The 72,089-nt window shown below is 43.8% G+C and overlaps 3 protein-coding genes across 4 annotated transcripts; 2 read left to right on the top strand and 1 right to left on the bottom strand.

Annotated features, from left to right (window-relative positions):
* The first annotated feature begins 25,091 nt into the window (after positions 1-25,091).
* Positions 25,092-27,621, top strand: LOC121980682 (cyclin-D4-1-like). 2 transcript variants are annotated; one of them, XM_042532832.1, is made up of 6 exons: positions 25,092-25,709; positions 25,783-25,869; positions 25,948-26,046; positions 26,126-26,327; positions 26,415-26,536; positions 26,616-26,968. In XM_042532832.1, exons 1-6 carry the CDS (start codon positions 25,413-25,415, stop codon positions 26,811-26,813), a joined length of 1,005 nt encoding a protein of 334 aa, XP_042388766.1. In that variant the 5' UTR covers positions 25,092-25,412; the 3' UTR covers positions 26,814-26,968. The 2 variants fall into 2 exon arrangements, with proteins under 2 accessions (XP_042388766.1, XP_042388767.1); XM_042532833.1 differs by lacking the exon at positions 26,616-26,968 and adding an exon at positions 27,059-27,621 and having other exon boundaries at positions 25,107-25,709.
* Positions 27,622-27,876: 255 nt separating this feature from the next.
* Positions 27,877-30,836, bottom strand: LOC121982926 (polyadenylate-binding protein 2-like). Its single transcript, XM_042535929.1, has 6 exons — positions 30,698-30,836; positions 30,511-30,619; positions 29,850-29,920; positions 28,619-28,810; positions 28,387-28,514; positions 27,877-28,298 (listed from the first exon to the last, which is right to left on the bottom strand). Exons 1-6 carry the CDS (start codon positions 30,797-30,799, stop codon positions 28,250-28,252), a joined length of 651 nt encoding a protein of 216 aa, XP_042391863.1. The 5' UTR covers positions 30,800-30,836; the 3' UTR covers positions 27,877-28,249.
* A 35,174-nt stretch (positions 30,837-66,010) lies between these two features.
* On the top strand, positions 66,011-68,599 carry LOC121980681 (14-3-3-like protein 16R). Its single transcript, XM_042532831.1, has 4 exons — positions 66,011-66,579; positions 66,833-66,955; positions 67,948-68,064; positions 68,316-68,599. Exons 1-4 carry the CDS (start codon positions 66,097-66,099, stop codon positions 68,367-68,369), a joined length of 777 nt encoding a protein of 258 aa, XP_042388765.1. The 5' UTR covers positions 66,011-66,096; the 3' UTR covers positions 68,370-68,599.
* Positions 68,600-72,089: the final 3,490 nt, after the last annotated feature.

Here is a 72,089-nt window from a genome sequence, read left to right as displayed (position 1 = left end):
GTTGTTTTGGGATTCCTATCTAGGTTTTCCTTAACCTTAGATGAGTTAACTCTAGGGTTGGCATTTCTAGCATTGTCCTTATCTAGGCTAACATGTTTGGCACCTAAGGACATGTATCAGTTTCTATGGTTATCATGCTTATCACTATTGACAATTGCAATAAAACTACTAGCATGTGTCTTATTAGAATTGTAAGAATGTGCCTTAAAGGATACCTTAGGGTTTGCCTTGGCTCCCCCTATAGATGTGCTTGGTCTCTTGTCCTTGTGAGGTTGCCTCCCCCTTGGACATTGACTCCTATAATGTCCCCTTTGCTTGCATTGGAAGCACACCACGTGCTCCTTGCCCTTTCGTATCGGGACTCCGACTTCCTTAACCTTTGGCGCCGGTGGAGTCTTCATAATCCTCTTTGGACATTTACTCTTGTAATGCCCATAATCCCTACACTCAAAGCACATTATTGTAATTTACTTGAAATTAAGTTGCTTGAGTTACCTAGGGTTGAGGATGAATGTAAGCTCTCTCCTTCATCCCTTCCGGAGGTAGAGGCTTCTTCGTCTTGCTCTATTCTTGAAGAAGAACTCTCCTCCTCTTCTTCCTTAGATGTTGAGTAGCCCTCAACTTCTAATTCCATACCTCCATGATGTGAGCTACTTGGCTCACTTGACTCCTCTTCATGACTTGAATTGGAGCTCTCCTCATGGAACTTAGCCAAGTTGTTCCACAATTCCTTGGCATTGTTGTATCTACCTATCTTACACAAGATTTCATTAGGTAATGAAAATTCAAAGATTTTCGTTACCTCGTCGTTGATTATGGATTGGTGGATTTGTTCCTTCGTCCACTTCTTCTTCTCGAGAGGTTCTCCTTCTTTATCCACCGGAGGAATAAAACCTACTTGTACACAATTCCAATTTACTAGGTTAGTCATAAGAAAATACTTCATTCTTACCTTCCAATACGCGAAGTCGTCGCGGTCGTAGAAGGGTGGAATCGTGACGTATTCTCCAAGTTGATCCATTCTCTAGCTCGTGCTCCCCCGGGTGTTAATCCGACGAAGAGCGACCTCGCTCTGATACCACTTGTTAGGATCTTCGGATGCGGCTAGAGAGGGGGGTGTGAATAGCCGACCCCAAATTCTCGTTTCTTCTTACAATTTGAGTTAGCGCAGCGGAAATAAAAGATAGAAACGAAATGGGAGAATATCAAACCTCAAACGCGACGATATAACGAGGTTCGGAGATGATACTCCTACTCCTCGGCGTGTCCGTAAGGTGGACGAATCCTATCAATCCGTCGGTGGATGAGACCCCGGAAAATCGGCTAATAAAAACTCCTTCAGGGTGGAGAAACCTCGCCACAATCTCTCTTGCAACAGCAAGATCAGAGTACAAGAAATACAGCAAGAAGCCAAGAACAATATGAATGTAAAAACACTAGTTTGCTTGCCTTCTCGTCGACTGTTGATGAAGCAGCAACTTCACGGATGCCAACCACAGCAGCAACTGTTCAGTTGGAAACCCAGCCGAGGGAAGCTCACACGAAGCTTCAGTAATGGAGAGCTCAGCAAAGCTCAGATCGCAGGAGCAAGAAGAAGTTCAACCAGCATCTCTTCAGGCCCGCCTCCACCTCTTGATTTATATGAACCTGCGAAGAGGAAGAAGATAGAGACACAGAAATCTAGCCGTTGTGACTCAACGGCTAGGCCTGGACCGATCAGGCTCCACCCTGATCGGTCCAAGGAGGGTCTGATCGGTCAGGGGACCGATCAGGCCCTACGCTGATCGGTCCCCAGACCGATCCCAACTCTCACAGAGAGTTGGTTGCGATCCCTGATCGGTCTGTGGACCGATCAGCCTATAGATGGATCGGTCCACAGACCGATCCCCCTATTGTTTTCTGAATCCCATCGCTTCTTACTGATCGGTCACCAGACCGATCAGATAACCCACAGAGAGCTACTGTGTGGTTACTGATCGGTCACGAGACCGATCAGATAACTAAGGTATCACTGGATCGGTCGACAGACCGATCCAGACAGCCAAAGTATCACTGGATCGGTCAACAGACCGATCCAATGCCTCTGTTGGTTTTAGAGCTTCCCAGCCCTAAACCCTAACGTCTTCCTAGTCTAGAGAACGAGCTACCGAGCCCTCTCTGACCTAGTCCAGAGAACGAGCTACCGAGCCCTCTCCGACTTCGTCCGGTCCAGAGAACGAGCTACCGAGCCCTCTTTGACCTAGTCCGGAGAACGAGCTACCGCACCCTCTCCGACTCCATCCAGTCCAGATAACAAGCTACTGAGCCCTCTCTGACCTAGTCCGGAGAACGAGCTACCGAGCCCTCTCCGACTCCATCCAGTCCAGAGAACGAGCTACCGAGCCCTCTCCGACTTCCACGTTCGGTCCAGAGAACGAGCTACCGAGCCCTCTCTGACCTAGTCTGGAGAACGAGCTACCGAGCCCTCTCTGACTTCGTCCGGTCCAGAGAACGAGCTACCGAGCCCTCTCTGACCTAGTCCGGAGAACGAGCTGCCGAGCCCTCTCCGACCTCCCATGCCAAGCTTCCATACTTGGACTTTTCCCCGTGCCAAGCTCTCTGCTTGGACTTTTCCGTGCCAAGTCTCCATACTTGGACTTTTCCAGTGCCAAGCTCCCTGCTTGGACTTTTCCGTAATCAGGTCAACTCAAGTCGGGTCAACCAGGTCAACCTTGACCAAAGGTTGCACCCACAATCCCCCAAGTTCTTATTCTTGTCATACATCAAAATATAACTTCTCTATTCTTGTCAAACATCAAAATATACCTCGAGTCAGGTCAACTTGAGTCGGGTCACCCAGGTCAATCTTGACCTAAGGTTGCACCAACAGTTATGCTGTTAGCCAAACAACTGCTTTAGCCTCCGTCCACCAAGTCCAGCTCCATGAGCCTTTGTTCGACGTTTCCTTCATCGTAATACTGCACCTGATTGCCAGTCGAGTATAGTGCTTGGGTAGAGGGTCACACAAGATCGCCTGAGAGAACTGCAGATTGATCTGTTCGGGCGAAGCGTGACATCTAGGCGCTTTTCCTTTTTGCGCATCTCGAACGGGAGCGTTGTCCGAAGATGACCCCTTTTCCTGGTTCGCCTAAGTTATTTCTGAGGGGATTTGGAACAAAGCGCGATGAAATGGGATGGATGCGGGCGGCGCTTCCTGCGTGCCGGTCAGACCTCTATTCTGCCCTCATATGGAAACTGGTTCCGGTCGGTCTTCCAATCCTGCTCGTCCTCCTAATGTTGACGTCGCCGACTGTTGTACTAGCCGATCGGCTAGTGCTTGTTGTTGTTGCTGCTCGAATATCTTCGCTGCTCGGGCTTGCACGAGCATGTCGAGCTCTTTGGTGAGCTTCACGGTGGTGAGTCGTCCAATATCATCCATCTTCTCAACTCGGATGCAGGTTAAGTTCCCACAGACGACGCCAAATATGATTGATCCGGTGGTAAGGATCGAGGGCCCACAGAGGAAGGGGTCAACAACAGTGGAGAGTCAAAGTTCCGGCTGAGTGGGGCGGAAGTCTCCTGGCCGACCGGCCTGAGTAGATCCCAGGCCGGCACGAAGACAGCTCGACCTCAGGTCGAGCTTCCGACGCTCACAAGCTCCCTTATAGAGGAACCACTATGCCGAGTAGCTAAACTGCTCGGACGAACTGCAGAACAACTAGCTGGTGCCCCGTCCGAGTATGTGACCGAGCGGCCATCTCGCCCGGTCCGAGGTGCATGTATACCCGAGCGCCCTGGAGGCCGAACGACCAGCCCGTCCAACCCAGTTAAAGACAAGGGGCTTAGAAGAGGACAGAAGGGGCAGCTAGTGATATCATTCTTGAGACACCTGCCACCGATAAACAACATGGTCGGCGGTTGGGCCGTACCAAGTATCGTACGGAGGAAGTTTCCGCTGCCGTGGCAGAGATATGCTCGGGCAATTACGGTATGACGTCAGGCATGCTTTTCTGACACAACCATTTCGAGGTATGTGTTGAGGAACGTGCATACCTCGGGAAGCGTGCACGCGCCTCTCCGAGGTCCTATATAAAGACCCCCGGACTTCGACGAAGGTATGATTTTTTCTCCTCATCTACTGTAGCCACAGTCTCTATTCTGCCTCTGTTTCTCCTCGCCATCGCCTGACTTGAGCGTCGGAGGGTCGTCACCGGGAACCCCTTCTCGGCCCGGCTTTGTTGCAGGTTTATCGAAGGCTTACGTCGCTGCGGAGATCACTCGGGAACAGCAAAGAGCACCACGCCCCCAGTTTCTATCGACTCAGCGCACGGACAGGATCAAATTGGCGCCGTCTGTGGGAACACACCTGAATCCGAACCGAGAAGATGGAAGAAGCTGGACGCTAACTTATTGTAACGCTCTCTCCCGAGGAGCTCGAGGCACTCATCCAAGCGCGAGCCGCAAAGATGGTTGAGCAACAACAGAAGGCCCAAGCCGAAAGGATAGCGCAGCAGGCCGCCTCGGTTTCTGGAGGCCGAGCGGCAATGGAGGACCGACCGGAACAATATTCTACCTGGGCTCAGAACAAGGGACAGACAAGTACACCAGGAGACGCGCCGACCTCCCCTATTCCATTCCATCGGGCACTGTTCCAGACTCCGTCGGAGCTGGCCCTAGCCAACCAGGGATCGTCCGATGAAGCACTCGTGCGGAACGCTAGAAAGGGGAAAGCGCCGCGCGCAGAGTCATCCCCTGAGCGGGTCAATCGCCAGTTCTCTGAGGCGATCTTACAAGACCCTCTCCCAAAGCATTACGCTCCAATATCGATCGGGGAGTATAGTGGTGTAACCGATCCGGACGACCATCTCGGTAAGTTCGATAATGCTGCTACTCTTCATTAATACACGGACGGAGTCAAATGTAGAGACTTCCTTACTACATTGTCCGATTCGGTTCAACGTTGGTTCCGGAGGTTGCCGAACGAATCAATTAAGAGCTTCAGAGATTTCCGAACGACCTTCCTCCATCACTTTTCCAGTAGTCGACGCTATCAGAAGACTAGTGTCAGCCTCTTTTCCATGAAGCAAGGGCCAAGAGAAACTCACCGAGCCTACATCCAGCGCTTCAACCAAGCAGCTATGGCCATCCCCTCGGTCTCGTCTGAGATAATGATGCATGCTTTTATACAAGGCTTAGTCGACGGGGACTTTTTTCGCTCGCTCATCAGAAAGCCACCTCGCGACTACGACCACATGCTGAAAAAGGCAAGTGAGTATATTAATGTGGAGGAAGCGCAGGTGGCTCGGAAGAAGGAAGCGTCGGGCGAGCCCCCAGCCCAAACCGAACGGAGAACACACATCAACCAGCAACCGCTAAAAGGACCACGTGCCGAGGGGATGAGGTCACCTCAAGATTCCAGGTCGCCCGCCATTCAACACATTGCGGCCGAGCGGCCTCGACAAAAAGGCAAGGTATGGATGCCCATGTTGGATTGCCGGAGTCTCCCCCCGGTCAGCCAACTTGAGCCGAGGATCTATCGCCGCCGGTCACCTTCACCGGACAGGCGAGCTCATCATCAGAACGCCGAGCGGCGAATAGTTAGACGTTCACCCGAGCGGCACCACCATCAGCAACAACAGCACCAGCCAAGGGCCAACTCTTGAGTCTCCCATGAGCAAGCCAGACCGTCTGCTCGGGAGGAAGAAAATAGAAGTAATTCCGCTCGAAGGGGGGGGGGGAATCAATATCATCGTCGGTGGGCCAACAAGTGGGGACTCCAACTGAGCCCGTAAGTCGTACGTCCGACGACTGGAAATACATGCTATGGGATGCAGCCAAGAGAAGGCAAGCGGGCCGACAATCAGCTTTGGTCCTGGCGACCTCGAGGGAGTCGAAGTGCCGCACGATGATGCCCTCATCATCTGAACAGTAATAGCAAACTATACTATTCATCGTATCTTTATTGACACAGGGAGTTCGGGCAACATCGTCTTCAAGAAAGCGTTCGACCATGTCCAGATCGACAGGGCGGAGCTACTACCGATGACCACACCCTTGTTCGGATTCACGGGTAACGAGGTTACACCAGTCGGTCAGATTAAGTTGGCCATTTCGCTCGAGGAAGAACCACTCAGAAGGGCGGACTGCTAACTTCATCGTTGTGGACGCTCCCTCAGCATACAACGTCATTTTGGGCCGACCGCCTCTCAACGAGTTCCGGGCGGTCGTCTCAACTTTCCATTAGAAGATCAAATTCCCCGTAGAAGACCGAGTGGGAGAAGTTAGAGGCGATCAATTGGCAGCACGGCGTTGCTATGTGGAGATGGTGTGAGCAGAGTCGAGGTCCGCTCGAAAGGCCCCCCATATCGAGGTAAACACTATAACTGAAAAGCCGCCTACTTTTGTTTATGAAGAAAATGAGAAGGTACAGATTCATCCGGCTCGATCGGAGGCCACGATGTTTATAGCCTCCGACCTGGAGGCAAGCCAGAAGGAGGAGCTGAACAAATGTCTCCAACAAAACCATGATGTCTTCGCGTGGTCGACGCACGAGCTGCTAGGAATCTCACCAAGCGTCGCGCAGCATGAGCTACATGTACGTCTGGACGCTCAGCCCGTCAAGCAGAGGAAGCAGGACTATAGTGCTAAGTAGAACGTCATCATACGGGCGGAAGTCGAGAAGCTTCTGGAGGTCGGCCACATACGCGAGGTACAGTTCCCAAGCTGGCTCGCAAATGTGGTGCTAGTCTCTAAGCCCGGCAACAAATGGAGAGTCTGCATCGACTTCCACGACCTGAACAAGGCGTGTCCGAAGGATTTTTATCCACTGCCTCGGATTGACCAAATGGTGGATTCGACCGCCGGGTGCGAACTGATATGCATGCTGGATGCATATCAGGGTTATCACCAGGTGTCACTCGCCTAGGAAGATCAAGAGAAGGTCAGTTTCATCACGACGGACGACACTTACTGCTACAACGTGATGTCGTTTGGGTTGAAGAACGCAGGGGCTACGTACCAGCGACTCATGAACAAGGTGTTCCGGAAGTAGATCGGGCGAAACCTAGAGGTATATGTTGATGATATACTCATTAAATCATTCCGAGCGGCCGACCTCTATGCAAATATAGAAGAAACTTTCCAGATATTACCGGCGTACGGGATCAATTTGAACTCGCAGAAGTGTCTGTTCTGAGCAAAAAGTGGTCGTTTCCTAGGCTACATAGTCACCGAGCGAGACATTGAGACCAACCCTAGCAAGGTCAAAGCGCTACAGGATATGCCGCCGCCCAGAAACTTGAAGGAAGTCCAACGCCTTACGGGCCGCATAACAGAGCTATCCCGGTTCATCTCCCGAGCCGCCGATCGGAGCATGCCCTTCTTTAAGATCCTGCGCCGGGCAACCAAATTCCAATGGGATGAGGAGTGTGACCGAGCGTTCGAAGAATTGAAGGCATACCTAAACTCATTACCTGTATTATCTAAGCCATCTGTCGTCGAGCCTCTCCGCATTTATTTGTCTTCAACCGAGCACGCGGTCGGTTCAGGGCTAGTCCGGCAGAACGACGAAGAACAACCAGTGTATTTCACTAGTCACATTCTAAAGGATGTTGAGTCTCACTACACTGGTCTTGAGAAGCTTGCCTTCGCACTTGTTCTAGCCGCTCGAAGGCTCCGACCCTATTTCCTGTGGCATACGATCATTGTCATGACGAATAGCCCCTTAAGCCGAGTTCTACTGAACCCCGAGGCGTCTGGGCGACTGATCAAATGGACCACAGAGCTTAGCGAGTTCGACATACAGTATCAGCCCCGTACAGCAATCAAGGCACAGTCGTTGGCAGACTTCATCACTGAGGTACAAAATCTCGAGCCTGAAGCCACCTGAAAGGTGTATGTAGATGGATCGTCCACTCGACAGGGAAGTGGAGTAGGCATGCTGCTGGTTTCCCCCCACGGAGAACGAATGCACCTGTCCATACGGCTGGACTATAAAGCAACCAACAATGAAGCGAAGTATGAGACGCTTATAGCAGGTTTGCAGGCTGCTCGGCATGTGGGAGCTAGCATTATTTTAATTCATTCAGACTCACAGTTGGCCGCTCAGAAACTTTCAGGAGCATTTGAGATAAGCAACGTCAGGCTCAAGCTTTATGCGAAAGCCTTCGCCAAACTAAGGGTCGGTTTCCGAGAGGTGGTGATACAGAAGATCCCCCGCGCGGCCAATTAGGATGCAGATGAACTGGCTAAGTTGGCCAGTTCGATATCACCAATCGTCATTGGGCAGCCAGTCGAGCAAGTGTCCCTGGTCACCCACATCGATCGGATGGAGGGACTCACATTTCCAAATGACTGGCGAACGGCTATAACAGAGTTTCTGAAGTCAGGAGCAACGCCGTCCGATCGGTCGGAGGCACATCTGCTCAGAAGAAGAGCTGGTCGGTTCGTCCTCATTGGTGACCAGCTCTACAAAAAAGCGTTCTCCAGGTCTCTGCTTAAATGCGTCGACCCAGAGGATGTGGACTACATTTTGCAAGAAGTACACCAAGGATCATGTGGCGGGCATCCGAGCGGTCGCTCGTTGGCGAGGAAGATTCTTTTGGCCGACTAATTTTGGCCGACTAATTTTGGCCGACTTTACAGGAGGACACCGCCCGGACAGTCGCCACATGCTTATCCTGCCAACGGTTCCACATTTTCTCACATCGTCCCGTGGAAGAATTAAAAACTTCCACGGTGTCCTGCCCGTTCGATCAATAGGGCATGGACATTGTGGGACCATTTCCAATGGTGACCGAACATCGAAAGTTCTTGCTAGTAGCAGTGGACTATTTTTCTAAGTGGATTAAAGTCGAGCCAGTAGCTAAAATAACCGAGGAAATGGTCAAGAAATTTATATGGCAGTATATCATTTGTCGGTTTAGCATCCCGTGACGGCTCATCTCCGATAATGGGAGGCAGTTCTCGGGTCAGCAGCTCAAGGAATGGTGTGAGGGGTACGACATTCAGCAAGCCTTCACCTCTGTAGCATATCCCCAAAGTAACGGGCAAGCCGAATTCACCAATCGGGAGATCTTACGAGTTCTCCGGGCTCGGCTCGACCATGAAGGTGGCAGTTGGGTAGACGAGCTGCCCGGGGTATTATGGGCATTCCGAACGACGCCCAAGGAGGGAACAAGAGTGACCCCCTTTCACTTGGTGTACGGTGGAGAAGCCATCGTCCCGGTAGAAGCCGGGGTAGAATCCGACCGGATCAAAGTCTACGACGAGAACAATGTTGAGCGGAGGCATTTAGAGCTGAACTTGGTGGACGAGATACGAGCCAAGGCCACCGTTCGATTGATGGCGTACCGGCAGAGGATGAAGCAAAGCTACAACAGACGGGTAATTCCCAGATCTTTTCAGGTCGGCGATCTCGTATGGAAGAAAGTCAAGCCGGTCGGCGACGTGACCAAGCTGGGAGCTACTTGGGCTGGGTCGTTCAAGATTGTAAAAAAGTTCCATTCGAGCGCCTATTACCTCGAGGATGAAGATGGACGGAAGCTAGAGCGACTGTGGAGCGCAAATCACCTCCAGCCGTACCGAGCTGGGTGAAAGGTGTGCCATTGTAACTCATAATGTTCAATCCTGCTGTATCTTTTGACCGCAGGAGTAAAATCAAAGGAACAATTTATGCCGAATGAAGACCGTCGAGCGGCGACGTTAAATCCCAGAGTCGAACCGGCGACTATAAACCCCCCGGCCCGAAGACTGTCGAGCGGCGACGTTAAATCCTAGAGTCGGACCGACGACTATAAACCCCCCGGCCCGAAGACCGTCGAGCGGCGACGTTAAATCCCAGAGTTGAACCGGCGACTATAAACCTCCCGTCCGAAGACCGTCGAGCAGCGATGTTAAATACCAGAGTCGAATCGGCGACTATAAATCCCCCGACCCGAAGATCGTCGAGCGACGACGTTAAATCTCAAAGTCGGACCGGTGACTATAAACCCCCCGGCCCGAAGACAGTCGAGCGGCGACGTTAAATCCCAGAGTCGAATCGACGACTATAAATCCCCTGGCCCGAAGACCGTCGAGCGGCGACGTTAAATCCCAGAGTTAGACCGGCGACTATAACCCCCCCCCCCCCCCCCGACCCGAAGACTACTGAATGCCGCTCGGAAAGAATGCGTGCGAAGAAGTAACATTAACATAATCGGAATTTTATATTGACTCGTCGTATAAGAATACACAGGCAAGTGGACTAAAAGTCAGATAAAAGCGGATAATATTAACTCGCGGAACGGTGAGCATACAGATGAAACTTCAAAATATAAAGACAAAGACAAGCTAAAGACGCTCCTCACTCCAGGACATCAAAGATGGGTTTAGGGATGGTTTCCAGCAGTCCGACCATGTCTTTGGGGGGGGGGGATAGATGTCGTCTCTGGGAGATGACCCTTAGCCTTCAGATAAACAGTTGTAGCCCGGATGACTTCCTCAAAGGCCAGGACTAGCCGATCGCTAAACTTCTCTCCAAATTCGTCCGAGTGGAAATAGTTCTGCTTCATCACTGCGAAGCGGCCTGATTCACCGTCTTGATATTTCTTTAGTGCAGCTCGGGAAGCTTCGAGAGCGTCTTGGAGATCGTTCTTATCTCCTTGAAGTTTAGCTTCAACAGCCGATCGGCTTTCTCGCTCGGTGGATAGCAGGCCGGTCAATTCTTGGATGCGTTGCTCCAGCGCTCGGGCCTGCGCATTCTTTGCTTCTAAATCAGAGACGACCCTATTCTTTCTGTTGGTCACCAGCTTAATCTCCTGATCGTGAGACTTAACCTGGGCTTCGAGCCCAACTACTCTGGTTTCCAGGCCGGAAGACTTGTGCCGCTCGGCCGCTAGCAGTTTCTCTGTTTTGTTAAGCTAGGTCCAAAGCGTGGCATATAAAGGCCCTTGAGCCGGTGCCCCTCCAGAAATTTGAAGTTTCTTCAACTCTTCCTCCAGCGCAGCCAGGCGGTTGCTGACCGTGATGTTCTCCACCCAGTTCTGCGCTCAAACGAAATAATATCAAGAACCAAGTTAAATAGTCATGTAGTAGGTTGAGGAGTATACCCCGGTAGCTTGCTGCAAGTGGTTGTCGCCGAGCTGACCGAGAGTCATTAACGCCACACGGGCCCTCGCATCCTCCCATATCTTGGCGAGCGGTCCGCGAATGGTGATCTGATGTTCTGGGGCAATTGGCTGATCAACCTCCAGAAGAAATTCTTCTGTAGGTAGATGGAGTATGACCTTAATCACTCGACGGCCGCTCGGATCAGATTGAGCTGAGGCTGAACGACCAGACGACTCGCCGAGCGGAGCAGAGATTATGTCGGAACGCCTAAGCCGAGGACGAGCCCGAGGTAGGGAACTGACGGGCTGCGCTTCAAGGGAAGCTACCGGCAGATCAAGCTAAGAGGGAGTTCGGTCCGAGGAGATGGCCTCGACTGAAGTAGGGGCCGGGTCGACTGCTACAAAGGGGGCGCTGACCTGCTCTGTCACCGGTTCCACAGATGTAGCTGTGTGGGTGTGAAGGTTCGTCCGACGCCGTTTGCGTATCACCAGTGGGGAATCCTCGGCCGAGTGCCCCGCGTCCTCCGACGCCGGTTGTCCGGCAGACGAGATGGCATCGCCGACCGTTTCGGTTGTAGGGAGCCGAACGACCAACTCTCCAACTGTGGGTGGAGCTTCTTCGCTTTCCCCCTTGTGTGAGCCAACCGATGCGATACCCAGATCGACCATCTCCTTAGCTTTTGCCGCCTCTACCTCGGCAGCCTTCAACCTCATCCGATCAATGGCCTTGGCACGCCACATGATGCCGACTGCATAAAAGAAGAAAAATCAGTTAGACCAAAAGGAAGGGGGCGAGAAAAACGCTTACCCATGCTGCTCGGAAGCTTGGTTCGGATCGGGCTCAATCCGAATATGTACAACACACCCTCGCAAAGCAACTTGTGGATGTTGAATCTCTGCCCGACCAGCAGATTGGCTGCGTGGAGCTAATCTGGCTGACTCTTGTATTTACCAAGGTTCGACGGGGCTTGACACGGTGGTCTTCCTTTTAGTTCGGAAAGGTGGCCGCTCGGGAAAACAAAGATAAAAGTAGTTCTCCTTCCAATGTTTGTTCGAGGTCGGCATTTTGTCGAAGAAAACAAGACCGATCCGCGACTGGAAGAGGAAGGTGCCCCATTCGGACTGTTTGGGATAGTAGAAATAGTGGAAAGTCTTGGGGACTAAGGGGATGTCGTGCAGCCTAAAGAGGACAACTACCCCGCACAGCAACCTAAAGGAGTTTGGGACAAGTTGGCTGAGCGGGAGGCGGAAGTAGTTGCACACCTCAATGATGAACGGATGAACAGGAAAGCATAGACCGACCACAAACTGGTCTCGAAAAAAGCAAATAGTGTCGGTCGGGGGTCGTGTGGCCGATCGGATGGGGTTGCAAGTATTAGTTCATGGTCAGAAGGAAGTTCGAAGGTTTGGGTAAGGCTCAGTGCATCCCTCTCGTCGAACCGGCTCTCCGTGGTGGTATACCAGAGGCCAGGGGCGAGGTCGGACTGGCGAGAGGAACTGGCCATTACCAGGACAAGGGCCGAAGCAAAAGAAGGCAAGTGTTGACGAGAAGAATGATCGGAACAGTGTCAAAAGAGGCATGAATACGACGAGAGTGCAAAGAAAAACGCAAAAGAACTGAAAGGAGAAGGACAAAGGGGCCTTACAGAAAATATGACCGAAGGAGAAGGCGAGGGATCGCCGGAACGCAGAGAAACGAGTTCGTCGGAACACTGAATGAGATGAAGCAGAAGCCTTCGGATGCGCACGCGCGATAACGCGAAGTGGTTGGGAAAGAAGAGACGTCCTTATAAACATTGGGCTCGATCGACCGGAGCCGTCCGATCCAGGTCACGAGATCCGAGGAGTAGATCTGACCATCGAATTCGAAAGGCCAAAGGTCATATCAGCCCTGACAGCTCGAGCGAGCGGTGATGGCTACGCGGCCACGTGGCGCCCACTCACGGGTCGCATTTAATGAACACCATTATGCGGGCGTGGTCCCATGCTCAGCCTTAATGGCGGTGATTTGCACGAAGCCCGAGGAGTTTCTAAGGATACCAGCGTTGACCACTGTGTTGGTTGCTACTCGGAAAGCCTATAGGTTCCACTGTACAAAAATTTTGTACAAAGGTCTGAACCTTTTCCTAGCTACCATGTGTTCTTTTAAATTAAATTTTGGATCTCCTGCGGAACTTAACACGTTTGATCCAAAACTTAATCTATTTGTTCTTTTAGGTTTTGACTTGGATCTCCTGCGGAACTTAACACATTCGACCCAAGTCTCCTTAAGTTATTAATTCCATTAAATATTAATTTCCATAAAAGGTTCCCAGTACTGACGTGGCGAGGCACATGGCCTTCTTGGATATGGGAGCAACCACCACCGACTAGACAAAACCTTTAATAGAAAGCTAATATTTAATTTCCTAAAATAACTTTAGGTTAACCAAAAAGAACAATCAAATCACAAGGAAAAGAAAGAAACAAAAGAACACAACTTCAAAACATATTCGAAATACTAGAACGTAAGCCTCTTGTATTTGGTATTATTTCCATAAATAACTAGCATGATGCGGAAATAGAAATTACTAGTTATACCTTGTAGAAAAACCTCTTGATCTTCTACCGTATTCCTCTTCTAACCTCGGACGTTGTGTGGGCAACGATCTTCCAAGATGAGAAACCACCAACCACCTTCTTCTCCTCCAAGCAAGGTTCGGCCACAAAAGAAAAGCTTCACCAAGGAGAAAAACCAAAATACTAACCAAGCTCCAAGAGATGCTAGCTTTCTCTCCTTCTTCTTCTTCTTCTCCGAGTAGTATCCGGCCACCACAAGAGCTCCAATAGAAGGGTAGGGTTCAGCCACCACAAGAGGAAGAGGTGGAGAGGTTGGCCGGCCACACCAAGGAACAAAAGAGGGAGAGGAATAATAGATGTTGTGTCTTATGAAGGCACCCTCACCCCTTCTTTTATATTCCTTGGCCTAGGTAAATTAGGAAATTTAATTACAATAAATTTTCCTTAATTTCCTTGACATGATTTAATTGAGAGAAATAAAATAAAATTTCCCCAATTAATTTGTGATGGCCGGACACATTGGAATACAAAAGAGGACAAGTTTTAATCAACAATTAAAACTTCCTAATTTGTTTCCGGAAATTTTAAAAAATAAAATTTCTCTTTAAAATCTCTTCATGGTTAATAAAAGGAAATATCTATAATTTTAATTTTATTAACATGTGAATAATTTTAAAGAGAAAATAAAACATCTCTTCAAATCTACAAATAAGGAAAGAGATCTAATCTCTTTCTTTAATCTTTTGTAGATCTTTTACAAGAGAGATATTTTAATTTTAATTCTCTTTAAAATATATCTTCCACATAATAATAAAAATTAAAATTAAATTTCTTTTTTAATTTATTTTGGCCGGCCCTACTAGCTTGGGTTCAAGCTAGGGCAACCCAAGCTTAGGCCGGCCCTAGCTTGATTCCCAAGCTAGCTTGGCCGGCCCCCTTTGGGTGGGTATAGAAGGTGGGTATAGGTGGGTATAGTACTCTATAAATAAGAGGCTACGATAGGGACCGAGAGGAGGAATTGGTTTTGGTCTCCCGATAAAATTAAGCATCCCGTGTTCGCCCCGAACACACAACTTAATTTTATCAACGATAATTCATTCCACTAGAGAACTATCATTGAACTACCGCACCAATCCCAAATTACATTTTTGGGCTCCTTCTTATTATGAGTGTGTTAGTCTCCCTGTGTTTAAGATATCGAATGTCCACTAATTAAGTGAGTTACTGACAACTCATTTAATTAATGTCTAAGTCCAAGAGTAGTACCACTCAACTTTATCGTCATGTCGGACTAAGTCCACCTGCAGGGTTTAACATGACAATCCTTATGAGCTCCTCTTGGGGACATTATCAACCTAGTATCTCTAGGACACAGTTTCCTTCTATAATCAACAACACACACTATAAGTGATATCATTTCCCAACTTATCGGGTTTATTGATTCATCGAACTAAATCTCACCCATTGATAAATTAAAGAAATAAATATCAAATATATGTGCTTGTTATTATATTAGGATTAAGAGCACACACTTCCATAATAACTGAGGTCTTTGTTCCTTTATAAAGTCAGTATAAAAGAAACAACATCAAATGGTCCTACTCAATACACTCTAAGTGTACTAGTGTAATTATATAGTCAAGATAAACTAATACCTAATTACACTACGACCTTCTAATGGTTTGTTCCTTTCCATTTTAGTCGTGAGCTACTGTTTATAATTTATAAGGTACTGATAACATCATCTTCTGTATGTGACACCACATACTATGTTATCTACAATATAAATTAAATGAACAACTACAAACAAATGTAGACAATTAGACCAAATGTGATTCTTTATTCATAATGAATGTTTACAAAGCTTAGGCTTTCAGTATACACTCCAACAATCTCCCACTTATACTAATGACTAAGCTGCCATATCTTCTACCATACATCTGATTCCCATTCCCTCCACATGCCGATCGAAAACTTTCGCCGGAAGGGCCTTAGTGAAAGGATCTGCCAGGTTATCCGCTGATGCAATCTTGGCGATGACAACTTCTCCTCGCTTCACAATATCTCGTATCAGGTGGTACTTGCGCTCTATATGTTTACTTGCCTTATGGGCTCGTGGTTCCTTCGAGTTTGCAACTGCACCGCTATTATCACAATAAATTGTGATGATCTTGGGCAAACCAGAATCACATCTAAGTCCATTAGAAAGTTCCCGAGCCATACCGCTTCTTTAGCCTCGGAGGGCTACATACTCAGCTTCCATGGTTGAGTCCGAAATTTCCGCTTAACACTCCTCCATGAAATGGCTCCACCTCTAAAGTAAACACATAGCCGATGTAGACTTACTATTATCCCTATCGATTGGAAATCCGTGTAACCCACAGGGAGCAAATCATCTGCTTGGTATACTAGCATATAATCCCTAGTCCTTCTCAGGTACTTTAATATATGCTTTACCGCAGTCCAATGTCCTTGTCCAGGGTTACTCTGATATCTGCTGACCATGCCTACGACAAAACAAATATCAGGTCTCGTACATAGCATTGCATACATTAGGCTTCCTACAGCCGAAGCATAAGGAACTGCTTTCATGTCCTCTATCTCTTTTGATGTCTTTGGAGACATCTCTTTAGATAAAGCTACTCCATGTCTAAAAGGTAAGAAACCTTTCTTGGAATCCTGCATGCTAAAACGAGCAAGGATTGTATCTATATATGAAGCTTGGGATAGACACAACATTCTTTTCTTACGATCCCTTATAACTTTGATCCCAAGAATGTGTGCACATTCTCCTAAGTCCTTCATATCAAATTGTTTGGACAACCATACCCTTACGTCTGATAATATCTTGACATTGTTGCCAATTAACAAAATATCATCTACGTATAGTACAAGAAATATCACCACGTTTCCGTTACACTTCTTATATACACAAGACTCATCCGGACTTTGAATAAATCCATATGACTGGATTACTTCATTAAACCGGATGTTCCAAGACTTTGAAGCTTGCTTCAGTCCATAAATGGACCGATTGAGCTTGCACACTAGATGCTCTTTGCCTTTTTCAATGAACCCTTCTGGTTGCTTCATATGGATGTTCTCTTCAAGACTTCCATTAAGGAAAGCTGTCTTGACATCCATTTGCCAAATCTCATAATCCATATGAGCAGCAATAGATAAGAGTATCCGGATAGACTTAAGCATGGCTACCGGTGAAAAGGTCTCCTCATAATCGATTCCCTCTTTCTGAGTGTACCCTTTCGCAACAAGCCTAGCTTTGAAGGTTTCTACCTTCCCGTCTGTCCCTCTTTTCCTTTTGTAGATCCACTTGCATCCAACGGCTTTTACACCATCAGGTGGTTCTACAAGCTCCCAGACTTTATTAGAGTACATAGACTCTATTTCAGAATTCATTGCCTTTTGCCAAGATGCTGCATCTATATCTTGGAGTGCTTCGTCATATGTTCGGGGATCAGGGTCATGTTTGCCCGGGATCAAGTCTGAAGACTCTCCCAAAAACATGAATCTCTCAGCTGCCTTACAACCCACCCACTACGACGAGGCACAGTCTGTGGTTGTGTATCATGTGTGACACGTGTTGCAGTCTCTTGTGGTACTTCATCTTGTACTGTTGGTACTGAAGTAGACATGTCCTCTCTAAGTTCTTCTAAAACAACTTTGCTACTGGGCTTGTGATCCATTATATAGTCTTCTTCTAAAAACTGGGCATTGGTGCTAACAATGACCTTCTGGTCTTTAGGACTATAAAATAAACCACCTTTCGTTCCTTTGGGATATCCTACAAACACGCGAACTTCTGTACGAGATTCTAACTTATCAGCATCTGGTTTCAGCACATGTGCTGGACTACCCCATATCCGAATATGTCTTAGACTGGGTTTTCGCCCATTCCACAATTCTATGGGAGTAGAAGAAACTGATTTAGAAGGTACTAAGTTCAGAACGTATACTGCTGTTTCCAGAGCATATCCCCAAAACGAATTTGGTAATTCTGAATAACTCATCATTGATCTAACCATCTCCATAAGAGTCCTATTCCTTCGTTCTGCTACACCATTCTGTTGGGGTGTTCCAGGTGCAGACAATTGGGATTGAATCCCGACCTCTGATAAGTAATTCCTAAACTCTCCTAAGAGGTATTCGCCACCACGATCAGATCGTAGTGTCTTGATACTTTTACCTAATCGTTTTTCCACATCAGCCTTGTATTCTTTGAACTTATCAAAGCACTCGGACTTGCGGCGCATTAGGTAAATATATCCATATCTTGAATAATCATCTATAAAAGAGACAAAATATTCAAAACCTCCTCTTGCCTGGACAGACATAGGACCACACAAATCAGAGTGAACCAACTCTAACACTTCTTTGGCTCTATACCCCTTGGCCTTGAACGGCCTCTTGGTCATTTTACCTTCTAAGCAAGATTCACAAGTTGGAAAATTTTCCAACTCTAATGAACTCAAAAGTCCATCGGCTATAAGCCTCTGAATCCTACTTAAATTAATATGACCAAGTCTTAGATGCCAAAGATATGCTTGGTTCATTTCTGAAGGTTCTTTTCTCTTATTAAAATTAGAAGATGAGTTATAAATTTCCATGTTTTGCTTTGTGGAAGAAATTGGATTTAAAGTATACAAATTGCCAACTAATGCACCAGAACAGATAATCACTTTATTTCTTTTAATAACTACATCGTTACTGAAAGAAACTGAATATCCATCTAAAAACAGTTTAGAAACTGAAATTAAATTCTTTCTAAAACTGGGTACATAAAGACAATTTCTTAAAACCAAATTTCTATTTCTACTAAAAGACAAGTAGACGTCTCCCACTGCAACAGCTGCCACCTTAGTAGCATTGCCCATGTAGACAGTAATCTCCCCTTCAGATAGTCGTCGGGTTTCCTGGAACCCCTGCAAGGAATTGCAGACATGATCAGTGGCTCCTGTATCTACACACCAGGTGCTGGTAGATAACACCGCTAAACATGTTTCAACAACTAGAGCATGAGATATACCTTTGTTTTGGTTCCTACGAGGACAGTCCGCCTTCCAATGTCCTGCCTGCTTGCAGATGAAGCACTTGCCCTTCGGCTTCTTCACTCTAGCTTTAAATCCCGTACTCTGAGATTTATTCACTTTCTTTGCTGAACCGACTTGTTTCTTCTTCTTCTTTCCTCTCGGTTTAGAAGTAGAACCATTTTCAGCATAGTGAATTTGAGCATTGTGACGAAATAATCCTTCTGCTGCTTGAAGTTCTGTCAGTAGTTCCGCTAATGAATAAATCCTCTTATTCATATTATAGTTCAGGCGGAACTGCTCAAAACTTCTAGGTAGCGTTTGGAGGATCATATCGATCTGGGTTTCCCCATCAATTTCTCCTCCAAGGATCATTTCGCATTCGGATAAGCCATCATCTTTAGGATATGATCCCTTACAGAGTACCCTCTTGCATGGTGGTGTCATTATCTTTCTCATGGCTTCTTGCCTAGAAGCCCTATCCTGATGAAGAGTTCCTTGAGATTGTTCATAATATCATAGGCTGTTGGTAAATCTTGATGTTGATGTTGCAATACATTTGACATTGAAGCCAAAATGTAACACCGCGCCATCTCATCTGCTTTTACCCATTTCCTATGATATTCAATCTCCTCTTGGGTAGATTCACCAGTAGGTGCATCAGGGCACTGCTCAGTCAGTACATATTTATAGCTTTCAGCAGTAAGAACAATGTCCAGGTTTCTTTTCCAATCTATGTAGTTTGGTCCAGTAAGTCTATTCTGTTGAAGTATGATGGACAGTGGGTTGAAAGACATCCTAAGAATCACAAATAACTTTTGGTCAGAACTCTAAATTTAGAATAATATTGATTCCTCAAACAATACTATTTTAAATTAACCAACACCTCATAACAACGTGAATTTTGTATGCCACGTTAGTGTGGACGTATACAAATTCAACATTTGTAAAAGGAGGGTTTTAACCCATTAATTTTATTATCTTGTCAACCTAACTTTTTGACAAATAAAAATAATAGTTGGTATCATTTGGTCACACATATAATAGCAGTGACTCCGTTGGGGAGGATACTATTAGATGTGTCTAAGTGTATACCATTACTTGACACTAAGTCCATTAATAAGATTATGCCCCTTCCGTTGGGGAAGATCACACGCTCTTAATTAATTTCCTATAGTCATCCAAAATGGAAGTTTGTTCTAGTGATCCACAAACAAGCTCATCCGTTATGGAGGAAGGCACTCAGAGCCAACGCGCAAGCTTGTTTGCATCACTTACAAACCAGTAATGGAGACCATGGGATTTATTTAAAAATCCCTCTCCCACTTAGTTATTTATAAATGAGGAATTTTAACTATGCTAGCCTACTAAACTTGTAAACTAACATGCACACACAGCACAATATAAAAGCAATAAATAGAAAATTTAATTTTCAACTATTATGGCTTTTATCTCTAATTGTCCTCCGTGTGTTGTCATCTCCTGCCATATTTGGCCACCGCCATCGGGTCTAGCTGTCGCATCCATCTTGCTCCTAGTTCCGCTGCGCCTCTGGTCCTTAGAAGGTTCCACGCTTTGCAAGATTCGATCCGCGACATTAATAGAATTTTACATTTTTGATCCTATATTCCATAAAAGGAATGTACATGTATCTAGATCAAAAATAAAATCCTAATAAAACTAAATACAACTCCTGCTGTATTTTAATACAATCATGCACACACATTAAATGCCCTTGACATGTCCAAGGGTCCAATCACACACATAATAACTAAAAGCCATAATAGTTGGATCCTGCATCCACAAAGTTAGCACATCCTACTATTAACCTGCCTAAATTATGTATAACATGTGCATAATTAAACTAATACCAAATACACAGAGGCAAAACCCTAGCTCTGATACCAATTGTTGGTTGCTACTCGGAAAGCCTATAGGTTCCACTGTACAAAAATTTTGTACAAAGGTCCGAACCTTTCCTAGCTACCATGTGTTCTTTTAAATTAAATTTTGGATCTCTTGCGAAACTTAACACGTTTGATCCAAAACTTAATCTATTTGTTCTTTTAGGTTTTGACTTGGATCTCCTGCGGAACTTAACACATTCGACCCAAGTCTCCTTAAGTTATTAATTCCATTAAATATTAATTTCCATAAAAGGTTCCCAGTACTGACGTGGCGAGGCACATGGCCTTCTTGGATATGGGAGCAACCACCACCGACTAGACAAAACCTTTAATAGAAAGCTAATATTTAATTTCCTAAAATAACTTTAGGTTAACCAAAAGAACAATCAAATCACAAGGAAAAGAAAGAAACAAAAGAACACAACTTGAAAAACATATTCGAAATACTAGAACGTAAGCCTCTTGTATTTGGTATTATTTCCATAAATAACTAGCATGATGCGGAAATAGAAATTACTAGTTATACCTTGTAGAAAAACCTCTTGATCTTCTACCGTATTCCTCTTCTAACCTCGGACGTTGTGTGGGCAACGATCTTCCAAGATGAGAAACCACCAACCACCTTCTTCTCCTCCAAGCAAGGTTCGGCCACAAAAGAAAAGCTTCACCAAGGAGAAAAACCAAAATACTAACCAAGCTCCAAGAGATGCTAGCTTTCTCTCCTTCTTCTTCTTCTTCTCCGAGTAGTATCCGGCCACCACAAGAGCTCCAATAGAAGGGTAGGGTTCGGCCACCACAAGAGGAAGAGATGGAGAGGTTGGCCGGCCACACCAAGGAACAAAAGAGGGAGAGGAATAATAGATGTTGTGTCTTATGAAGGCACCCTCACCCATTCTTTTATATTCCTTGGCCTAGGTAAATTAGGAAATTTAATTACAATAAATTTTCCTTAATTTCCTTGATATGATTTAATTGAGAGAAATAAAATAAAATTTCCCCAATTAATTTGTGATGGCCGGCCACATCATTGGAATACAAAAGAGGACAAGTTTTAATCAACAATTAAAACTTCCTAATTTGTTTCCGGAAATTTTAAAAAATAAAATTTCTCTTTAAAATCTCTTCATGGTTAATAAAAGGAAATATCTATAATTTTAATTTTATTAACATGTGAATAATTTTAAAGAGAAAATAAAACATCTCTTCAAATCTACAAATAAGGAAAGAGATCTAATCTCTTTCTTTAATCTTTTGTAGATCTTTTACAAGAGAGATATTTTAATTTTAATTCTCTTTAAAATATATCTTCCACATAATAATAAAAATTAAAATTAAAATTCTTTTTTTTTAATTTTATTTGGCCGGCCCTACTAGCTTGGGTTCAAGCTAGGGTCAGCTTATACCTAGGCTGGCCCTAGCTTGATTCCCAAGCTAGCTTGGCCGGCCCCCTTTGGGTGGGTATAGAAGGTGGGTATAGGTGGGTATAGTACTCTATAAATAAGAGGCTACGATAGGGACCGAGAGGAGGAATTGGTTTTAGTCTCCCGATAAAATTAAGCATCCCGTGTTCGCCCCGAACCCACAACTTAATTTTATCAACGATAATTCATTCCACTAGAGAACTATCATTGAACTACCGCACAATCCCAAATTATATTTTGGGCTCCTTCTTATTATGAGTGTGTTAGTCTCCTGTGTTTAAGATATCGAATGTCCACTAATTAAGTGAGTTCGACAACTCATTTAATTAATGTCTAAGTCCAAGAGTAGTACCACTCAACTTTATCGTCATGTCGGACTAAGTCCACCTGCGGGGTTTAACATGACAATCCTTATGAGCTCCTCTTGGGGACATTATCAACCTAGTATCTCTAGGACACGCTTTCCTTCTATAATCAACAACACACACTATAAGTGATAGCATTTCCCAACTTATCGGGTTTATTGATTCATCGAACTAAATCTCACCCATTGATAAATTAAAGAAATAAATATCAAATATATGTGCTTGTTCTTATATTAGGATTAAGAGCACACTTCCATAATAATCGAGGTCTTTGTTCCTTTATAAAGTCAATATAAAAACGACCTCGAATGGTCCTACTCAATACACTCTGAGTGTACTAGTGTAATTATATAGTCAAGATAAACTAATACCTAATTACACTACGACCTTCTAATGGTTTGTTCCTTTCCATTCTGGTCGTGAGCTACTGTTTATAATTTATAAGGTACTGATAACATCATCTTCTGTATGTGACACCACATACTATGTTATCTACAATATAAATTAAATGAACAACTACAAACAAATGTAGATAATTAGACCAAATGTGATTCTTTATTCATAATGAATGTTTACAAAGCTTAGGCTTTCAGTATACACTCCAACACACTGCCGGCGCAACGGGACAATCGTTGGCAAACAAAACTTGCCAAGTGCCAACCGGCGCCGCACCGATCGGCATCACCTACTTGCGTAGTCCCCGATCGGATATACACTAACATCGGTAGCCGAGTGGCAGGCGCGCCACCAAGCCAACGGTCCAGTCAGTCGGACTTGCCGCCTCCTTCGACTAGACTTGAAGGGAATACACGTGATCTGGTGGTAAGGATCGGGGGCCAACAGAGGAAGGGGTCAACGACGGCGGAGAGTCAAAGTTCCGGCTGAGTGGGGAGGAAGTCTCTTGGCCGACCGACCTGAGTAGATCCCGGGCCGGCACGAAGACAGCTCGACCTCGGGTCGAGCTTCCGATGCTCACAAGCTCCCTTATAGAGGAACCGCTATGCCGAGTAGCTAAGCTGCTCGGACGAACTGCAAAACAACTAGCTGGTGCCCCGTCCGAGTATGTGACCGAGCGGCCATCTCGCCCCGTCCGAGGTGCATGTATACCCAAGCGCCCTGGAGGCCGAGCGACCAGCCCGTCCGGCCCAGTTAAAGACAAGGGGCTTAGAAGAGGACAGAAGGGGCAGCTAGTGATATCATTCTCGAGACACCTGCCACCGACAAACAGCATGGTCGGCGGTTGGGCCGTACTAAGGATCGTACAGAGGAAGTTTCCGCCACCGTGGCAGAGATATTCTCGGGCAATTACGGTATGGCGTCAGACATGCTTTTCTGACACAACCATTCTGAGGTATGCATTGAGGAATGTGCACACCTCGGGAAGCGTGCACGTGCCTCTCCGGGGTCCTATATAAAGACCCCCGGACTTCGACGGAGGTATGATTTTTTTATCCTCATCTACTGTAGCAACAATCTCTATTCTGCCTCTGTTTCTCCTCGCCATCGCCTGACTTGAGCGTCGGAGGGTCATCGCCGGGAACCCTTTCCCGACCCGGCTTTGTTGCAGGTTCATCGGAGGCTTACGTTGTTGCGGAGATCACCCGAGAACAGCAGAGAGCATCACGTCCCCAGTTTCCATCGACTCAGCGCGCGGACAGGATCAATGATCTTGTCCGAAAGTCGATAAGATAGAAAGCTGGGGGTGTGGTGCTCCCGTTGTCCGTCTGTAGATTCCGCCCCGACCTGCAACACAGATTACGTCAGTGACAAGCCAGGGAAGGGGTCTCCGACGTTGGCCCTCCAACGCTCAAATCAATTACCGACGATGAAGTAGAAGGTTGAGCAACAAGAATGAACAGCAACGAGAACAGTGTCTATTGCTTATTGCGTACTTCCGCCGATGCTTGGACTCCCCTTTATATAGAGCTCCTGTAGCACGCGTGCATGCTCCCTAAGACGAGCACACTTCTCAAAGTTTTTTTCGAAAAGACTTGTCAGTAAAGTGTCCCTGACACAGTACCTTAATAGGGCGATTATATCTCTGAAGTGACAATAGAAACTTCCACCGTATGATCTTCTGGTTGTCCATGCCCGGTGTCAGCGACACTAACTCCCAAAATGATGTCGATGGATATCAGAGAGAGTATGCTGCTAGGCCGAGTGAGTTGACCATTCGACCAGAATTTCGCTATTCCTATGTCCCGTCCGCTCGGCCGAAACTTCACTGTGTTTGTGTCGTGTCCGCTCGGCCGAAATTCCACTCTGCCTGTCGAGTCTTGCGGCCTGGCCGAGCGGGGTAGCGGCTCGGCCCGGCTTGAACACACCATCTCCTCCTCCGTTCGGCGTCCAATACTTCATTGAGCGTCGATCATTTGACATCTCCTTGTGTCGAAAGCGAGATCGAACCGAGACATTCTCCATCCGGTCAGGCATGCTCGCCCGACCAGTCGATACTATCTGCGCATTGATCGTCTTAATTTTGACCTCCACCGTAACCGTTATCCTCCGTGGGGTGGGGCCCTCATCGCCGCATCACATACATTCTTTGAATTTTTGAAAAAAAAACAAATCTTTTTATTATTTTCGTATTAAAAAATATTAAAATAATATTTCAATATGGATTTTTATCTCGAAAATATTTTAATTTTCTTTTAAATCCATAATTTTTTAATAAATTTTATTCGTTTTTGTTTTGTGGTCTAATGCATTGAAGAAGTGCATGAAATGTCTCAAATACGAAGGAGCGCCTGCCCCCACTTCTTTACCCTGTCAAGCTCATTGAAGGCGCTCCCATGGCTATTTCCCACTGCAATAAAGACCTGCAATCAAGAACACCACTTCTCAAAATCACGCCTTTATCCCACCACGCCGTCTATTGATAGCCAAATCAAGCTCCGATCTCCATTTTCAATCCTTATTATGGTTTCATCATTCACTTCTGCCAAGCTGCTATAAATCACACCTATCTTCTTCCCATTTCCATTGCTTTAGCCTCGTTGTCAATTTCTCGCCTCCCTTCCTTTTGGCATTGTTCTCTCTTTATCTACCGATGGGCGTCAGTTGCGGACTTGCTTCCTCCGTCCTCCTCTGCCCTGAGGACGGAGACATCGCCCTAGGGTTTGATGAAGAGCTGGACCTCGATGGGGAAGACGAAAGGCGCAATCTTTGCCCTTTTTTCCAAGGAAAGAGCTCGTTGCTGGATTTCGCATTGCTGTCGGAAGATTGCGTCGCCTTGCTGATCGAGAGGGAGTCGCAGCATCTTCCACAGGAGGGCTACGCGAAGAGGTTGCTCAGGAAGCAATCAGATATGGCTGTGAGAAGTGAAGCTATTGACTTGATTCAGAAGGTACTTTTTCATTTTCCTATCACTTCAATCTTCTGCGTCGTAACTGTTTGATGTTTTGCTCCTGAATTAACAGCTACATGCACATTACAATTTTGGACCTCTGAGTGCCTATTTATCTGTAAATTACTTGGATCGATTTCTCTCCTGCCATGAACTCCCAGTAAGAACAAGTTACAATTATTTTCCTTTAAAGTGATTTTGTATCTGCTTGTTTGTTCATCTAATGCATCGGTTTCAGCAAGGTAAGGCCTGGATGACACAATTGCTATCAGTTACCTGCTTATCCATTGCTGCCAAGGTTGAGGAAACTGAACTTCCTTTGTCTCTAGATTTACAGGTTAAAATTCTCAAACAAAAATTTCATTTGCGTGATGATCTTTCATTTCTGCCCTGTCATTTATTCTTGCTGGACACAGATAGGTGAGGAACAGTACAGATTTGAAGGCAGGACAATACAGAGAATGGAGCTTCTAGTGCTTACAACCCTCAAGTGGAGGATGCAATCAGTTACACCCTTCTCATTCATAGATTTCTTTTTACACCAATTCAATGATGGAAATTCACCAGATAGGTCATTGATTTCTCTGTGTGTGAACCTCATCTCGAGCACTGTTAGAGGTCTGTGATTTGTAGTAGCAGAAATTCTTTGGACCTGTAGAATGAAAGACTAGTCTAACGAGAATGTTATCATTGCATAAATTGCAGGGGTTGGGTTTGTAGAGTTCAAGCCTTCTGAGATTGCTGCAGCAGTGGCTCTATCAGCCATGAAACAGACTCAAGTTCTAGATACTGACAAGGCTTTAGCTTCTTGTGAGTATATAGATAAGGTGAGCTTTATTCATCTGTTTTTTTTTTTTCTTACTTAAATCCTTGCTACTTGTAAACTCGTCTGAGGTATGGATTTAGGAGAGAGTCTTGAGGTGTCAGGAATTGATGGTCCAAGAAATGGCATTGTTGCAACACAGGCCACATAAGAACAATAGTGCAGCAATTTCTCCAGTGAGCTATAAGAGTGATGATACAGCAGTAAGGTCACATGCAATCTGTCATCATTCCTCACCAACTGCAAAAAAGAGTAAACCAAATAACCCATCTGGTTCATGAGAGAGAGAGATTGGCAAGTTTAGTTGAGCATTTTACTTTCTAGTGTTCAACAATTTGATGAGTTTTCTGAGATCAATTTGAATATGCCTTGTCTTACATGAATGCTTAGCATATTTTAGGTGACTTCAGAAAACTCAAAAGGAGTTTAAATATTATGCTTGATGGCTCCACACCACTGCAATGTTCCTTTGCTTGCAGATCTTTGTATGGCATGTGTCCCCTGTGCTAAACCAATACTGTAACAGGGACTCTATTCCTTTGGCTATTTGTATGAGTGGAACAAGAGCCTTTTCAGACATGAAAGAGAAAATTTGGCACTTTGGAAGAGCATGAAAGGGACCAAAGAGAAATGACTTTATTGATAACTGGGAAAAAAAAGGGACCCTTCTTGTGTTATATGCCATAGGACCAAATAGACTTGTCATGTGGTAGGAGGTTTGTGTTTCTTATATGATTTCCTTGTCTCTACTGCCATGGAAATAGAGAGCTTTGGCACAATGATTTAACTAGAAAGGGATTCATAACTGTGCAAGTAATTGTCAGAGATGAGACCTTGTGAATTGTTACCATATCTGAATTTAAGATTAATGGCACTGTTGAATCACATGAACAAGAGGCAGAGCTTAAACAATTGAGCCTGCCTTTGAACTTTCTACGTTTTGAAGGAGTCCCTGCAGCTTGCTGTAAGAATTTCTATCAAGAACTGGAGTGCTCTGTTCATCCTCTTTGTCCTCCACTGGACTGAACTTTAGCAGGTTTATGACAGTGAGGTCTTGCTATCTGAAAGAATAAGATATGAAGTTTTTTTTTGTTTGTTATTTTGTTGGATTAGTTGCTGAATTTATTATATATTTCATTGTTCTTAAACATAATCTGTACAAGGAGGACTCAACCGTTAGGGGTGGATAGCTCGAGCCATAGCAAGAGAAGTGACTGAGAGTGATGATACAATAGGGAGGGCTCGACTGATAGGACTAGCCAAACTCGTGGGGGGTATATCAGATTACAAGAAGTAGATCGTTATAACTTACGCCATCACCAAATACATTAGCTAAATCAGATTACAAGAAGTAGATCGTTATACAATTTTGTCAAGCATCAACATGTAAGAGAAATCATCATAGTAGATCTAATCCATAATTAAAGTAACATAAAGATGTGGAACTGCCACGGCCCCCACACAATGGGCCCATGTCAATGGAATGGAAGGAGGTTCATCAGAAGCATTAAGTGCATGGCGGGACGAATTCAAACGATGCATTTCTTGGGGCTTAGAACCCTGTCCACTATAAACAAACTATCATACATTTATCATGTATTTACTATCTGTGCCAAGCCCGGGGGCAATCGAAGTAACATAAAGTGTAAGCAGGTAAGTGAACTGGCTGGCAAGGGATGGACATTCAGTGTGCCAAAAGAAGCAAACAAACTAATAGTTAGAAATAAGGCCTATAGCGCATTGGCCTTCTGTATCGGGGAAACCTCCTGCATCAGATCAAAGAGCATGTCATCACCTTTCAGAACCTAAACTGAATGAATCTACGGTTAGTGGGAAAAGAATGGGGGTACTAACCCATAACCATAAGGGGAGGCAGAGTAAGGTGGCATGTGAGGCCTGATATATGGATACATCGGGTAGGGATTATGTCGTGGAGGACGGAACTGCTTCAGCCCTGGAACATTGGTTCGTTTGGCGGCAACCTGAAACAAAGCATTCATCTTGTTGTTAGAAAAACCAACGTTGCTGTTAATAAGAATTTGAAAGTGTGCTGGTAAGAAAAATAGTTGAGAGTAAACAAACAAACCTTGATCGGACGACCATGGAGCTCAGACTCATGCAACCGAAAGGCTTCTTGGACTGCCTCAACTTCCAAGAATTCGACATAAGCAAAACCCTTTGGCTGACCGGTTCTGTCGGTGAGAATGGTGACTCTGTTAACAGTACCACACGACTGAAAATGCTGTTGAACCTCTTCAGGGGTGCAAGCATAATCAACCTATAGTTCAATAGAAATATCAACATGAGTATCAATCTAGCAGTGGCTTTCCCAACTCAAGATGTTGCTACTAAATCACTTGTTGTTAGAGGTTTCAGAAGAATTCTATATGTATAAAACATAACAATCATTGACAAATAGTTACACACTGTTGATGCTAAGAATAAGACACCAAGAGACTCTAATAGAAGACAACAACCCTATCCAATTCGGAACAAATATCAAACAAAAAAGATAGCCTTAGCATAGACTATATATTACAAAATTCTAATAGGGTGCAAGTTGAGAATCCTCAGTAACTTGGGTATCATCAATATATATATATATATAATTCTTTGTTTTAAATAATCTTTTTCCCTTTTTTTTTTCTTTGGTAATTTTTTCAAGTACAAGTTAACGGTAACTGGAGTTCAATGTTACTTTGTACAATCTTATAGGACATAACTTTTGTATGGATCTACTATAAAGGCGAATTGAAGATGTCTGGTACAAGGACAATAATACCAAATTTTAATCTTTGAACCACTTAAATTCAGCCAAACCAAAACAATGTTACTACAAATTATCAAACTTCTAATGAGCACAAACACAGTTTTGAGAACTTGAACATTATAGTAGGTACTCTTTGCATGTACCACGTTTAAGTAAATACGACACCAAAAAAGAAAAAGAGAGAAGGTAAATCAAAGCATTAATATGCCAAATAATATCAGAATCTAACATCCACAACAACATCATTACAGTTTGAAGTAGTGTATCTAAATAGAGGTCCCTAAGACAACATTTGTAGATATAGGAAAAATATTCAATAACCTGAAAAATAAACATTGTGAATTTAACTAATTTGATTAGTCCATAGAATTATGGATAAATAAGGCTCAAGGGTCCACTAAGAAACAATCCAAGATATAGAAGACAACAATATCAAATTATATGCAAATACCATGTGATGCCCATAGTAAACCAGTAGGAACAATTAGACAACAGAGAACTAAAAGCACAAACACGATCATATAACAAATACAGCTGAAAAACTCACATTGCCAACAAATATCGAGCGGGAATCAGCCTCTTCTTTGCTTGATTGATTTGTTGCAGGTCCACTAGGCTCTATATAATGTAGAAGACAATTGGTCCAAAACTTTTCAGAAAAAAAAGAAACAGAAACAAAATCTTAGACCTAGAAAGAAAAACCGGACTACATCATTTAACCAACCAAAAAAACCAAAATGCAATATAAATACTTCCTTACTGCCATGCTATACTAGAAAGATACAATGTTGAGATATATCAGGTAGAAAGTGAATCACGGGTACGAGCACTAGTATAAAGAGGTTTAACACATGGAATTTGAGTCTCACATCAGAGGCCCCAGCAGGGCAATCGCCGTTGCTACTATGATTTGTCTCCTGTCCATTATTTAGCGTCGGCATGATGGAAATTTCATATTGAGAACATGATCTAACATGATATTGCAAACATGCTTCAACAAATTTAAGAAGGAAACATTGTGCCGTCCATCAAACATTTGATAACTAAAACCTATATATTTGGACATCACCATTATTATCATCGAAAAGCAGTATTTGTCCCAGCTATTTGGGATCAAACGTATTCCTCTATGCAGTTCTAAACAAGGATTTTCGCACATCAAACAACCTAATCAAGGAAAGATAGCAAAGAGGAGTACGAGACCGGACCTTGTACTGCACCCATCTCCTTCTCGACTTTGGCATGCATCTCGCGGAGAGCGGCCGCCTCCTCCTCTATCTCCTTCAGCCGCCTCCTCATCTCTTCCATTTCTTGCGACTGATGTACAGAATTTATAGGAGTACGGTTAGGGTTCGATGGAATCTCAAGGGAAGGGGTAGTGCCAGAGACGACTACCTTGGCGGCGCCCTCCTCGTAGCGGGACATGTCGACGTCGGCGTCCATATCGACCTCGTCAGGAATCTCGCTGCCGTACACCTCGCGCTCGTCGTCGTCCATCGCCGTCACTCGCGCCAATCGGAGAGGTAATCGGGGCTTTGATGATGCTCCCCCAACCCGGGTTTGGGAAGCTATTTATAGGATGCCGTCCTCTATCCGCATACATATTCTATGGGCCCAGTTCTGTAAGGTTACGATAAAATCGTTTTAAAAAATATGCGAATTTTTCAAGATTTTATAATTAATTTAAAATTTCCAAAAATATATATATAAATTAAAACAGTTATGCGATGCAAACTCTGCTCAGTATCAATTTTCGATAAATTTATAAACAAATATGTTCATTTTATACCATTTATTTATTCATGTGAACAAAGTCTTTGCATCTCATTTATGTGCATAGTATATTTAATATGATATTATAATTCAAAATTAAAATAACAAAAAATACATAAATATTAAATCTATTTGTAGATGTTCAGAATTAAAAGGATATTTTGTTGAAGTAAAACTTTCTAAAGGATAATTTTCATACAGATGCGAGACGAATTACATTATGGCCCGAACAATTTCATAATTTGCCAAGTAGTAGGAAGCCACTAATTTTTTTTCCCATTTATTCACAACTATAATTTGGGCAAAAATGAAAAATATGTTGCTTGGGCATCCTACGTTGAAAATATATTTAATCTTTTTTCCATTTTAAAAATATTCTTTTTCAAGTATTAAAATAATACCTCGTCATTTTTTATCTTAAAAAATACTTGTATTCAAATATTGTTATAGTAATTTTCGTCAAAATTTAAAAATGATTGATCTTGTCGTATTTTTGATGACCAAAGATACTGCAAATAATTTTAGTGAAATTGACCAAATTGTTAACTTTATTTAAAATTGTTATATTTTATATTATGTTAGTTAATCTAACTATATTTGATACTAATTATAGTACTTTTAAATAAAATTACTATAATAATATTTTTGAAAAAATTGAATTAAAAATAGGCTAGAGCATCCTTTAAATATTTTTTCAAATAAGATACTTTTCTAGTGGCAAAAAAAAAAATGAAAGGGCAAAATTAAAGTGCGTTTATAATTTAACAAATCGCTCCCTTTTTTTATGATTTAAGTCAAATAGGCAACCCACTAAAGATAAACTATTCAGAATACACTTAATACATACCTTGTTTAAATTTTGTTTTTCGATTTTAGGATGTGATATTACAAAAAAGGTAAACTGGGATGAATTTTAGGACAAATTCATAAACCACAACCGATCGACTTGTATATCCCAGCAAATAATTGCTAATAACATCTAGAAGCTGATTGCTAGTTGTTACAATAATATCATTATCTTAGATTAATTTTATTTAATTGAGGGTGATAATAAAATTACAATAATATTTCAAATTCAAATCAAATGAAGTGGACTTCATAAGATTACTATAAGAAAATGAGCATGATAGGACATGATCTATTGTATAAAATCAATAAGTAACTCTTACCACGTATAGAAATATATTATCAAAAGCAGATCCATAATTTTAAATTTAAGAAAGCCGCACACTATAAAAAAAAGCATGATTAGGGATTGAATTATTGATCACAATTTTAGGATCACCAAGATATTTAATCATTGAAATTTAATTCCGTTACTAATTTAGCGATGGATATTAATTTTTTGTCGCACATTCAATAGCTTGATTAAACTCTGCTAATAAACTCATAAACATCCAATAACAGCTAATACATTTTACATGGATTGAAAATCAACATCATTTAACACTCAACATTACTAAATTTTAATTTACAACTCTACTGAATTGAAGATCATATGTCATTCAAAAACCAAATGCATCCATTGCTAATAATCATACATCATTCAAAAATCATATATCAATACAAGTAAATCAGGACATGGACACTAAAACATACAAAAATCATATTACAAAGTTGATACATATTGTTCATATCCATTCCTCCTCGAAGACACGACACCTAAACAGATTGATCCGGTGGTAAGGATCTGGGACCCACATAGAAAGGGGTCAACGACACGGAAGAGTCAAGGTTCCGGTTGAGCGGGGAGGAAGTCACCTGGCCGACCGACCGGAATAGATCCCGGGCCGGCGTGAAGATAGCTCGACCGCGGGTCGAGCTTCCGACGCTCACAAGTTCCCTTATAGAGGAACCGCTGTGCCGAGTGGCCAATCCGCTTGGCCAAACTGCGGAACAACTAGCTTGTACCCCCGCTCGAGTATGTGACCGAGCGCCCTTCTCGCTCGGTCCGATGCACATACACACCCGAGCGCCCGGGGGGCCGAGTGATCAGCCCGTCCGGCCCAATAAGAGACAAGGGACATAGAAGAGGACAAAAGGGGCAGCTAGTGATATCATTCTCGAGACACATGCCGCCTACAAACAGCATGGTCGGCGGCCGGGCCGTACCATGGATTGTATGGGGGAAGTTTCTACTGTCGTGGCAGAAATATGCTTAGGCAGTTGCGGTATGACGTCAGACACACTTTTCTGACACAGTCATTCTAAGGTATACTTTGGGGAGCGTGCACGCCTCGGGAAGCGTGAACGCACCTCTCCGAGGTCCTATATAAGGACCTCCAGACTTCGACGGAGGTATGATTTTTTTCTCATCTACTGTAGCCACAGTCTCGCCATTTGGCCTCTGCTTCATCTCGCTGTTGCCTGACTTGAGCGTCAGAGGGTTACCCCTTCCTGGCCCGGTTTTATTGCAGGTTCATCGGAGGCCCACGTTACTGTGGAGATCACAAGGAGGCAGCAGAGAGCGCCACGCCCCCAGTTTTCATCGACTCAGCGCTTGGACAGGATCAAATTGGCGCCATCTGTGAGAACGCACCTGAATCCGAGCAGAGAAGATGGAAGAAGCTGGATGCCAACTCATGGTGACGCTCTCTCCCGAGGAGCTTAACGCACTCATCCAAGCGAGAGCTACGAAGATGGTCGAGCAACAACAGAAGGCACAGGCCGAGCGGGTAGCCCAGCAGGCCGCCTCGGTTTCTGAGGGCCGAGCGACAATAGAGGACCGACCGGAACAATACTCTACTTGGGCACAGAACAAGGGGGAGACCGGCACACCAGGAGACGCGCTAGCCGCCCCTATTCCCTTCCATCGGGCATTGTTCCAGACTCCGTCGGAGCTGGCCCTAGCCAACCAGGGATCGTCCGATGAAGGGCCCGTGCGGGACGCTAGGAAGGGGAAGGTGTTGTGTGCAGGGTCATCCCCCGAGCGGGTCAATCGCCAGTTCTCCGAGGCGATCTTACAAGACCCTCTCCCAAAGCATTACACCCCCATATCGATCGGAGAGTATAGCGGTACAACCGATTCGGACGACCATCTAGGTAAGTTCGATAATGCTGCAACTCTTCATCAATACACCGACAGAGTCAAATGCATAGTCTTCCTTACTACACTGTTCGGTTCGACATAACGCTGGTTCCGGAGGTTGCCGGACGGATCCATTCAGAGCTTCAGAGACTTTCGAATGTCATTCCTCCATCACTTTACCAGCAGTCGACGCTATCAGAATACCAGCGTCAGCCTCTTTTCCATGAAGCAAGGGCCAAGAGAAACTCTCCGCGCCTACATCCAACGCTTCAACCAAGCAGCTATGGACATCCCCACGGTCTCGTCTGAGACAATGATGCATGCTTTTACACAAGGCTTAGTCGACGGGGACTTCTTTCGCTCGTTCATCAGGAAGCCGCCTCGCGACTACGACCACATGTTGAAGAAAGCAAGTGAGTATATTAACGTGGAGGAAGCGCAAGCGGCCCGAAAGAAGGAAGCGCCAGGTGAGCCCCCAGCCCAAACCGAACGGAGAACACATACCAACCAGCAACCGCCGAGGGGACCACGTGCCGAGGGGATGAGACCACCTCAAGATTCCAGGTCGCTCGCTATTCAGCACATTGCGGCCGAGCGACCTAGACAAAAAGGCAAGGTATGGATGTCCATGTTTTGCAAAATCCATCAATCAGCCACTCATAACACTCGGGACTGCCGAAGTCTCCCCTCGGTCAGCCAACCTGAGCTGAGGAACTATCGCCGCCGATCACCTTCATTGGATAGGCGAGTTCATCATCAGAACGTCGAGCGGCGACGTTAAATCCCAGAGTCGGACCGACGACTATAACCCCCCCGACCCGAAAACCGTCGAGCAGCGACGTTAAATCCCAGAGTCAGACCGGCGACTATAAACCCCCCGGCCCGAAGACCGTCGAGCGGCGACGTTAAATCCCAGAGTCGAACTGGCGACTATAAACCCCCTGACCTGAGGACCGCCGAATGCCGTTCAGAAAGAATGCGTTCGGTGAAGTAAACAAGATTATATTAAAATCGAAAGGCTATATTGACTCGTCGCATGGCCATGTACACAGATAAAAGTCAGATAAATATGGATAATATTAACTCGCTGAATGGCGAGTATACAGATGAAACTTCAAAATCAAAAGACGCTCCTCACTCCAAAACATCAAAGATGGGCTCAGGGATGGTTTCCAACAGTCTGGCCAGGTCTTGGGGATAGATGTTGTCTTCGGGAGATGACCCTTAGCCTTCAGATAAGTAGTTGTAGCTTGAATGACTTCCTCAAAGGCCAGGACTAGCCAATCGCTGAACTTCTCGCCAAACTCATCCGAGCGGAAATAGTTCTGCCTCATCACCGCGAAGCGACCTGATTCGCTGTCTTGGTACTCCTTGAAAGCAGCTCGGGCAGCTTCGAGGGCGTCCTGGAGATCCTTCTTATCTCCTTGAAATTTAGCTTCAACAGTCGATCGACTTTCTCGCTCAGTGGACAGCAGGCCAGTCAGTTCTTGGACGCGTTGCTCCAGCGCTCGAGCCTGCACATTCTTTGCCTCTAAATCAGAAATGACCCTATTCTTCCTGTTAGTCGCCAGCTTGATCTCCTGGTCGTGAGACTTAACCTGGGTTTCAAGCCCAACTACCCTGGTTTCCATGCCAGAAGACTTGTGCCGCTTGGCCACCAGCAATCTCTCTATTTTGTTCAGCTTGGTCTGGAGCATGGCATACGAGGGCCCCTGAGCTAGCGCCCCTCCAAAAATTTGAAGTTTCTTCAACTCTTCCTCCAGAGCCGCCAGGCGGTTGCTGACCGTGATGTTCTCCACCCAGTTCTGCGCTCAGACGAAATAATATCAAGAATCAAGTAAAATAGTCATATAGTAGTTTGAGGAACATACCTCGGTAGCCTGCTGCAAGTGACTGTCGCCGAGCTGACCATGAGTCATTAAGGCAACGCAGGCCCTCGCATCCTCCCATATTTTGGCAAGGGGTCAACGGATGGTGATTTGACGTTTGGGGGCAGTCGACCGATCAGCTGCCAGAAGGAATTCTTTTGTTGGGAGATGTAGGCCAACTTTGATCACCCGACGTCCGCTCGGATCAGACTGGGCTGAAGTTGAGCGACCAGACGACTCGCCAAGCGGAGCAGAGATTATGCCCGAGCGCCTAAGCCGACGAGGGGCTCGGGGTAGAGAACTGACGAGTTGTTTTTAGAGGGAGGCCACTGGTAGATCGAGTTGTGAGGGAGTTCGATCCGAGGAAATGGCTTCGACCGAAATGGACGTTGGGTCGACTACTGCAGAAGGAGCGCCGACCTGCTCTGACACTGGTTCCACAGATGTGGTCGAACGAGAAGGGAGATCCGTCCGGCGCCACTTGCGTGTCACCAGCGGAGCGTCGTCGACCGAGGGCCCAACGTCCTCCAGCGTAGGATGTCCAACAGACGAAGTAGCATCGCCGACCGCCTCGGCTGCAAGTTCCTGAACGGTCGACTCTCCGACGGCAGGTGGATCTTCTTCGCTTTCACCCTCGTGTGAACCGACCGGCTCAATGCTCTGGTCGGCCATCTCCTTAGTTGTTGCCGCCTCTATTTCGGCATCCCTCAACTTCATCCGATCGGCGACCTTGGCGCGCCACATGATGTTAGCTGCATAAAAGAAGAACAAATCAGTTAGATCAAAAGGAAAGGGGGCAAGGAAAACGCTTACCCATGCTGCTTGGAAGCTTCTTTCGGATCAGACTTAATCCGAATATGTACAGCACGCCCTCACAAAGCAGCTTATGGATGTTGAATTTCTGCCCGGCCAGTTGGTTGGCTGCATGGAGGTAGGCCGGCTGGCTCTTGTATTTACCAAGGTCCGGCGGGGTCGGCACGGCGGTCTGCCATTTGGTTCGGAAAGCTAGCAGCTCGGAAAGACGAAGGTAAAAGTAATACTCCTTCCAATGTTTATTCGAGGTCAGCATTTTGTCGAAGAAAACAAGGCCGATCTGCGACTGGAAAAGGAAGGTGCTCCACTCGGACTGTTTGGGATAATAGAAATAGTGGAAAATCTTGGGGACTAAGGGAATACCGTGCAACCTAAAGAGGATGACACCTCCACACAACAGCCCGAATGAGTTTGGGACGAGTTGGCCGAGCGAGAGGCGGAAATAATTACACACTTCAAGGATAAATGGATGTGGAGGGAAACGCAGACCGGCTACAAACTGGTCCCGGAAGAAACAAATAGTGTCGGGCGATGGGTCGTGTGGCCGATCGGAGGAGGTAGCTAGTATTAATCTATGGGTAGAGGGGAGTTCGAAGTCGCGGACGAAGTTCGCCGCGTCACCCTCATCGAACCGGCTCTTCGTGGTCATATACCAGAGGCCTGGAGAAGGAGTAGACAGTTGCGAGGTGCTTGCCATCGTCGGAACAGTATAGAAAGCAAGAAGCAGAGAACAAAGGGATGGACGAAAGAGAAGGTCGGAACAATGCAGAACTAACACATATGTTGCGGAGAATACTAAAGAAAGCACAAAGAAGAAGATAAAGGGCAGGGATTCCTTACAGGAAAAGATGGCGGAGAAAGGAGGCGAGGGATCGCCGGAACGTTGAGAGACGAGTTCGCTGGAGCACTGAACAAGATGGAACAGAAGCCTTCGGATGAGCGCACGCGATAACGCGAAGCGGCTGGGGGAGAAGAGATGTCCTTATAAACGTTGGGCTCGATCGACCGTAGCCATCCGATCTAGGTCACGGGATCCGAGGAGCAGATCTGACTGCTGAATTCAAAAGGCCAAAGGTCACGTCAGCCCTGACAGCTCGAGCGAGCGGTGACGACTGCGTGACCACGTGGCACCCGCTCACGGGTCGCTTTTAATGAGCACCATTATGCGGGCGTGGCCGCGTGCTCAGCCTTAATGGCGAGGATTTGCACGAATGCTGAGGAGATTCTAGGGATATCAGCGTTGACCCATGTCAGAGAGGTGGGACAACCGCTGGCAAACAAAACTTTCCAAGTACCAGCAGGTGTCATGTCGATCGGCATCGCCCACTTGCGCAGTCCCCGATCGGATAGACACTAACATCGATAGCCGAACAATAGGCGTGTCACCAAGCCAATGGTCCAGTCAGTCGGACTTGCAGTCTCCTTCGACTAGACTTGAAGGGAAGGCAAGTGATCCGGTGGTAAGGATCTGGGGCCCACATAGGAAGGGGTCAACGACATGGAAGAGTCAAGGTTCCGGCTGAGCGGGGAGGAAGTCACCTGGCAGACCGACGGAAATAGATCCCGGGCCGACGCGAAGATAGCTCAACCGCGGGTCGAGCTTCCGATGCTCACAAGTTCCCTTATAGAGGAACTGCTGTGCCGAGTGGCCAATCCGCTCGGCCAAACTGCGGAACAACTAGCTTGTGTTAGCTAGAGCCCTAGAGCCAATCATTTGATGATTGTATTTTGGACTTGTTGTATCATATTCTATATAAATAAAGGCATTTGGTTTTTTGTTATTATACTTACTTGTATTGGTGTCAAATAAACTAAGTATAACAACGTCCTTGAGTAGAAGGTTCTTATCTATATCAATCGATTGGTTGAATCGATAGTGAGATGATATAGGGAACACTACTCTAAATCATTCCTAGTCGTGTATTAACATTCAGGGACAATGTTAATGCAATAAGACTAGCATGTAGGTCAACTCGATGACTTGATCTCACAAGTCATGGATATAGAGATATCAAGTTGACACATGGGTATGCATTAGAGAATGTATACTGAATGACCCTCCATGAGAAAGTATTATGGATCGTTATATGAGTGTCATATACTTTCTCATGTGGCTATTAGTATGACTACTAGTCCTTAGACCTGAAGTCACCATGGTTCCCTACATAAGGAGTTATGTACTTTAGTTTTGTCAAACGTCACCCGTAACTGGGTGGACTATAAAGGCGATTACTGGGTATGTAACAAATTATGCGGAGGGATGAGAGTGATGTAGATGGGATCTATCCCTCCTATATGACGGGAGTGACATCGGTATTCTTGATAGAGTGAGACCACGAAGTGCATGGTCATGCCCAAATGAGTCAATATAGGATATTGAGCTCATTTGATTTAGTGTGTCTATTTGGAGTTCAAGATTTAGATTGATTAGAGGATGACACGGTCTATGCCTCATATTGATCAATCTAGATGTCTAGGATAGAATGACACTTGTCATATTTTGTGAGGAGTCACAATTAGTAGTCACAAGGTGATGTTGGATCTCAACATTCTTGTAACTTGGGTAGCAATGATGTATTGCTAGATGCCGCTCATTGCTTATGTTTCTAAAGGAGTTTAGAAACATTGCCAACGTTACAAGAACCTATTGGGTCACACACAAAGAACAAGTAGATGGAGATTAGGTTCATATGATGAACCAATTGGATTAGGTTCATATGATGCACCAAAGATTGGATTCAGATTAATTCAAATTAGACTTATTGAGTTAGACTCAATTAGATTCAATTGTTGAATGAGTCTAATTTAAATTTGATTCATTGAGTCAATTTATATTAATGAATTGAGATTCATTAAATTAAAATTGACTTGAACCAAATGTTGGTTTTAACTCAACAAGGAAGAGAATTGGTCAATTTTGACTTGACCAAATGGAAGTTGAAACATCAAGTTTGACTTGATGTATTGCCACATCATGAAGGTTGACTCATCCTACATGGCATGACTAACCTTGCCACATCATCTCCACCTCATCATGGTGTGCCACCTCATGGAGGTTACACACCATTCCATTTAATGTGGCCGGCCACATTAATGAGGGGAGTTACATGTGTGTGGCCGGCCACACTAATGTGGGTGGAGGTTTCATTTTGTGAAATTCAAGTTGTGTTGAATGCATCTTCTTCCCTAGCTCTCTTCCTCCTCCTTCTCCTCTTCTTGGCCGAGAGTTTCAAGCAAGGGTGAAGAGGAATGTGTTGAGTTCCAAGCGAAAGGGTGAAGTGAAGGTCACAAAGGAGGGTACCTAGAAGAGTATGTGAGATTCCTTTTTCTTTCTCTCATTTCTCCCTTTTCAAATCCTACTTGAGAGCCCTAGAAAGTGCTAGCACACTTGGGGTGCTCTCTTATCCATCCTTGAGTGTTAGAGAACACATCTTGTTCATGTGGATATCACTAGAGAGTTGTCTACGTTGACAACTTCGAGATCCGGCGTACCTTGGACTTGCGGGATTGCGAAGGGCACGCATCGAAGGTATAAAATGTTTTTCCTTTGTAGATCTACTGTAGATCGTCGTTTGAAACTCGTACTCGTATTTTCCGAAAATTTTCTTCGCACGGATCCAATGGCTAGGGGGTTTCGGGGTTTCCGCGACGCGAAAAAGCGGTTTTCGCGGCCCGAAAAACCCAACAGCTTGTACCCCCGCCCGAGTATGTGACCGAGCGCCCTTCTCACTCGGTTCGATGCGCATACACACCCGAGCGCCCGGGGGGCCGAGCGATCAGCCCGTCCGACCCAGTAAGAGACAAGGGACTTAGAAGAGGACAAAAGGGACAGTGATATCATTCTCGAGACACCTGCCGCCGACAAACAGCATGGTCGGCAGCCGGGCCGTACCAAAGATTATAGGGGGAAGTTTCTATTGTCGTGGCAGAGATATGCTCGGGCAGTTGCAGTATGGCGTCAGACACGCTTTTCTGACACAGTCATTCCGAGGTATGCTTTGGGGAGCATGCACGCCTCGAGAAGTGTGCACGCACCTCTTCGGGGTCCTATATAAGGACCTCCAGACTTCGACGGAGGTATGATTTTTTCTCATCTACTGTAGCCACAGTCTCGCCATTTGGCCTCTGCTTCATCTCGTCGTTGCCTGACTTGAACGTCGGAGGGTCGTCGTCGGGAACCCCTTCCCAGCCTGGCTTTGTTGCAGGTTCACTGGAGGCCCATGTTACTGCGGAGATTACACGGAGACAGCAGAGAGCGCCACGCCCCCAGTTTTCATCGACTCAACGCTCGGACAGGATCACAGATCATTAAGAAGAAAACTCTATGAGTTGACAAGGAAGAATCACCAATTAAAGATAAGAAAAATGAGAAAATAAAAATAGTAAAATCAAATTTTATTTAATCATGGCATCAACAAATATGATGCAACCAAAAGCGTCATATAAACATGATCAACCCAATTTATTTCAATTAACATAAAAAATAATTTAAAGCAATAAGGAACTTCCTTTAAATTCTATGTTGATAGTACTGTGAACAAATCATGATTTAGAAATATGAAGTTAATGTACATTTAATAAAGTATCAAATACAATTCAAAGTAATTTAATATTGTTTTAAATTTTCAAAATCTTTAATAATAGCTTCATGCTCATATTTCTAGTAATTTTTCTCTCGATATATAACATTAATGGGTCTCAGAGAAAACATCTTCTATTTTGCTTTGAAGCCTTGCTTTCATAATATTCATCGTAGACAATGATTGTTCTAAAGTAGGAGTGGGGATTGAAAGAGTAGCACAAGTATGAGCACTCTAAAAATAAGGTTATATGTAACAGACTTGCTAGTTTTTTTCAACCAATAATATAATTCTGAAACGGTTGAAAGACTTTTTATAGTCGTATCCTTTGACTATATTATACTAGTAATGCTTCAATTGCATCCCAATTACCTTTTTTCATCTCTTGTGAAACCTATAACTATTCAGGCACATTAAATCAGCAACTATTAAATCAATAATTTCAACTTCAATTATTTAGGTACTCTAATTTCTAAAATAATAAGATTTGATTAAAATGTCTAAAATTACTCATTAGAATAAAACAAACAAAATCAAGGAATCTAGTAAAAAGGAGAAAAATAAACAAAATCAAGAAATCTAGTAAAATTGTGAACTTTAGACTGTTCTATTCTTGAAAAAGAAGTTATAAATGATAAAATGAAGGTATAAATATGTGCTAATCTAGTAAGCTTCATAAATCATAATCATAATGTGATAGATTCTACCTTCTCTTTAAAATGCAATGGCATAGGTTGCATTTTAAAACAATACTAAAGATGATTAAGATGCAATTCTTGTTGTTACTGATTTTTATCACTGATAATTAATAATCACTCACACATAGTGAAAGAAAGAAACAAGAAGAACTAGTAGAAACAAGAAGAACAAGTGTAAGATTAAAAAAAAAAACTAGATCAAAGAATGAAAGGATTATCAAGCTTGTACTGTTGTACACTTATACATATGTTCATTGTCACGCAAAGAACCGTTATTGATATGCTTTAAAATCTTATTTGCAGGTCGCAACCTCTCTGGCCCTATGTCAACATCAACAACCTTAGTTAACATAGGGGTTCAACAATTACATACCGTGCGCATACAAAACAAAAAAAGAGAGGCAAAGTTTTACCAATAGAACTTCGGCAATTTACTAAAAGGCGTACTAGGTTTAATGTATTTACCAAAAGGCGTATCATAGTTTTGTATTTACCAAAAGACGGAGTTTACCAAAATCAATTCCCAGATTACCCCTCTGGCTAACCTGGCAACCGCCTTTTTCAAACACATTTTTCCAAGCATCCAAGCCGAAATTAGAATTGAAAAATAATTTGTGGTTCAGATGCACGTCTTCTCACCGTCTCTCTCCCTCCATCCCTCTGTGTGGTGTTATAAACTTGAAAGAAAAAAGAAATATGAACCCCGCGCTTGCCATTACTGCTCGTGGTGGTTGGCGGGATTGCAATAGACCAGTTAGGTTTATGACATAATTGCGTAAGAGTTACTAGAGGAGACCAAGGACAAATTAAGTTAAGAACGTCAGCCGAGAAGGACAAACTTCTTGCAAGAGGGAAATTAGTAGAAGCACACATTTAAAGATTTAGACATGTATGTATTGATTTTTTTACTGTAAATTAGGGTAGTGAAGGTAAATAAAAATGACACTATTGGTGGGAAGGGTGGCAGCAAAAAGTATTTTTATGGTTAATTTTGGTTGTGTGGGGAATAATATTCAACAACACCTGAATTATGATGTAATAGAAGACTAAATCGATTTAAGTCATGTTAGTTTTTGACGTTGATAGTTAAGTTTGGTTAAAAATTATTTATTTATGGTTTAGGGTTTAGTCAGTGGTGGTCCTAGTTTACAAGAAGTATCTACTTCAAAAGGGGCCTGATATCTATGATATCAGGCCCACCTTGAGCCTGATATCTATATTATCAGGCCCAATGTGGGCCTGATATCGATAACGTGTTATGTGGTTAAAACTTTGCTTTTACATCAAACCCTTCCTAGTTTGAGCAAAATTACAATTTAACTACAACAATAGATTATGTAGTTGCAAATTTACTAAAATAGTTTGTAATTTATTTATCATGGATGATCATATAACTGACGAAATTCTATTTGAGATATGGAATACTCTTGATGCAAATTCTAGCATTGGACATGCAGATAATGTAGGAGAAGTATCCAGAACAAATATTCCATCATCTTCACAGTATAGTTGTGTGCATAACACAAATAGAAATACAAGCAGTAATTTCACATTTGATCTAAATGAAGAAGCTAGTATTCAAGAAGATGAGGTTCTGAACCCGTGTGCAACACTTGTTGATTACTATGAGCCTACTTGGAGTGAGGAGGAAGGGTATTATAATCGAAATGGAGAGGAAATGCAATGCAATACAGATGTACAAGAATTCTTTACTGATGATATGCAGATTGAACAATATGAATATCTCAAGAGCAGTACAGTGACTTAGAGGAGGAGTTCCCAATAACTGATAATCCATATATTTTAAATTCTCGATTGCTCCAAAGGCCAATTGAAGAGGCAACAGATCAGCATGAATTTTTTGTAGGACAGATATTTCCGTCTCGGCAAGAGTTCAAGAATGAACTTGTGAAGCATGCCATGGTTAAACATATGAGATATAACCCAGTTGACACTCGGAAAAATAAAGTAAAAGATGTCTGCTTCAATCAACCGTGTAAGTGGAGAGTAGTTGCTAGGGGGGATGTCGAGTTCATTGTTACGAAATATATAAAGGAACACCAATGTGACACCATTAGGGAAAGTGCTGATCATCAAGCATTCTCTTCATCCTTTGTAGCTTCTTTTGTTGAAGAGCAATTTCTTGTTAATGAACAATACAAGCCAAATATGATTATAGCAGATATAAAAGCCAGATTCGGAGTGACCATATCCTACAGAAAAGCATACATAGTTCGAGAGAAAGCGATGAAGAAAGTTGTTGGAGATTATGATCAAGCATATAGAGATCTTCCACTATATCTGCGTGAGTTAAGAGTCAGGGATCCTGAAACCTATATGGCACTACACAGGAATGGGGATAATCAGTTCCAACGTTGTTTTTAGGGTTTTGGAGCTTGTAGAAGAGTATTCAGGTCTTATCTTCGTAAATTAATTGGAATTGATGCCACACACCTAAGAGGCAAATATCCGAGTGTGTTGTTGATGGCTACATCAATAGATGCTAATGACAATGTCCTCCCAGTAGCCTTTGGAATCGCTGAAGTTGAATGCGGGTCTACATGGGAGTGGTTTCTGGATCATACGAAGAGATTCTTTAATGTTGATCCAGAGTCAATAAGTATAGTATCAGATAGACATCGTGGCATTATAGCAGCAGTTAGGAAAGTCTACCCTACTGCCCATCATGCATTTTGTTGCCACCACATGTCTTGCAATATGGTAACAGATACTGGCAGTAGGTCAGGTTTAGGGTTGTTTTAGGCAGCTGCTCGAGCAAACACAACACTACAATATGATCTCATAATGCAGTTCATGCTTGAAAAACATCCAGATGCTCATAAGTGGCTTCAGAACATTGACCCTAAAAGATGAGTTAATGCACACTTTAGTGGCAGAAGGTACACAATGCTAACCACCAATTGTGTAGAGAGTTTAAATGCTTTGTTCAAGGAGACACGTGAACTTCCGATAAACAAGTTAATTGATAATACCAGAAGAAAGGTAGCTCAATGGTTCTTTAACTGTAAGGAGGAAGCGTCGAAATGGTATGTTGCGTTGACACCTCATGCTACCAAAGAAATGCAATCAAGGAGGGAGAAATCTAGACGATATAAAGTCCACCCCTACTCTCAATCCGAAATGGAAGTAGAGACATGGGGTGCTTCATACATTGTTGATTTGGAGAGAAAATATTGTAACTGTAGGGAGTTTCAAATTTCAGGATTGCCTTGCTCACATGCAAATGTCGTCATAATTCACCGGAACATGGATACGCTCCCATATTGTGAGCATTATTTTCATTCACATAATTGGAAAACGACATACATGGATCGTATTTACCCCTGTCGAAGCAAGGAATTTTGGCCTAGGGGAGTCAACAACATTATAGTGCTATGTCCCCGTAGCCTTGTGTAGCCTGGTAGGCGAAAGAAGGCAAGGATCGAGTCGAAACATAATGGGAAGGTAAAAATCAAATGCAGCAGGTGCAAACAACTGGGCCATAATCGGAGGACCTGTAGAATGCCGCCAGCCCCTGGTTCTTGACTGAATTGTAAATTGGAGGAGTTGCCGCCAGCCCCTGGTTATTTTGTTTTTCCCCAGCACCTATAGATATTTAAATAATGATTTACCAACAGATTTGGAGTCCTTGCAACTCCAGAATACCATTAGAACTGAAATGAGTCCAATCAGAGGTGTCTAGGTCTATCAGTGGGTTTTGACCAAAACCCACTGATAGGCCTCCCCTACTTAGATTTACATGAAATCAAGTCCCCTGTGAAGGTCTTGGTGGGGAGATGGTATATATGGTGTCAAACATAATTTATACACCATGGATTAGAAGGTATGACTCCGTGCTAGTTGCCACTTATTCCACTTATGGTCATGCTATAAACTTCAACCATACGGTAGCACCTTATAATTTTATTTTATTTTTTATTTTTTCATAAGGAGCATGATAGCACATTTTGAGTTTATAGAAAGGGGGAGATAGTATAAATTTATAAGAAAGGATACCATACCAAGGCCACTTTGGGCCTGATATGGTCTCATATCAGGCCCACGTTGGGCCTGATATCCAAGCATATCAGGCCCAACAGAGACTGATTGATTTTATTTTATTTTTTCCCAGCACCTATAGATATTTAAATAATGATTTGCCAGCAGATTTGGAGTCCTTGCAACTCCAGAATACCACTAGAGCTGAAATGAGTCCAATCAGAGGTGTCTAGGTCCATCAGTGGGTTTTGACCAAAACCCACTAATGGCCCTCCCCTATTTGGATTTACATGAAATTAAGTCCCCTGTGAAGGTCTTGGTGGGGAGATGGTATATATGGTGTCAAAAATAATTTATATACCATGGATTAGAAGGTATGGCTCCGTGCCAGTTGGCACGGGACAGTGCACAACTTTTCTTTTCAACCCTATGGAAGGTAACTTTTAAAATTGATCTTATTTTATTTTTTTGATCAGGCCCCTGTTAGAATGTTTGGAGTTTATATTAGGTGGAGATAGAATAATGCTTTATTAAATGATACTCATATCAGGCCCACGTTGGGCCTGATATCCAAGCATATCAGGCCCAACGGAGGCTGATTGATTTTATTTTGTTTTTTCTCAGCACTATAGATATTTAAATAATGATTTTCCAGCAGATTTGGAGTCTTTGCAACTCCATAATACCACTAGAACTGAAATGGGTCTAATCAGAGGTGTCTAGGTCCATCAGTGGGTTTTGACCAAAACCCACTGATGGGCCTCCGCTACTTGGATTTACATGAAATCAAGTCCCCTGTGAGGGTCTTGGTGGGGAGATGGTATATATGGTGTCAAACATAATTTATACACCATGCATTAGAAGGTATGACTCCTTGCCAGTTGCCACTTATTCCACTTATGGTCATGCTATAGACTTAAACACTATGGTAGCACCTTCTAATTTTATTTTATTTTTTATTTTTTCATAAGGAGCATGGTAGCACATTTTGAGTTTATAGAAAGGGGGAGATAGTATAAATTTATAAGAAAGGATACCATACCAAGGCCACTTTGGGCCATATATGGTCTCATATCAGGCCCACGTTGGGCCTGATATGGCACTCATATCAGGCCCACGGTGGGCCTGATATCCAAGCATATCAGGCCCAACGGAGGCTGATTGATTTTATTTTATTTTTTCCCTGCGCCTATAGATATTTAAATAATGATTTTCCAGCAGATTTGGAGTCCTTGCAACTCCAGAATACCACTAGAACTGAAATGGGTCCAATCAGAGGTGTCTAGGTCCATCAGTGGGTTTTGACCAAAACCCACTAATAGCCCTCCCCTACTTAGATTTACATGAAATCAAGTCCCCTGTGATGGTCTTGGTGGGGAGATGGTATATATGGTGTCAAACATAATTTATACACCATGGATTAGAAGGTATGGCTCCTTGCCAGTTGCCACTTATTCCACTTATGGCCAAGCTATAGACTTAAACCATATGGTAGCACATTCTAATTTTATTTTATTTTATTTTTTATTTTTTTATAAGGAGCATGGTAGCACATTTTGAGTTTATAGAAAAGGGGAGATAGTATAAATTTATAAGAAATGATACCATACCAAGGCCACTTTGGGCCTGATATGGTCTCATATCAGGCCCACGTTGGGCCTGATATGCACTCATATCAGGCCCACGTTGGGCCTGATATGCACTCATATCAGGCCCAACGGAGGTTGATTTTATTTTGTTTTTTCCCAGCACCTATAGATATTTAAATAATGATTTGCCAGCAGATTTGGAGTCCTTGCAACTCCAGAATACCACTAGAACTGAAATCAGAGGTGTCTAGGTCAATCAGTGGGTTTTGACCAAAACCCACTGATGACCTTCCCCTACTTGGATTTACATGAAATTAAGTCCCCTGTGAAGGTATTGGTGCGGAGATGGTATATATGGTGTCAAACATAATTTATAAACCATGGATTAGAAGGTATGGCTCCGTGCCAGTTGCCACTTATTCCACTTATGGCCATACTATAGACTTAAACCATATGGTAGCACCTTATAATTTTATTTTATTTTTTATTTTTTCATAAGGAGCATGGTAGCACATTTTGAGTTTATAGAAAGGGGAAGATAGTATAAATTTATAAGAAAGGATACCATACCAGGGCCACTTTGGGCCTGATATGGTCTCATATCAGGCCCAACGGAGGCTGATTTTATATTGTCTTTTTCCAACACCTATAGATATTTAAATAATGATTTACCAGAAGATTTGGAGTCTTTGCAACTCCAGAATACCACTAGAACTGAAATGAGTCCAATCAGAGGTGTCTAGGTCCATTAGTGGGTTTTGACCAAAACCCACTGATGGCCCTCCCCTAATTGGATTTACATGAAATCAAGTCCCTTGTGAAGGTCTTGGTGGGGAGATGATATATATGGTGTCAAACATAATTTATACACCATGGATTAGAAGGTATGGCTCCTTGCCAGTTGCCACTTATTCCACTTATGGTCATGCTATAGAGTTAAACTCTATGGTAGCACCTTCTAATTTTATTTTATTTTTTATTTTTTCATAAGGAGCATGGTAGCACATTTTGAGTTTATGGAAAGGGGGAGATAGTATAAATTTATAAGAAAGGATACCATACTGATCCGATGGTAAGAATCCGGAACCCCATAACGAGGGGTCAACGCCACGGGGAGGTCAAAGGGCCCAGTGGCTCGCTGGAGAAGGACGAGCCGACCGGATTTGGAAGAAAGGGACATCTGGTAGTAAAAAGCACCCTGGTAAGGACCAGGGTTCCGACGCTCAATGAAACAGTACATAATGACCGAGTGGAGGGACGTGCCGCCCGGCCAACGAAGGGAATTAAGGCCGTCCGGACGCCGTTCTTTGCCCGGTCAGCCGGACGGATGTCCTAGCCGGGCGGTGGGTAAAGGAAGGGAACACCCTCTGACAGCCGTCAAGTCGCATGACTACGTCATACTCCTAGTCTGGTAACGGGGTGTCCTGTTGTCCCATCGAAGACATGCTCGGACTGTAGCAGTATGGTGTCAGGTAAGCTCTCTGACAACTGCATACCGAAGTATGGGTTGCTGACACGTCTACACCTCGGTGAACGTGCATTAGTTCTCTCCTCGCTCTATAAATAGGGCCTCTTACTTCGCCGCAGGTACGCGCAAGAAACATCTCTGGAGCCATCCTTTTACACTGTTTGCTTGCCTAACTTGAGCGTCGGAGGGTCGCCGCCGGGAACCTTTCCCGGCCCGACTTCTGTGCAGGTTCGCCGGAGCTTCGCGTGACCCGACGGAGGCCTACGTCATCGACTAGAAGCGCGCCACGTGCCCAGCGTCCTTTGGTTTGGCGATTCGGACAGGATCAATTTGGCGTCGTCTGTGGGAACGCTCCTGCATCCGATCGGAAACAACGGACGAAGCTGGACGACAACACATGGTGACGCTTTCAAACGAGGAACTTGACACTCTGGTCGAGACAAGGGCCGCCAAGCTCGTAGAGCAAAAACAGAAAGTAGCATCCGAGCGGCCGGAGCAGCAAGCAACATCAGCATCTGGTGGCCGAGCGGAAGCCCCACCTGCCACCGTTCCATTTGGTGTATGGAGGTGAGGCAGTCATTCCGGTTGAAGTCGGCGTTGAGTCCATCCGGATCCAGAGCTATGATGAGGGGAACGCCGAGCGGAGGAACATGGAGCTGGATTTGGTCGAAGAGGAGCGAGCTAGGGCGTCCGTGCGATTGATGGCATACCGGCAGCGCATGAAGCAGAACTACAACCGCCGAGTAATCCCCAGATCATTCCAGGTCGGCGATCTTGTCTGGAAGAAAGTCAAGCTCGCTTACGACGCTTAAGCCGGAAGCTCCTTGGGCGTGTCCTTCAAGGTTATTGAAAACTCCGCCGCGCTACTACTGGAGGATGAGGACGGCACCGGATCGACCGTGAGTGAATCATCTCCAGCCCTATCGAGCTGGATGAAAGGTGCACGATTGTAATTTATTCTGGTGTATATGCTAGTCGCCTATGTACTTGTAATACAGGAAGCAAAAAGATGAAAGCGCATTGAGCATTCCCTGCCAAACGGCTTACTGCGTGAAGACCCCGAGCCGATCGGCTGGGAGGTTTATATCTGAGCTAGGAGCTCGAGAACGAAGGCCCCCGAGCCGATCGGCCTGGAGGGTTATATATTTAAACTCGTAAGCGAATGATCCGTGCTGTTCGGCCGGGCATAAATATTGTTCTAGCGCGGGATATGATACGAAGGCCAAGGTCGCTCGACCTGGTGAGTGGAAGGCCGACGAGTCCCGTCGTTAAAGATCGAGAGCCGCTACCGACCGGCTATAAATATCCGCTCCGTCGAGCCGGGTTAAATATCGAGAGACGAGCCGGTCTATAAACGTCCGCGCCGACGAGTCCGTCGTTAAAGATCGAGAGCCGACCGACTATAAATATCCGCGCCGTCGAGCTCCGACGTTAAATATCGAGAGACGAGCCGCGCCTATAAACGTCCGAGCGGAAGGCCGACGAGTCCTTCGTTAAAGATCGAGCCGCGCCGACCGGCTATAAATATCCGCGCCGCCGAGCTCCGACGTTAAATATAGAGAGACGAGCCGCGCCTATAAACGCTCACGGAAGGCCGACGAGTCTCGCTTAAAGATCGAGAGCCGCGCCAACCGGCTATAAATATCCGCGCCGAGCTCCGACGTTAAATATCGAGACGAGCCTATAAATGTCCGAGCGGAAGGCCGACGAGTCCCGTCGTTAAAGATCGAGAGCCGCGCCGACCGGCTATAAATATCCGCGCCGTCGAGCTCCGACGTTAAATATCGAGAGACGAGCCGGCGTCTATAAACGTCCGAGCGGAAGGCCGACGAGTCCCATCGTTAAAGATCGAGAGCCGCGCCGACCGACTATAAATATCCGCGCCGTCGAGCTCCGACGTTAAATATCGAGAGACGAGCCGGCGTCTATAAACGTCCGAGCGGCTCGCATGCGAAAATCCAGCGAAAACCTCTTTGAGGTGAGGCGCGAAGCAAAAGATGGTTAATCGGAATGGAAAAGGCAAACAAGCGACGTCTGCGCGCTGAGCGGCTGCTCAGTCGCATGATGAAAGACATTAAAGACAGATCATGTCTGGCATAGCGAGATTCCGAGCGGAAGAGTTTTTAGGAACACAGTCGTGATGGGGGAAAATTTTCTTGCTAAAATAAAAAGTGAAAGGAACAGAAGATTATCTATTATGCAAGCCAAAAAAGTCATTACAGAGATAAGCTGGGCCGAACGACGGGAATATAAAAAAGTTTATAAAAACGCTCTTCACACATCAAAATCAAAAAGAGCGTCGGGAATGGTGTCCATCACGCTCACTAGATCCTCGGGGGGGATGGTCAGCTCGGCAGGCAGGTGACCTTTGGTCTTCAGATAGCCCACCGCCGCCTTGATCGCCTCCTCGAACGTGAGGGATATCTTGTCGGTGAACTTCTCTCCGAAGTCTTCCGAGCGGAGGAACGCCTTCCTCACTTCTTCCGAGCGGGCCAACTCCCCCTCTTTGTATTCCTTGAGCGTGGCGTGAGCGGCGTCACTGGCGGCTTGGAGCTCTTTCAAGTCTCCATCGAATCTTTGGAGATCCGCCGAGCGGCTCTCCTTCTAGGTGGTCAGCAAGGCGTCCAAGTCTTTGATGTGTTGCTCCAGCCCCCTGATCTCCACCTTCATCCGGTCCATATCATCGATGGCCTGGAGCTTCCGGGTGGTCGCCGTCTTGATATCTTTATCTCGTTGCTTGATCATCGCTTCAAGCCAAATCGTTAGCCCTTTTCCGTTCGGCGTCCAGTAGTTTTTTGGCCTTCTCCAGAGCGGCCGTTGACTGCCCGTTGCCCCCCGCAGCTTTTTTCAACTCGTCCTCCAGTTCGGCCAATCGATCGCTAATAGCGATCTGCTCCACCCAGTTCTGCCAGCAAATGTGCGCAGGTTAAAAACATAATTCGAATAGGCCAACCAAGAAAAGGAGAACATACCCCGGTGGCCTGTTGTAGGTTGCTGTCACCAAGCTGCCCGGGAGTCATCTTGGCTATTCGACGCCGAGCATCTATCCAAGCTTGTGCAAGAGGGCCCGTCAGAGTAATCTACTGCTCGGGGACCACTGGCCGATCAGCAGCAGCCATGTACACCTCTGAGGGGAGGCGCAGAACGGTCTTTATTAAATTCTGGCCGCTCGGCTCGCTCTGGGAAGTACCGGCTTTGCCGGTGGACGAAGAAGGAAGCTCGCCCAAACGCCTGATACGGCGCAAAGTTCTTGAAGAGCTGGAGGGCGGCACCTTCGAGCTGGCCCTCGGAGAACCCTGAGGGGTCGGGGTACTCTCGAGGGAAACCGTACCGGACAGCACCGGTACATCCGCGCCCCGCTCGGGCTGTGGCTCGTCAAATGTAGAGGCGGGTGTGGAATCCGGGCGTCGACGTTTCCGAGTGCGTAGCGGCACATCATCGGCCGAGCGGTCCTCCACCACAGCTTCGGTAGGAGGTTCTATGTCGCCCGCGGCCTCATCAGGAGGAGCGGGGACGTTTGAAGCTTCAGGGATAGTTGGTGTCCCCGCACCTTCTTCGCCGGCCGGATCAACCGCAGCAAGGCCCCGTTCGGCGGCCTCCTTGCTCGTCACCGCCTCAATCTGAGCGGCCTTCAATTTGAGCCTCTTGGTAGCTTTGGCGCGCCACATGACTTCAGCTACAGAAGCAGAAAATAAATCAGTTAGAACATAATAAAGGGGGAGATAAGAGAACTTACTCATGCTACAGGGCAGATCGGCTGGGGTAGAAGACAAGCCGAATATATGCATTACTCCTGGAAGGAGCATCTTGTCAATATGATAGCGCTGACCGACTAGTCGTTCGGCTGCATAGAGATAGTCCGCGTCGCCTCTAAACTTGCCGAGCTCCGGTTGCGCGGGCATGGCCGTCTGCCACTTGGTGCGGAAAGTTGGCCACTCTGGGAAACGTATATAGAAAAAATGCTCCTTCCAATGTTTGTTGGAGCTCGGCATATGATCAAAAAGGACGAAGCCTATCCTAGAATGGAAAACAAAGGTACCCCACTCGGCTTGCTTGGGATAGTAGAAGTAGTGGAAAATTTTTGGGGTTAAGGGGATGCCATTCAGTTTGAACAAAACTATCACTCCGCTCAGCAGCCTAATAGAGTTAGGAACCACTTGGCCGAGCGGAATGCGAAAATAGTTGCAAACTTCTAAGAAAAACTTAGGGGGTGGAAAACGCAGTCCGGCTAGGAATTGGTCTCGGAAGAAAAGAACAGTGCCGGACGGCGGTTCATGAGGCCGATCGGCCGGCGTGGCTAGCACTATTTGATGGTCGGTCGGCAGGTCGTAAGTCCGAACGAGACGCAATGCATCTTCCTCGTCAAAACGGCTCTCCATGGTCGTATACCACAGACCCGGAGCGCCGCCGGCCGACTGCGAGGTGCTGGTCATGATCAAAAGACAAGAATGCGGGATAAAAAAGGAGGGTTCAAGCAGAGAATGGAGGAAACCAACTGAAGGGGACGAATAACAGAAAGAAGAAAACGTCGAGAGTAAGAAAAAGGGTCTTACAAGCGAGGGAGATGGTCAGAATAAGCCGTGTGGTCGCCGGAAAGCCTGAGCACAAGGTTGCCGGTGAAAGAAGGAGCAGCAGGGTGTCTGGAAATGAGGAGGATGAAATGCGGCGAGGAACATGGGTCGGGAGCTTTATATGGACGGCTGCCATTATTGTCCACCGTCCGATCCAGGTCACGGATACCCAGATCATCATCCAGCCGTTCATTTCGAACGGCGGTTGTCCCATCGGAAGTGATGCCACCGCCATACGCTGACAAGCGCACGATCGCCACGTGTCAACTGGATACTGGCCGCATTTAATGAGCTCCCCTTATCGTGCGCAGTGCACGTGATAAATAGTGGGGGGGGAGCATTGGACATGGATTCCGAGAGAAGCACAAGGCACGGGCAAGACACTGCCGAACGGATGAGTATCCTTATGCCTGGCCGAGCGGCTAAGGCAAGGGTCATTGCTCAGTCAGATCGGCAGTCCAGTCAGTCGGACTTCGTCTCCTTCGACTAGACTCGAGGGGGAGGCAAGTGATCCGGTGGTAAGAATCCGGAACCCCATAACGAGGGGTCAACTCCACGGGGAGGTCACAGGGCCCAGTGGCTCGCTGGAGAAGGACGAGCCGACCGGATTTGGAAGAAAGGGACATCTGGTAGTAAAAAGCACCCTGGTAAGGACCAGGGTTCCGACGCTCAATGAAACAGTACATAATGACCGAGTGGAGGGACGTGCCACCCGGCCGACGAAGGGAATTAAGGCCGTCCGGATGCCGTTCTTTGCCCGGTCAGCCGGACGGATGTCCTAGCCGGGCGATGGGTAAAGGAAGGGAACACCCTTTGACAGCCGTCAAGTCGCATGGCTACGTCATACTCCTAGTCTGGTAACGGGGTGTCCTGTTGTCCCATCGAAGACATGCTCGGACTGTAGCAGTATGGTGTCAGGTAAGCTCTCTGACAACTGTATACCGAAGTATGGGTTGCTGACACGTCTACACCTCGGTGAACGTGCATTAGTTCTCTCCTCGCTCTATAAATAGGGCCTCTTACTTCGCCGCAGGTACGCGCAAGAAACATCTCTGGAGCCACCCTTTTACACTGTTTGCTTGCCTAACTTGAGCGTCGGAGGGTCGCCGCCGGGAACCTTTCCCGGCCCGACTTCTGTGCAGGTTCGCCGGAGCTTCGCGTGACCCGACGGAGGCCTACGTCATCGACTAGAAGCGCGCCACGTGCCCAGCGTCCTTTGGTTCGGCGATTCGGACAGGATCACATACCAAGGCCACTTTGGGATTTATTAAATGATACTCATATCAGGCCCACATTGGGCCTAATATGCACTCATATCAGGCCCATGTTGGGCCTGATATCCCAGCATATCAGACCCAACAGAGGATGATTGATTTTATTTTATTTTTTCCCAGCACCTATAGATATTTAAATAATGATTTGCCAGTAGATTTGGAGTCCTTGTAACTCCAGAATACCACTAGAGCTGAAATGGGTCAAATCAGAGGTGTCTAGGTCTATCAGTTGGTTTTGACCAAAACCCACTGATGGGCCTCCCCTACTTGGATTTATATGAAATCAAGTCTCCTGTGAAGGTCTTGGTGGGGAGATGGTATATATGGTGTCAAACATAATTTATACATCATGGATTAGAAGGTATGGCTCCGTGCCAGTTGGCACGGAACAGTGCACAACTTTTCTTTTCTACCCTATGGAAGGTGACTTTTAAAATTGATCTTATTTTATTTTTTTTATCAGGCCCCTGTTAGAATGTTTGGAGTTTATATTAGGGGGAGATAGAATAATGCTTTATTAAATGATACTCATATCAGGCCCACGTTGGGCCTGATATCCAAGCATATCAGGCCCAACGGAGGCTGATTTTATATTATTTTTTCCCAGCACATATAGATATTTAAATAATGATTTGCCAGCAGATTTGGAGTCCTTGCAACTCCAGAATACCACTAAAGCTGAAATGGGTCCAATCAGAGGTGTCTAGGTCCATCAGTGGGTTTTGACCAAAACCCACTTATGGCCCTCCCCTACTTGGATTTACATGAAATTAAGTCCCCTGTGAAGGTCTTGGTGGGGAGATGGTATATATGGTATCAAAAATAATTTATATACCATGGATTAGAAGGTATGGCTCCGTGCCAGTTGGCACGGGACAGTGCACAACTTTTCTTTTCTACCCTATGGAAGGTGTCTTTTAAAATTGATCTTATTTTATTTTTTTTATCAGATCGTTGTTAGATTGTTTAGAGTTTATATTAGGGGGAGATAGAATAATGCTTTATTAAATGATACTCATATCAGGCCCACGTTGGGCCTGATATGCACTTATATCAGGCCCACGTTGGGCCTGATATTCAAGCATATCAGACCCAACAGATCCTGATTGTATTTTATTTTTTTCCCAGCACCTATAGAGTTTTAAATAATGATTTGCCAGCAGATTTTGAGTCCTTGCAACTCCAGAATACCACAAGAACTGAAATGGGTCCCATCAGAGGTGTCTAGGTCCATCAGTTGGTTTTGACCAAAACCCACTGATGGCCCTCCCCTACTTGGATTTACCTGAAATCACGTTCCCTGTGAAGTTCTAACTGGAAAGATGGTATATCTGGTGTCAAAACGTATTTATACCCCATTTCTAATAAGGTATTGCTCCGTGGCAGTTGGCACGGAACTTAGTGACGTTGTGCTCTTGAAACCGACTGTTGGTCCGAGCCTATTTGATTTTTTAAACAATCCCAACCGTTACCATGTTTTCAGTTTTGAGAAGATAGAAATGGTGTGCATTATAACTTATATACATTGTCTCTTTCCACTGATAAGCACCAGCATCGCATTTTGTATATTGTGACTTATATTTGACTAATCACTATGTAATATTATTAATATTCCAGTGACAATTTATAATCTTCTCATATACTACATACCATCGTATTATACAACAAAGACTACATACAAAGATATTAAACTACCTATACTACGTAATAAGTTCATTTACATTCTATACAAGTTTTTGCCTTACAAGACTGGATATTTAATCCAATGTTTTAAAATACTTATCCCTAAAAATTGATATCATTACATCAATTCTAATCTTTTTCATGTCTTCTTGTTTGAAGTCTATCTTCATATCATATAGGAGACATCGAATGTATTACATCACAAAGAAGCCACAGTCAACGCTGTAAAGAACAACAACATTTTTATAGTCAATATTTTTTTATCAATAATTTATATTCACACGTTGTACTCGATTTACCTTGCTTGTTGTTGTGGACATTCTATTGTGCGAGAGACCCATCTATCAAACGGATAATGTCTTTCCAAGTTTGGATGAATAGCAGCAACGTGCTCACGACTATATAATTTAAAGTCTGATACCTGAAGATTGAAGATGAAATTTCCATTTTCTATCAACTAGCATTTATATTAAAATACAACCATAGACATTATTATTATATGCTCACCGTTGCTTCAAATTCATATTTGTATTTACTTCCACTTGCTAGAGAATTGTACTGATTGAACGTCATTGATTTGGTGTCCACCACCAGCAAGTGGAAGTGTGCATTATCACTGCATAAAGGTATAAATATATACCTTACCTCTTCATCTCGTCTATCCGTCTTTATCATGTGTTGGAAGACAAACTTACTTGACGATTTCATTAATGACTACAAATATGCAAAATCATACATGTTAATACAGTCTGACCTGGCTGTTGTTTTGATGTTGACACTGATTTAAGTTTGTATCAGATATTAATTAAACTCAGACTGATTAATGATCAAGGTTGATCATGTGGAGAGGAAAAGTCCAAGCACGGATACTTGGCACGCGAAGTCGAAGAGGGCTCGGTAGCTCGTTCTCCGGACTAGGTCGGAGAGGGCTCGGTAGCTCGTTCTCTAGACCGGACGAAGTCGGTGAGGGCTCGCAGCCTGCTCTCCTGACTAGGCCGAGAGGGCTCGTGAGCCCGGCTCGGACCGACGTGGAAGTCGGAGAGGGCCTGTAGCTTGTTCTCCACTAGGTCGAGAGGGCCTTGAGCTCGCTCGACCGGAAGACGTTAGGGTTTAGGGCCGAAGCTCTAAAACTAACACAGAGATGGATCGGTCCGCTGATCGATCCAGTGATACTGGTCATCCGATCGGTCTAGTAACCGATCAAGAACTCACGTAATCAGGATTATCCGACGGCTCGTGACCGATCAAGAACCACACGTAAACAATTGGATTATCTCGATCGGTCTCGTGACCGATCAAGAACTGCACGTACAATCAGGTTATCCGACGGCCTGCGGACCGATCGGGAAGCAATGGGATGCGATGGGATTCGAGCGATAGGGGATCGGCCCGGATCGATCCACCATAGGCCGATCGGTCCACGCATCGATCAGATCATCGAGCATCGATCAGGGTGTGTCCTGATCGGTCCGGAAGGTTATGGATTGGTCTGTTGACCGATCCACAACAATGTCGTTTGTCTTCTGCTGTTTCTCTGCAATTTCTGATTCACCTGATCAAATCATCTGCTGTGAGATTTTTGGGTTACAGGTTGTAGGTGTCGTGCCAGTGCTTAATTTCAAATTAAGCTCCATCAGAAGAATAAGACCAAATGCTCTTTCTACTGTGTTTCGTTGCAAATGGTGCAATTGGAGCGTCAACGTTCACTGGCTGCGATCAGTTGGCAACAGCTTGACTCTTGCTTATTGGTTCGAGCTCAGAGACACCAGTGAAGACCATGGATGGTATTGGTGTGAGTTCAGAGAACCAGATGAGGAGGAAGAGTGATTGGCGATGCCTGAGTTGGTCGCAATGATTCGATACAGGTGATAGTGATTCGGCTCTGGCTGAAGACAGTGAGAAAGCAGAATAAGAAGAAGGCAGAAGAGAGGTTTGGTAAGATTTTTGAAACTCTCTGTCGACCGAAGCAAGGGTGCTGTGTTGTTGAGCTCTTGGCTGAGGAATCCCTTCTGTCTTTGCGTTCTGCTTCGTGGCTGTAAGTTTCATTGTTCATTTCTTTTGGTCACTGAATTCTGTAAGTCCTGTGCTTCATTTCAAATCTTTTCTGTGACGTTGTGGAGAGGTTACTCCACCGAGAAGGAGATATACTTAGCCGGAATTTGTCCGGGGTGTGATCTACCGAAAGATCAAGGGATCGTATACCTTACGGACACGCCGAGGAGTAGGGGCAAGTTATCCCCGAACCTCGTACATACTTGTGTAAGCTGTGGGTTGTGTTTCTTTCCTTGCATCAGTTTTCTTTTTGTTTATTTCCACTGTGCTAACAAGCTTTTGTGAGGAATTGATTGAGTTTTTAGTAGAGGCTATTCACACCCCCCCTCTCTAGCATCCGAAGGTCCTAACAATACATACATAACCAAATAATAAAAAGAATTCTATTTTTTACTATAATCAAATCAATTCCTTACTGTGAAGAATGTTGAACAATATATTGACTTGTTGTATGTGCTTCCAGACGGGAATGCCCCCTAAATAGAATTTTACAATACGTGTCGATTACATCCTCTCTTTTCAACATTTCTCCATTCAGACCAGATAAAAGGGAATACAAATTTAAACAAAAGGGTGATTCCTCCCAAACTATATCATTTGTAAACCTACAAAGTAAACAAATCAGAGATTATTTTTACAAATTTAATTTCGATAACCTTAGCTCAACTATGTAATCAGATAAGCATATAATATACTTGACTATTCAACTATGTAATTTACATATTTTATTTCCTCCAAGGCTTTTAACAAGTACGCCACCTCTTCGTCTTGTTTTTTTTTCTTGGAAGACTTAAATTGCTTCTTCACATACTATGCATACAAACAAAAAAGGCAATTAGATAATCCATTAAATCTAACAAATTACAATGAAATTTGCAGATATCGTCTTACATCAATTGCTTGTTTCCTTATTTTGTCATATTTGGCAAACATATCTACATTCTTGTCTGCCTCTTCATCAGATTTGTCTTCCATCAATTGTACAATATTAATTTCTTCTTCCATTTCATCCAAAACAATTTTTCCTTTCCCCTTGCCCACAACAACATATTCTTTGACAACTTTTTTTTCCTTCTCCTATACTTGTAACTTTCTCCGCAGACTCACTTATTTGTATATTTCTACGCTGCCTCTTAAGTAAAGTTTTGAGCCACAATGGACTATCAATTGGAGTATCCCTGTAATCATAGCGACTTCTATCACGTCCTCTCCTACTTCTTGTTGTAACACCTACAGGTTCAATTTGAGGATCGTCTACAGGCTCGCTATATTGAGATTCCATGCTTTTTTCCCAACTATTTTAAGTAACTCTTTCACCCTCTCCTTCAATTGCATGTTCTCCATTGTTAGCTCTTTAATTCTGTTTGCTTGAATAATGCAATTACAACAATCCTTATTAATCTGCCTTCCTCCTACATTGACTTCAATTTGTGATGCCTCCATTGCATGTGGACTGTCATCAACGCCAGCAAGGTTCTCAACCAATGATCTTTCATCTTGGTTAGGGATTAGGTCAATCACAACTTGTAAGAATATTAAACCGCATGTTAAAACAAGACTTTTTAACCAAACTATAGTCAAAGTATTCAAAATTTACCTCTTCAGATAAAACTTGGTCAATAAATTCTCTCACCTTACTAATATATGAAGGAATATTCCTCCACTTATTTATTCTGGCTCCTTTTATTTTGTATGATTTTTGGATTGGAATATGCTTCAAAAACCATGCCTGATTCACCATCACAAGGGTTAACTATTTTAAAATTGTCCGTAAAATATTAAAAAATTTCACACAAATTATACACTTACTGTTAAAAAACCAGCAAATCCCTTTAGGTAAGGGAGGTTGGTGTTAGAATGTTTTGTCTCAGTTGATGAAAATATGTCCCCAATCTTAGGTAATTGTGGAGCCATAAATTCATGGATTGCTTCAACCCAGTTGAATCTATCAAGATTCTCAAAATCATCTACTATATCTATAAGACTTAACGGGACCTTATATGTACTAGAAGAAAATAAGACACAAACAAATATATACAAAATATAGAATTTGCAAAATAATAAAACATCATCTTCGACTTCAACGCGATTGCCATAAAATTTAAGCAACTCCTCAATTCTTGATCTAGTAGCTTCTTTTTTGTTTAAGAAGTAAGTTAGAAAGAGGTCACTGGATGCTTTAGCTGAATTCATCGGAATTGAAGCTCCTCGATCTACAATACCAAGCAGCAATGAAACGTCTCCTCTTGTGAAGCAAACCGGAACACCTGACCAAGTTAAATTATTATTAGACTTCTACCAACACATACAAAAGTATTAGGAACACCGTGGACATGATACGATGTCATATCAAGCACACGTTAGGCCTGATACAGCATCGTATCAGGCCCACGTTGGGCCTAATACGACATCATATCAGACCCACGTTGGGCCTGATACGGCATCGTATCAGGCCCACGTTTAGCAAAAGATTAAATTTTAACATACAACTACTTTGTAATTAAAATACGGAATTATAAATTGTACCTGAGAATCTAAAGGTTTGACTACTTGAATCCCAATTTTGAAATATATTTACCAAAATCCCACGGATGTGCTGCATATCTTCTATGTCCAAAAAAATACGAAAGGGTGACTGTTTGATCAACACTATGTGTCGGTCATGTAAAATAACAGAGTCTTCATGCGTTCCTTTCTTCGTGGATGGTTGAAAAAAACTTTTAAAGTGACCGAGGACACTGTTCCAATGCAGTTTCTGTCCAACATCAACTGAACCCTATACTTTATAAAAATAAAAAAATTTTAAATCATACTAGTTCAGCTTCTCAATATCACAGAGTTTGTAAAATGATAACCTTTACAGCTAATTGATGTGGAGAGGATGATGATACACCCGATCGACGTCTTTGCGCCATTATGATACTAGCTGATTAATGTAAACCCTAGAATCCTTCACTGTTGGCTCACGAACACTCCTGGTTTTTAATTGAACTGAAATGCTTGGTGCCGCTTGAGAAAAACTCGAGGTCACTAAACTAGGGTTTCACAAGACGAAGATGCACTCGCATGTCACGAAGGAGGGAGGTACACTAATGATCGATTTTATTTTTTTTTAAATCAAAGTTATTTAAAAATATGGTTCAGATGCCTGGGAAATGATGACTGATCAGAGGAGTTGGCGGGAGGGTTATATTCGGTAATACACATCATTTACCTGTGCCTTTTGGTAAATACCAAACGGTGATACGCCTTTTGGTAAATACATTAAACTTAGTACGCCTTTTGGTAAATTGCCGATAGAACTTAGAAGGATGATCAAGGAACTAGAAAGGGAAGGTAGGATAGAGAGATGAATATGAAAACACTAAAATAAGTTTTTTTTTTTCCTTTCTCAGTTTTAAGGGTTTCAAAACCCCAAGGAGTAAGGACTAAGAAGAAGAGAAATTGCACCTTTCTCTCAAATCAGGCTCAAGAACATTCTCGTCGTAGTTTTACACGAGACCTCCACACCAGAGCTACAGAGTGAGTAGTCTTTATCGTCGTGCCATGGGCCCATCGACTCGTTGGAAGTTTTGAACTCCGAAATCGTATAGAGATATTTGTCTTTCACCTAAATTAGTTTATAACAACAACAACAACCAAGCCTTTTCCCACTAGGTGGGGTCGGCTGTATGAATCCTTTTACGCCATTGAGCTCTATCTCCTATTATATCATCATCTATATTTAAATATTTTTTATCTTGTTTTATTGTTGCTAACTAAGTCTTTTTTGGTCTTCCTCTTCCTCGTTTGATATGCATATTTATCATAGTTTCACATCGCCTAACTGGAGCATTTATTGGTCGTTTAAGTACATATCCGTACCATCTTAAACGTGTCTCTCGGAGTTTTCCCTCAATAGATGCAACTTCAACTTTCTCTCTATGCTCTCATTTCTTATTTTGTCAATTCTCGTATGTCTACACATCGATCTTAACATCCTCATCTCTGCAACTCTCATCTTCTACTCGTGCTCGAGTCATAGTCCAACATTCAGCTCCTAACATATCAGGTCAGTTTTCTAGAATTTTCCTTCAAGTTTCAGGGTACTTTATAATCACATAAAACATTCGATACTTTTCTCCATTTCAACCATCCTGCTTGTATTCTATGTAAGACATCTCTCTCAATCTCTCAATCGTTTTGTAAAAATGATCCTAAATATTTAAAACTCTCGATTCCTGGCAACTCGTCATCTCCTTTCTTAACAATTGTCGCATTACATCTAATATTGCTAAACTTAAATTCTATATATTTTGTTTTTATTCTACTAATCCTAAAACCTTTCCCTTCTAGTGTTTCCCTCCAAGATTCTAGCTTAGCATTTACTCTTCACGTGTCTCATCTACCAAAATAATATCATCTGTAAACAACATGCACCACGGTACTGTGTCTTAAATGTGCGCAGTGAGTTCGTCCATAATTAGTGTAAAAAGATAGGGACTTAGAGCTGATCCTTGATGTAACTCTATCTTTATTGGAAATGCTTCAATTACTCCCCCTGAAGTCTTTACTCTGATCGTTACATCCTCATACATATCCTTAATTAGTTCAATATATGTTACGCTAACACCTCTCTTTTCTAAAATTCGCCATATAATTTCTCTTGGGACTCTATTATACGCTTTTTCTAAGTCAATGAATACCATGTGTAGATCTTATTTTTGCTCCCGATATTTTTCAATTAATTGTCTAAGAAGATGTATAGCTTCTATTGTCGACCTTCCCGGCATAAACCCAAATTGATTTTCTGTCACTGTGGTCTCCTTCCTTAATCTTTTTTCTATTACTTTTTTCCCAAAGTTTCATAGTATGACTCATTAGTTTAATACTCCTATAGTTTGTACAATTTTGTACGTCTCCCTTATTCTTATATAAGGGAACTAGAGTACTTATCCTCCATTGATCAGGCATTTTGTTCGTTTTCAATATCATGTTAAATAATTTTGTAAGTCATTCAATACCTTGTTTCCCTAAGCACTTCCACACCTCTATCGGAATATCATCTGGTCCAACGGCTTTTCTATTGTGCATCTCATTTAAAGTTTATTTTACTTCTGAAGTTTGAATTCTACGATAAAAATTAAAATTTCGATGCTCATTTGACCTAATTAAATTATCCAAGTTAAGTTGGTGTTCTAAACCTTTATTAAAAAGTTGATGAAAATACTTCTTCCACCGCTCTTTTATTTCTCCTAAATTAATTTATAAATAATAATAATATTAGTATATTACTAATAAGATTTACACGTGGTGTAGTGCCCCCCGTCCATGTATAAATCCGTCCATGAATGTTACTAGCTGTTACAATAATAATATTATCTTAGGATGATTATATTTAATTGAGGGTAACAACCTAATTAAAATAATAATTTAAATTTGAAACTTGATAACATCCATAAAATGCACATTATTTGGATTCACTATGTAAAAGCTGACAAATAATTATTACAACGTGCATAAATTGGTTGCTAACGGCTACAACATCATTATAAAAATAAAAAAAAAAAAAAATCCCTAGATAAGTCGGTCGATTGTGGACCATATGGTTTCCATTCTAAAATTATTAGAATGCATTTAGTTTAAATTATCATATATATATATATAAGCTTAGTTATATGATTATTAGATAATTATATAATCAAAATTACAGAGAATGAAAAGAAGATTATGTAATAAAAATTTATTTGTTTGGATATTTTAATACATAAGCTAGTGTGATATTTTATTGAATTATCCCTAGTGTAATAATGATAATATTATTATTAATAGTGATATATATAAATAAATAAAATTTGATAATTTTTTATTATTTTAGATTTTTTAGATAATTTTATTAGGCTATAGATTATGTCAATTTAATTTACTCCAACTATATTTAGGAGTTGATTAATTTAATTAACTAAAATTTTAATTAAATACTTAAGTTAAAAAAAAAAAAACATTCGTCATCTTCCTCCGCACAGCTACGGCCCCGCACTTGCTGCCACCTCCGGGCGTTGCACTGCCTCTGTTGCTGAGCTTGCTCGTCGCTGCTGCCCATCGTCGCCTGTTGCCCATCGTCGCCTGTTGCTGCCACCTCCGCCGCCCAGTGTCGCTGTTGCCACCTCCGATAGCCATAAGAAGCACCTCCGACCGCCACAGGAAGCTTCGCGATAATCTGCACGTGTGATGGAATGCTACGCTGCTTCCGCTGCCTGCTGCCACCTCTGCATCACCTCGTTATTGATCTAGCATCTCTTGCCGCCCACTACCAACACTTGCCGCTGCCACCTCCGACTACCGCTCCTCCTCGTGCCAGCAATCTACTTGTTGCCACCTCCACATCATCCTAATGTCAAATCCGGCACTGCCCTATTCAGAGGGTAATTTTAAAAAAAAAATACTTAACTTTCAATGTTGAGATTGTTGATGTTTACTGATGTTTCGGAATTGAGAAAAATTTCGAAATCTAAAAAAACCCTCAAACTAAATATGATTATTCTAGATTATAGTAGATAAATAATCTTGATTGTATGTGATAACTCTAAACTAAATAAGCCCTTACGGTCAATGAAACAAAATCATCGTAAGATTATAATACTATTGTAACATCTAACAACCAACTTTTATCTATTATTGTAGTTATTCGATAGCTCTCATTTTACCAATAATGGATCTTATAAAGTTCTTTATGTTTATATTGTAATTTAAAATATTATTTTAATAGGATGGAACACACCCCTCAATTAAACAAAATCAAATGAAAATTAATATAAAATTACATAAAAAATCATAAAAAATTATAATATTATTCCTTTGCTTAGCTGTCCCCAATCTATCTCACACATAACCCTTTAAAAGCCTGTCTTAACAAGATGATGAACTCCGTCCATCCCCACCACCCATCTTCATAAATAACTTCAGAGATTCAACGGCGGATTCATTTGACGCGTGTCTAAACGAGGGACCACCCCCAGCTGTCTCTTGTCTTTTCATACTCGCGCATCGATCTGATCGCCTCCAGCCATCGCTATCAGTATCGACGGTGGATGATATGATCGCATGCGGCGCCTATGCGTCCATCCGCAGACCTACCGTTGCCAGCCTTTCCTTCCGTTCTCTCCTGCGGCTATTACGCTGTCGTTTACACCCATTGCCGGCGTTACAAATTTCGTGGGATCTTATCCAACAATTTTACGAATCCAATATTAATCTAACGGTTGCAAGATGATCATTGAAACCTACTGTGGTATCCCACTTTAAAAGCCGTAGGCTCGTAGCCTCTCTTCAGTTCGGTGTCTTGTTCTCCTTTCTGCTTGCTTTCTCTTCGTTGGCAAATTAGGGCAGCAGGAGTCGGCGGCAGATACAACGGCGGAGATGGCAGGGACGAGGGAGGACAACGTGTACTTGGCGAAGCTCGCGGAGCAGGCGGAACGGTATGAGGAGATGGTGGAGTTCATGGAGAAGGTGACAGGGGCGGCGGCGGAGCACGGGGAGGAACTCACCGTGGAGGAGCGCAACCTTCTCTCTGTGGCATACAAGAACGTCGTCGGCGCCCGCCGCGCCTCGTGGCGGATCGTCTCGTCCATCGAGCAGAAAGAAGAGAGCCGCGGGAACGAGGCCCGCGTCGCCACCATTCGCGATTACAGGGCTAAGATCGAGGCGGAACTCGACTCCATCTGCGGAGGGATTCTACGCCTTCTCGAAGAGCGTCTCATCACCTCCGCTGCTTCGGCTGACTCTAAGGTGTTCTACCTGAAGATGAAGGGCGACTACTACCGCTACCTTGCGGAGTTCAAATCTGGCGCCGACCGCAAGGACGCGGCCGAGGCCACCCTCTCCGCGTACAAGTTAGCCCAGGTGTTTACTTCTTCCAGCTCCCTTCTGTTCAACGCGAGATAACTGCGTCATCCGTTCATCATGAATTCTGATTTTGTATACACAAAATCAAGTCGATCGATCTGATAGTTTCCATACACGCACACACAAAATCTTTCTTTGTTTTCGCGTGATGGCAGATCTAAGATAGGGGGAATAAGTAAATATCTAGGATTGGGCTTCGGGTTTATGGAAATTTGGTTGTTAATTTGGTTTTCTTCATTTGGAAGAACAGGATATTGCTTTAGCTGAGCTACCGCCCACACATCCGATCCGATTGGGACTGGCTCTCAACTTCTCTGTGTTCTTCTACGAAATCTTGAACTCACCAGATCGTGCTTGCAGCCTTGCAAAGCAGGTAAGCAATGAATCTCTTTGGCCCAAACAAAATTTTAGTCTCTCCTTATGTAGTTATATTCAATCTACTATCATGTTGGAGTCGGTGTAGTTGTTTTGTTAGAAAGCGTGTTTCTTCTCATGCAAAGCTCCTTCTCTGTGTGATTGAATAATCAATTGGGGAACCTGAAATGATTTACTAAACAAAGTCTTGTCATCTTTCTAAGCATAGCTTTAACATTTTATCTCTTTTTCTTATGGAATTAAATTTCAGTATTCCTTCAGAAACTCTGGTTGTTTCAGGTTTATCTGCTGTTACACATGTTTTATTTCTTGTTTGTTTGATTGGCAGTGCCATGGAGTCATATATAGAAACTATACTTCTCTTGATCTCTCTTCTATTTACTGGCTACCTCTAATTCAACAGAAATTGTTTCATATTTTTATTCCTGAACTGTTATTGTAATATTGTCCTGTTTGCTTGATCCATCTGCAATGGAAATTTACTGTGATCTGTTATCCTTGAAAACAAGAAGGATGGATGTTATTCAAAATTTGTCTTCACTTCAAACTGTTTTTCACTCTTTAGTATCTAGGCAATTTTATCTGCTCGTAGAACCTGAGATTATTCTAAATTGATGTTTTATTTTATGTTGACAATGCTTTCGTTTATTGTAGTAGACCTTGAGAGTATTCTATCTCGAATAATCAACTAATTGAATTCCATATGTTCATTATTTTTTTTGAAGTGCACAACCAAATTCTTTGAGTGATTCTGTATTCAAATTCCAACTGGTGTCGGTTTAGCCATCTCCGGTCATTTTTCTTCATATTAATCTTCTTTTTATTAGTCTTAGTCAATGGTTGTTATTGTCTGTCTTCTCCTAGTGGCAAACCTAATCGATGTTAGGTTTCCTTTGACATTGGAAGCTTCCTAGTAATTTGTATAAAGCAACTTAGTCAAATTTTGATTGGTTATTCAAAAGAACTTAGTCTTGATGATCATATCAACAGGCATTTGATGAAGCAATTGCTGAGCTGGATACACTTGGAGAGGAATCTTACAAAGATAGCACACTAATTATGCAGCTTCTGCGCGACAACCTAACCTTGTGGACTTCAGACATGCAGGTATTATTATTAGATGAGATCAAAATATGCCTAACTTTGAGTTTTTATTAGATGATGGTTATATGAAATTGCATGAAGCTTCCTCATCCAACCTTTGCGATCGGTAGCTGATTTAATCTTAAAGCCTCATATTGGGCAACTGAACCACCAAAATTAAAAGCTGACAGCTATCTGATGTTAGCACAGGAACTTTTGTTCTAGTTTTATCCGTCTTATCTTATTGACACCGACTATTTCTTTTTTTTGGATAGGATGATGGGGTAGACGAGATGAAAGAAGCATCCCAACAGGATGACCAGCATTAGAATGGAATGCATTGCCTATGTCTGTCTAGTTAAGAGCCTCAGTCAGGCAGAGATAGTTGGAGATTATGATTCTCCTGTTTGTACTGTGATCCCTTCGCCATTGACTCTGCTACCATTGATTGGATTTGGAAGTGATGCTTTGTATGTTAGACTGGAAAAATACTACTACTTTGTGATTTACAATGAATTGTCGAAGTGATTGTGCTGTGAAGAAATATGTTCTTTCCCCATGTGTTTTGTTTTGCAATGTTCTGAAATTAAATATTACTTGTAATTCACTAAGAGATGAGAGATGAGAGCCTCCCCGTGGCTTCTCGATGGTGATCTGCCACGGCCAGAGGCCGAGCTTCCGAGCCATCCCGAGCTTCCTCTCCGGGTCCAACTTGTTCTCCACCTCAAAGCCCTTCTCCAAGGTATCCTTAGCCGGCGCTTTCTCTGCCCCAGATATGAGTAGCAGTTCTCACACGCCAACTCATTCAATTCAACTGCAGAATCCAAGGAACGCTCACCAGGAACATCTGCTTCTTGAATGCTCTTGCTGGAGGCTCCAATGTTTCTGAGCCTCTTCATTGTGACTAGTTGAGTTGAGATGACTCAGTATACTCAGTATAGCTTCATATCTATTTTGGAGACATCATTTTGGTGACTGAGCTCGCATAGTGTTTAGGATTGATAAGTACAGACACCCCCTTTATTCAGATTGTTTCAGTCATGTAGAAGGATTGCAAGCTGGCCACTGTCCTTTATTGACTCCCATCCAACAATAAGAAAACAAGGCTTCACGCCTTTACAGAGCGAGGACATGAAGGACTGTGAATCCATCAAAGAGTATTTGACGGCCAGTTATGAAGATAAGTTATAAATTGATCATGTAATTCATCTCTTTTTATATAATCTAGACGGATTGATGCACATAATCACTTTTGCTAAAAAGTGTTCCATCAAAGAGATTCAGATGTGCATCAAAAGTAGGCAAAGCTTGTTGGAGGAACCCAACCACTGCGTAATCTACATCTTTGAAAAATGATGCCTCAGTTTAGCTGGCTCATTAGCTGAGGTTGACGCTTGGGCACCAAACAGTCATGCTTGCATGAGCTTTAGCGATCTAGCTTTTAATCAGGGCAAAGAGCATTAAGGCTTCGTTGTCCTCAGACACACGCAAGTGCTTTCCCGACTAATTTTGGAGGTTTATCAGTTGGATAAATTTAGAACATAACTTACGAACTCTTAAAAGTACCCTCAGAATATTAATCTCATTTAGGATTTGAATCAGGATCTTCTTATTGTTCTTGTGAGTATTTTACAACTGCACCGTATGCGTGGAGGCCCAAGTCCTATTATGAGACTGACGCCGAGTTGGAGGCCAAGTCCCCATTTGAGGCTTAGCGACTTGTTGAAGGTATTATAGAGATGAAAATGGAGTGAGCAATCGGTGAAAACTAACTCTTAGCTTCGACATGCTAAAAGTCAGCGTACTAATTTGTTTGGTTCCATTCTACTACTGTCCACGCATGGAATCTCTCTCCTCTCTCTCAAATTTATCCCTCTCTCTCGTTCGGATCTTCTGTCTCGAACTTTCTCTATTCCCATGTCCCACTATCGATCGGACGGTCCAGATTACATCTCAAAGATGTCTTACACATCACAAGGATACTGTACACATCTTAAAGATGCCATGATGTTTTGAGATGTAATCTGGACCGTCCGATCGACAGTGGGACATGGGGACAGAAAAAATTCGGGACAGAGGATCCGAACTACCCTCTCTCTCATATTTGTATTCGATTCAAATTTATTTTTTTCTAAAACACAACTACTAGCAAAATTGAAAATACTAATGGATGACATATTTAAATTTCTTATAATATCATAAATTCACAAATTCTCAAATAATAAATTCTAAAATTCTAAAATGAGTATAATCAAAATTTTCTAAATTAATTAATACATTTCAGCCAAAATATATTTATGGTCTTGTGGATTTCTAAGGGATGCAAGGAATTTAAATATGTTAGACATTATTTATTTCGACTTCTCCGTAGGTGTTAATATAAATTTATATTAGGCCCAACGCCTTCAAAGAAGTTAAAATAATATTTGAACTCTTTGCAACCTCAAAAATCTACAGGATTTGAAATGAGTATAATCAGAGCTCTTTAAGTTAATCAGTGAATTTCGGTTGAAACTTACTGACTGACTTAGAGAGCTCCAATTGCACATACGGTCCTATAGCTTTATGAGGTTATAAGGAGTTTGAATATATCATCCATTATTATTTTTGATCTTCTTTGATGGTGATGTTTTGAAAAAATAAATTTGAGCCTATTAAATAGATAGGTGAAAGAGAGTTTTGCTTTTCATAAGTGGAGAGAGAAGGAGAGACGGGAGAGAGGAGGGAGATCGACGGAATAAAGAATCAGAAAAATAGATAAATTAGTGCACTGATCCTGTCCGAAAACGGACGAGTGGAAAGCTGGGGGTGACGACTTCACTAACCAGGTGTGGAATCTGCTTCGCTTTGCAAAGCAAATGATGTCAGTGTCGAGTCAGGGAATGAGTCTCTGGCGTTGACCCTTCGATGCTCAAGTCAGTCACCGAAATATGGGGAAGAAGTGAAACAGTAGAATTATGCGCAAAACGTAAATCATGCTTACCTCCGCCGGTGATAGACCCTCCTTTATATAGAGCTCTGGTGGACGACGTACACGCTTCTCGAGGTATAGGCACATTCTCCGATATGTTCGTGGCCACGTTCTCCAACATGTTCGGGGCCACGTCCTCCACTATGTCCTATGAAAGGATGTTGCGAGGACCACAGTGTTGCTGCTTGGCTGAGCAAATCAGCCGCTCGACTAGGACTCCGCTTTGTTCACGGTCAGGTCCCGTTGCTCGGCTGAGCGGGTAGCCGCTCGACTGGGAATCCTCTGCTCTGTCAACTTCAGTTGCCCTTCCGTGCCATGTCTGTGTAGTAATCTGCCTTCATCTGTTCAGACCCGGTCTCCCTTAGCGTCTTGATAATATGACTTGACCGTCTGCCTATGGTATTTTCCGAGTTGGAAGGATTGTCAGCTCGGACCTATCTCCCGCCGATCGAGACCTGCTTGTGTCGAGCGGCCATTACATTTATCTTCCGTTCGACCCTTTGCCACTTGGGCATTGACCATCTTGACTTTGACCTTCACCTTGGTGGTTGAGCCCGTGCTAGGTGGACCTCCTTATCGCCGCATCACAAGCCTCCCCTTCAAGTCTAGTCGAAGGAGGTTGCAAGTCTGACTAACTGGACGAGATGTATCTTCATCGACTCTAAGACCCGATTGACCCATATGCCCAAGGAATTGATTGGCGCATCTGTCCTGTTGCTCGACCATGTTTTGCTAGACGGGGTATATATGTTACTGTTGCTTGGTCCCAGGCTTCGAAGCAAAATGTATCTTGGTCGTTCGGCTGCGCGTTACTAGCTTATCCGTGCCCAGTCGAGATGATGGGTGATTATACTTGGCGTCCACTTTCACCTTGTCTCTCGTGCTCCTCGATCGAGCGCCCTGACGTCATCTAAATTTCTTGAAGACTGTGCAAATTTCTGTTCATTATGGCCGAGCATGCGGCCATACCTTTTAATTAAGCCTCATTAATGATGTCTGGTGACCGAGCGCCACGTGTCCCACTTTTTACCGCCGCACATTTGACGAGATAGGTGTATATCCGTTGATGATGTGACAA

Source organism: Zingiber officinale, chromosome 5A (assembly GCF_018446385.1).
Source record: "Zingiber officinale cultivar Zhangliang chromosome 5A, Zo_v1.1, whole genome shotgun sequence".
In the NCBI taxonomy this organism is placed as follows: domain Eukaryota; kingdom Viridiplantae; phylum Streptophyta; class Magnoliopsida; order Zingiberales; family Zingiberaceae; genus Zingiber; species Zingiber officinale.
Note: the sequence above shows the minus strand (reverse complement) of the source record. Positions and strands in the feature narration are given on the sequence as shown.

Excerpts from the sequence above, each read along its gene's own strand:
- LOC121980682 (XM_042532832.1), top strand. The coding sequence starts at position 25,413 with ATGGGCGTCAGTTGCGGACTTGCTTCCTCCGTCCTCCTCTGCCCTGAG. Across the intron at positions 25,710-25,782 it reads CTATTGACTTGATTCAGAAG|CTACATGCACATTACAATTT; the intron begins GTACTTTTTCAT and ends CTGAATTAACAG. Across the intron at positions 26,537-26,615 it reads CTTGTGAGTATATAGATAAG|GAGAGAGTCTTGAGGTGTCA; the intron begins GTGAGCTTTATT and ends GTATGGATTTAG.
- LOC121982926 (XM_042535929.1), bottom strand. The coding sequence starts at position 30,799 with ATGGACGACGACGAGCGCGAGGTGTACGGCAGCGAGATTCCTGACGAG. Across the intron at positions 29,921-30,510 it reads GGAGATGGGTGCAGTACAAG|AGCCTAGTGGACCTGCAACA; the intron begins GTCCGGTCTCGT and ends TACATTATATAG. Across the intron at positions 28,811-29,849 it reads GCTCGATATTTGTTGGCAAT|GTTGATTATGCTTGCACCCC; the intron begins GTGAGTTTTTCA and ends ATTGAACTATAG.
- LOC121980681 (XM_042532831.1), top strand. The coding sequence starts at position 66,097 with ATGGCAGGGACGAGGGAGGACAACGTGTACTTGGCGAAGCTCGCGGAG. Across the intron at positions 66,580-66,832 it reads CCGCGTACAAGTTAGCCCAG|GATATTGCTTTAGCTGAGCT; the intron begins GTGTTTACTTCT and ends TTGGAAGAACAG. Across the intron at positions 68,065-68,315 it reads TGTGGACTTCAGACATGCAG|GATGATGGGGTAGACGAGAT; the intron begins GTATTATTATTA and ends TTTTTTGGATAG.